Source organism: Antechinus flavipes, chromosome X (assembly GCF_016432865.1).
Source record: "Antechinus flavipes isolate AdamAnt ecotype Samford, QLD, Australia chromosome X, AdamAnt_v2, whole genome shotgun sequence".
NCBI lineage: Eukaryota > Metazoa > Chordata > Mammalia > Dasyuromorphia > Dasyuridae > Antechinus > Antechinus flavipes.
The window spans coordinates 85990734-86062822 of record NC_067404.1 but is presented as its reverse complement, the minus strand read 5'-3'; the positions used below and the strand labels follow the sequence as shown (position 1 = coordinate 86062822).

The 72089-nt window shown below is 40.1% G+C and overlaps 1 protein-coding gene across 3 annotated transcripts; it reads right to left on the bottom strand.

Moving 5' to 3' along the window:
• Nucleotides 1-20513: 20513 nt before the first annotated feature.
• Nucleotides 20514-65440, bottom strand: LOC127542419 (uncharacterized). Of its 3 annotated transcripts, none has more exons than XM_051967990.1 (2): nucleotides 65338-65437; nucleotides 20514-22486 (listed from the first exon to the last, which is right to left on the bottom strand). In XM_051967990.1, the coding sequence occupies exon 2, from the start codon at nucleotides 22353-22355 to the stop codon at nucleotides 21246-21248; it is 1110 nt and encodes a 369-aa protein (XP_051823950.1). In that variant the 5' UTR covers nucleotides 22356-22486; nucleotides 65338-65437; the 3' UTR covers nucleotides 20514-21245. The 3 variants fall into 3 exon arrangements, with proteins under 3 accessions (XP_051823950.1, XP_051823949.1, XP_051823948.1); XM_051967989.1 differs by lacking the exon at nucleotides 65338-65437 and adding an exon at nucleotides 26212-26326; XM_051967988.1 differs by lacking the exon at nucleotides 20514-22486 and adding an exon at nucleotides 59640-61612 and having other exon boundaries at nucleotides 65338-65440.
• Nucleotides 65441-72089: the final 6649 nt, after the last annotated feature.

Sequence of the window (72089 nt, the reverse complement as noted above, 5' to 3'; positions counted from 1 at the left end):
TAGTTGTTACAGTAGGTAGAGAAAATAGAAAGAATTCATCAATTCTTCTTTAGAAAAATGTTAGTTTAAAGGCTCCCGACATATTTTTACTTTTTAGACTCCCTCAGCTGACTCCTGCTTTGAACTGAGGACTTCTTATTGCTAGAACCTGAGCTATCTTGAAGCCCTCTGGAGCTGCCTTCAATTCTCCTCCTCACGCTCCGGCAACAGATTTTTTTATCGGTCATTTCTTTTTTGCTAATTCTCATAAATTATAGGAGAGCCTCCAAATATCAATGGAAACATGGAATGTCAATGGAATCAAGAAAAATTCCATTCCATTCCAAAAGTACTTCCCTAATTTTTCCTATTCAACCAATAGTTCTTTTAAAAACCTACCTCAGTCTGGATATGTTTAGAGGATTTCCTTTCTTTTGAAGTTTTACCTGAAGTTAAAGAGTTACTTACAATTGAACAGACATGTGGATCATGCTGGTCGCTGGGAAGCTCCCCCATGAGCAGCCATCAGTTTAGTACCTCGAAACTGTGTTCCTATACATTCATTTATCTAGTTTTTAATAAATGAAAGATCTTTCCCTGCCTACTCAAAATATGAAGCTGTTCCCAATGAAGTGAGGTATCACCTTATATCCTTCACAGAGATTTGAATCTTTTTTAGTAATACACCACAAGGTTTTATTTATCCAAATCTTAATCGTTTGAAAGCTGTTTACACACACACACACACACACACACACACACACACACATATTAGTGGTGTATTTTAAAATCTAAATGATAATTTTATGATAAATAAATGATAAACAAAATAAAATTGATGGCTCCCTTAGCTATCAATCATGACTTTTAACAGTCACAATACCTTACAGCATTTAATAATCGACTTCAGTCTTTTTTTACACAGAAATGATTTCTGCCCTTTTCATCCCCAGATTGCAGTGTGTCTTCCACTCTGAATAAGTTTCTAAATATCCCATGAAAGCCCCTGAGTCAGACCTCTGGTCTGTATCCACAGAAGGAGAGCCCAAAGGGTGGAAAAACTAAGCATCATCCCCCACACTGAGCCCACTCGAGACTCCCTCTTGTTCCTGCTTTAGGATAAAGACATTACGGCTTCAAGACCTCATTTTGTAACGAATTCTTCATGGAAACCGCTAAGCTCCTGGAAGGGTCGGCTCAAGAAGCACCTGTATCAAGACCTTTCTGGATTTTCCCTGGGTGTCGGTGGCCTCTCTCCCTGTCACCACAGGCTCCAGAAAGATTCCAGACATCAGTAGTTCAGTACAAGAAAACATGGGAGCCACAACCAGAAAAGAAAGTAAGCCAGCTTTACCAAGTCCTCCTCTGGCTTTCTAAAAACTCAACGAGACGACTGTATTCCTTCCACAGGACAAATAACGCTGACCGATTCTTCCCCCGCTCTGTGTGCGCTCACCCGGGGAGGAGTCGAAGCCCCCGAGAAGGCTGGAAGCTCGCCGTCCCTCTCGGCCCTTCAGTTCCTAAACTGCAGGAACAGCGCCCACAAGCAGGGCACCTGGGCGGCGAGGTCGGGGCGGGTTGCACCAGCCCGTGTTCAGTGAGTGACTCCCCCCTCACGAATCTCTGAGCTGCAACACCTGGGGCTTCCTGCAAGATACAGAAGCCCCGCCTTCCCCGCATTCAGGGTTAGCGTCTGGAGGCATTTAGGATTGGGGGGAGTCGCATTTCAGGGTTTGGATTAGGGTCGGGAGTCACTTAGGGTTAGGGTTCCCCCCTCCCTCATATGTCACTGTATCAGCCACTTCGGGAACTTGGGGAGACTGGCCTCCACTCCCCCACCTCTGCCCCTGCAGCCGCGGCGCCCTCGCCCCAGCCCTGCCCACACAGAGCCAGATTCGAGATGAAAAATGACGCCCTTACCTCTTTCTCTTTACATTTTTTTATTTGAAAACCTTTCTCTGGCTCCAACCCTCCTCACGCTGCCCACCCCCGCCGCCTGGACTGAGGCCCCAAGAAATGGAGAAGGTGCTCTGTAAATAAAAAGCTTTAAAAAAAAAAAAAAAAAAAAAAAAGATTGTCTTCTGGAGGCAGTGTTGTAAGAAATAAACCTTTGGACTAAGAGAGGGATGAAGTTAAACTGCTGTTTTATTCCACACCCGCAAAAGCGCGCAAGTCCTGTATAGAACAGGCGCACCCTAGGAGAGAGGAGGAGCAAGCACTCTGTCCTTCTTCCTGGCCACAAGGTCCCTCCCGTTCCCCCCTTTGCTGGCTGCTGCAGGACATACGACTTCCTGCTTCATCTCACACAGACTTACCCCTACATATGTTCCCCCTCTCACCACACATATCACAGGATCCTCAAGATGAGCCTAAGCTCCTGCTGGGGAGGAGAAGTGAATATTCCTAAAGAAATTAAGCATGTGACCTACAGCTAAGCTACAAACTTTCCCCTACTTTTCTGTCTCCACAACCCCCAGCCACTTTGGTCAGGTTTTAATTCTAAATTCGCGTTACAAGATCTATAAAAGGATGCTCTCTTCACAGGATATTTCTCTCATTTGCATTTCTGTGGAAACACAAGGTCCCACATCTCAGGTTGTACAGTGACAACCACAAGCAACTAGGGTAGCAAAGGGATGGCCAAGAGAGTTCAAATCCAGCCTCCAACATATTGGGGTGACAGTGGGCCAGTCACTTAACTCATTTGCCTCAGTTTCTTCAGTTATAAAATGGGGGTAACGACAGCATCTACCTCCCAAGATAGTTGTAAGGATCAAATGAGATGATAATTGCAAAGTGCTTTGCACACATTAATCACTATTTGAACTTAGTTATTATTGTTATTGGACAGTAGGTGGAATAGCAAATACAGTACTCTGGAAAAAGGGAAAACAGTCCTGAACATTAGGTTTGGAACAGGGAAGACTCAGGTTCATCAGTCCAAATCTGACCTCAGACACTCACTAGCTGTGTTACTTTGGAAAAGTCACATACCGCCGTTTCCTCCTCTGTGAAATGAGCCAGAGAAGCAAATGGCCAACTACCCCAATATCTTTGTCAAGAAAACCCCAACTGGGTCACAATTTCACTAAAACACTTGAACAACTTTCTGAATGTTAGAGTGGAACAAATACTGGCTTTGGGACCAGAGGACCGGAGTCTGCATCCTAACTCTGCTGCCTATTACCTGAGTGATCATGGGTAAAGTTAACCTTCTTGGGTCTATGTTTCCTCATCTGTAAAGTGAGGAGGAGGATAGACTAGATGATCTCAAAGGAAGTAGTCTCCTAATTTGTTTTGATCACATTCACCTCTATCAGTAAAACGTTTTTGAACCTCTAATGTGTGTGTTTATTTTTAATTATATATGTGTGTGTGTGTATTTATGTGTGTGTGCATGTATGTATTCCTATTAAGAATGGTACCTATTATGAAGCTTATTCCAAATTTGAAATCCTGAAGGGAGGAGATCAACATGGAAATTCTAATATTTGATGTTGGTCAGGGAGGAACCAGGCAGTGATGTGGGCAGCTTGGCACTTTTGGGGATCTCATTGCAGCTTCAGGGCACAGAGAATGGAATGGAGGGGAGAGCCTGGCGGCAGGAAGACCAAGCAGCACACTCCTGCAATGGTCCAGAATGAGGGCTGGGGTAGGAGAGCGACTACCTGAGCATCAAGGTGACAGACAAGAAAGATGAGGAGGGTGTAAGACAGGACTGGGAGTCTACAAAATGAACATCATAATCCCTGCCCTGCCCTGTCTTAGCCCACAAGATTATTATGGAGACTGCCTGGGACCAGGGAGGCAAGAATGCTTTGGAGCAGGGGTCCTCAAACTTTTAAAATAGGGGGCCAGTTCACCGTCCCTCAGACTGTTGGAGGGCCGGACTATAGTAAAAACTGTTTTGTGGGCTTTTAAATAAAAAAACTTCATAGCCCTGAGCTGCTGCATCTGGCCCGTGGGCCTTAGTTTGAGGACCCCTGAAAGTTTGGAGCATATAAATAGCTCTCGAGGTGGTAGGGGTTGTTGAGATATTTCTCAATATACCATATACACAAGCAGAGGCAAAGGCCCCGCGGCCAGAACACTCTGCTAAAGGACAGAACTCTATGGCTATGAGACACCCAGATCAAGATCTAGTTCCTTGAGGAAGACTCTCTTACTGGCAGCCCATCCTCCAATTTCTAGGCAGACTAGCTTAGTTACCGGTACTGTTTCCAAACAAGGTTAAAGAATTTCTGAAATTTTGAGATCCGTGTTAAAACCAAATGAAACAAAATGCAGGAATTCCTGCAACTCCTTAGGAAATGCAGGATACAATTTCCCAAACTACAGACTTAGGAACTGTTTTCCTGGCAAGTCCCTTAATTCTTTGTTATTTTTTTCCTAGGAATTTAAGTGGCAGAGTGCAGAGTACCAGAAAGAGTGAATTCAAAATCAGTCTCAGAAACTTATTAGCTGTGTGCCTCTGGGCAAGTCACTTAACCTGTGTTTACCTCAGTTTCTTCATTTGTAAAAGAGGGGAAATAATAGTTTCTCCCTTTCTGGATTGGAAAGAAAATTAGCAGAAAATGAAATAATACTCATAAAGTATTTTGCAAACTTTAAAGTACAATAAAATTATTGGTATCATTACTTCTAGTAGTATGAGCTTCTTTTACATCTTTTTTATTGGGTTGCATGGAAACAAACAAAATGCACTCATATCATATTCTTCCACAAATATAAGGCCTGCACAATCTTTCTTTATGGTCTTTTGTTGGAATCTTTACAAACCGCTAACTAATTAGAGTTGATCTGATCTTACAAAGAAGATGTTTTGGGCCAGAACCTGAAACAAGGTACTAAGTAGAACTAATTAGTACAATGCTTGTGTTTACACCTTTACTCATTGGAGTTCACAAGTATGCCAGCTTCACAAAGTAAACTTTTGTAAGGGAATTCACACCTCCCTTAAAGCTCTTAGGGCCAGAGAGCACTATGGGAGAAAACCCATAATCCCTCTCTCTCATATCCCACAATTCCTCCCTCTTGTATAAAAGAAACAGACAGAGGCTCTCGGTCAGATATCAGCAGAATTACGCCAGAAGCCCTCTCTCCGAGGCAAGAAGGAATATTTTCCACTTGGCTGGCTGGTGGTGGAAGAAAGAGTTTTCAGAGGAAGAATCTACAAGTGGAGAGTTCAGCGGACAACCAGATTCATCTTCATCTCACGCCTTTGTGGTTGGTGGCTGGGCTCCTGCACTCCCCCCACTGAGACTAAGCTGGTCTGAAAGACTCACCAGAAAGCTGCCCAGCCCCAAGTGAAAGAGACAAGAGGTTCATTCCATCTTTGTGCTGGCTGGAGGCAGAAGAAAGCAGAGGCAAAGGCTGAAGGACAAAACCCTTGGATTTGGAGATATTCGGAGGGCTCTAAGCTAACCGGGCTATATTAGAGACAATAAAAGATCTGAACTTTTATCACCTGCCTGCGTTTTGAGGTGATTATTACTTTCAACTGATACTAAAGCTGCCTCCAAGAAAACCTCCCCGAGAAACCTGCACCTCTCCCCCAGAGAGAACTATTCTACTTATTTTAAAAGAAGAACAGAATCACCACAGTCTTTTCTTCAGCATCCTTTCCTTTCCATTCCCCATTTATTTAGCCTGATATTATCACCTAACACTTGAAGTATAGCAGCAGTCACCTGGTTAGTGTGCCAGCATTTCTTCCTCAAAGATTCATTTCACACACCAAAGCCACATAAATCATTTTATTTACTTGCTCACAAAGCTTTGATGCAATGGCACCCCAAGGCCTAGTAGATAAAGGCCAAAGTCTTTAGATTTATTCTGAGGACTCTCCTTAATCATGACCCATCTGATTCATTTAGCCTTGTTTTGCACAACTAGCTACCACTCAAAACTGGGTGTCAAACGTTTTTCTTTTCTCTTACACAAGTCTTTTATTACCTCATTTCTGTGCCTATGACAATGTTGATGCAAATAACATTATTCTCATCTATAGTGCTTGTCTCCTTACTCTTTCTTAATGAGAAGTATACCTACCCCACAAAGCCCAACTCAAATCCTCATTCCTTTGGGAGGACCCTCTTAATTACCAGAACTTAAAGGATCTCTCTTGTCTTTGAATTCCTATAGGAATGACTATCACAAGCACACATTTACCACTTATTGTTATGCATTGTTAGTTGTCTTTGCATAGTACTGTATGGTATATCCTTGTAGACACATGACACTCACATAGGGTCTTTTGTGACTCTTCTCTGTACCCTATTCTGTTCCAGCCTGGTCTCATAGGCATATGATAAAATCCCGCCATGGATCTGTGACCTCATTGATGTGGGTATTCTCTCCAATGGCACTGATCAAAATCCATTTGTGCCTTCTCAGCGTGTGCCATATCCTTGACTATATTCGCCCACAAATCTGTCAGCGAGAGTAGTCCTGTCATGGTAGGGGCCTTCCTCTAGTCCTTTTACATTTTGCAGAGATAATGCTACACTTGGAGCTATCTGTTCACTGGTAAACTTTAATTCACTACATTATTATGCATTTCATTTTCCATTCACTGACATTTTGTATACATCCTTTTCCAGTAACACATTTGCTTGATAATTCTTATGTACCCCATCTTGTGCACAAGTAATCATTGGTAACAGAGAGATAGGAAAAATTAAAACACTGAGGAAATCAATTCATTAAAAACCACAATTAGCTAAATGCAAAAAAGAACACTGAGGAAAACAAAAAGTTGGAATGCAGAATTAATCAAATAGAACAAGAGGTACGAAAGCTAACTTAAGAAAATCGTATGTTAAAAACTACAAGATAAATGGAAGTTAATGACTATTTGATGTCAAGAATCGGTCAAATAAATTAAAAAATAAGGGAAAATGGAAGAACATATAAAATAGGAACAAAACAGCCAGCCTGGAATACAGATGCAGGAGAGACAATTTAAAAATTATTGGTCTCCCTGAGAGAAAGGAAAAAACAAACAAACATAAAGCCTGGATAACCTCCTTCAAGAGATTTTCAGGGATAACCTGGATGATATAATAGCAGCAGAGAGCAAAATAGTCAGTAAAAGTGTCCATCTAGAACTCTAGAGGCATCTCCAGCTCTAAATAGTGATCCCGGGATCTTTACCCACACTATATCCAATGATCTTCTATGACTTAATTCACTGAAACTAAGGAGGTCTCAGTTTCCTTATCTGTAAAATGAAGCTGATGATGTACATGACATTCAAAGTCTCTCTTTTAAGGTCTATGATGTGATGAGATCATAATTCAATTAAACAAAATTTTATGGCTCCAGTCCCCATGTACCTGTTACAATTGTGTCAAGTGGGGGGGAGGGGGCAAAGAAGTTCTTCCCCTTCTAGAAACACAACATGAAAAGGCAAGCTGCAGATTAAAAGACATCGATCAGGGGGAGTTCTGGCATTATTGAAACCAGCAATCCTCAAAGTATCAAAAAAGAGATTATTTCTGGTTATAAATTAAAATTATAAGACATGGCCCTTGCTCTCCAGATTACAAAGGGGAGATGACACATACTTAAGCTTTTCTCTGAGTTTCTGTTAAATCACAGGCTAGCAGTAATATGGATTTCAAATATTCATAACGCCATCTTGGGACAGTTGTTTTATAAATCTGAAAATGTCTTTATTTCTCAATTGGACTTTTGCCATATTTTAACTCAGTTAATTTTTTTCTTTACTTGCAGGTTACTTGCAGAAACCTATTTTGAGTTCTTCTTTTTATTTCCTTGGACATACCATTTTAATTCATGTGTAATATGGTATACTCTACAGTGACTAGAGTGTTTGAGTATTCTTGAGGTGGGAACTACTTCCTAAGGTGACATAAGTACATTTTATGACCAACAAGATGATTTCAGAAAGGCCTGGAGAGACTTACACGAACTGATGCTGAGTGAAACGAGCAGGACTAGGAGATCATTATATACTTCAACAACAATACTATATGATTGTTGGAATCTTTACAAACTGCTAACTCATTAGAGTTGATAGATTATTGATCTGATCTTACAAGAAGATGTTTTGGGCCAGAATCTGAAACAAGGTACTAAGTAGAACTAATTGATACAATGCTTATGTTTGCACCTTTACTCATTGGAGTTCACACGTTTGGGAAATTTCAGGGTTTAGTATGAGATATCTGAATTCACACCTCTCTTGAAGCTCTTAGGGCCAGAGAGCACTATGGGAGAAAACCCATAATCCCTCTCTCTCATATCCCACAATTCCTCTCTCTCCTATAAAAGAAACAGAGGCTCTCAGACAGATTTCAGCGGAATTCCGCCAGAAGCCCTCTCTCCGAGGCAAGAGAGATCTATTCAAGAATATTTTCCACTTGGCTGGCTGGTGGCAGAAGAAGAGTTTTCAGAGGAAGAAGCTACGAGTCGAGAGTTCAGCGGAAGATTGAGAAGGCTCTGTCAGAGACACAACCAGACCTCTGTGGTGGCTGGGCTCCTGCACCTCCGCCACTGAGACCAAGCTGGTCTGAAAGACTCTCCAGAAAGCTAGCCGAGCCCCAAGTGAAGGAGACAAGAGATTCATTCCATCTTTGTGCTGGCTGGAGGCTGAAGAAGGCAGAGGCAGAGGCTGAAGGACAAAACCTTTGGATTTGGAGACATTTGGAGGGCTCTAAGCTAACCTGGCTATATTAGAGACAATAAAAGATCTGAACTTTTATCACCTGGCTGCGTTTTGGGTGATTATTACTTTCAACTGCAACTAAGACTGCGTCCAAGAAAACCTCCCTCGAGAAACCTACCCTCTCCCCCAGAGAGAACTATTCTACCTATTATAAAAGAAGAAGATCACCACATATGATGGATCAATTCTGATGGACGTGGCCCTCTTCAACAATGAGATGAACCAAATCAGTTCCAATGGAGCAGTAATGAACTGAATCAGCTATGCCCAGCAAAAGAACTCTGGGAGATGACTAAGAACCATTACATTGAATTCCCAATCCCTATATTTTTGCCTGCCTGCATTTTTGATTTCCTTCACAGGCTAATTGTACAATATTTCAGAGTCCGATTCTTTTTGTACAGCAAAATAACCGTTTGGTCATGTATACATATTGTGTATCTAATTTATACTCTAATATATTTAACATCTACTGGTCATCCTGCCATCTAGGGCAGGGAGTGGGGGGAAGGAGGGGAAAAATTGGAACAAAAGTTTGGCACTTGTCAATGTTGTAAAATTACCCATGCATATAACTTGTAAATAAAAAGCTATGAAATAATATATATATATATATATATAATAAAGAAATAAGTACATTTTAGAGAATTTCTAAGTACATTTTAGAGCAAAGGGTGGGAGCCCTGCAATACCATATTCCCCAAGGCAAAGGATCTGGGTTGATAACCAATAATCCACTGCCCAGGAATCCATCATCCTTTGGGTTCAGAGAGAGCTTCAATGAACAAAGGGACTGTGATTCATTCCTCCTGAAAAAGACCAGAACTTAAACAGCAACACTGATCTTTAAACAAGCCTAGAAAGCAAACAGGAAAGAAAATGAAAACATAGGAATTCAAGGTGAAATGGTTGCCCTCCCCAGATGAGAAAATGATACTTGTAGCAATTGAGAATTCTCTTTTCTGAGGTCAGAAAGAGATGGAGAGGGGGTGGTGAAAACAAATTGCTTCTGAGGTTCTGACATTAAAAAAAAACCATTAATGGGTTGAAAAAGGATGGTATTGGGAAAAGGAGAAAGGGAAGCTAAGATGGGATAAATTCGATCCCATGGAAACATCACAATAGAGAGAAAGAAGGGAAAAGGAGCACCTCCCCAAACATCATCATAATAAAATGGAAACTCACCTACTGAGCTCTCAGTACACTTCAGGGGGAAAATGGAACAAAAGAAGATTCCTAGGACTCAGTGGTTCCATCCAAAGAGAAGGTCTCCCCAGCATCAGTAAGAACAGCCAGCTGTGATGCTTACAGCAAGTAAACAGGGAAGTTCACAGCAATTACAGATGGTGGAAACCTGAGCAAATCAAGAGGCTTCTTTCTCACAGGACTCCCTGCCCAGCTTTGTGCTAAGGAAGAGCAAGCTGTCCATGGTGGGCTCTGTTTAAAACAAACAAAAAAAAAGTCTTGTGCAGGAGACTTTTAGCAAATCAAGATAAGTAAAAGCCCTTGGTCTTTATTCTTGGTCTTAAGGGTAGAATTAAAGGGAAATGGACACAGCAATCTCTACACTTTCTTTCTTCTCTTCTCCCCTCAAAAAGTGACTCTGGATCCTCTTACTCCACCCTCTAATCCCTCCTGCAATTCCCTGTATACACCAACAAATTGAGCCAGCACAGAATAGTGGGACGGGCCATTTTCCTAGCATATGCTAATAGAGTATTGTCCAATAAGTAATTAGCGTGCTCAAGTGCATCTGCTAATGGTTTCAGCCCTTTGCAGTATTTGTAATGTTCAACCAGTGTTTTTCAGAATTATATTTGGCAACACATAAAAATAGGACTTCAGAGGTTTGAATTCAGGTACAAATATTAAAGTGTGTGTGTGTGTGTGTGTGTTGTGTGTTGAAATTCCAGAATGACCTTGGGTTAGGATTATAAAATTATTTTCTTCAGAGCTCTTTGCCAGCTACAAGAGAGACTGAGAATTTCTTTTTTATGAAAAGGGATCTAAAGACACTGAGCTGAGGCAGAATGTGTGATATTAAGTTGGCCCAATGTGGTATGTGCATCAGGCCCAATTGCAGTGTTTGGAGGCAGTTTTGTAAACTGACATTTAGGGGAAAAAAGACTATGGCATTTATTCTTGTGTACTGTATTCACAGGCAGACTAGACGATGCTTGTTTTGTGCTTTATTTCATCTAAAGTAATATAAGGATGATATTCCACAACTGAGCGCCTCAATATCTAAAGGAGAAACTGTTTTTAATCTGACCAGGAGGAAACAATCGCCTGCTGCCTTTTCTGCACAACTGGTAGTTTTCTTTTTTAAGGCAATCATTAAATTAGTCTCACTAAAATTCCCTTCTGCTTTGTTTCTGGTACGTCACATGATACAATACGTGTTGCCCCAAGGGGGAGCAATTTCCACTGCAAGTATAGGGCAAAGTCCACAATGCATCATTCTTGCTTTTTTTGTTTTCTCGAGTGGGTAATAGAAGGGTTGGCTTGTGGGCTGGGGTAGGGAAGTGCAGCAAAACTAGTATTAGCAAAGGGACAGAAAGTGGGCTGCAGAGAGCTATGTCTGAAGCCAGTTTGTAGAAATGGGAACAAAAAGGGCACCTGCTGTAAACCTACTGTATCTGGGACTGGGGGGAGAGGGGGTTGTTTTCTATAAGTAATAAAGTGAACTGTCTTTGAGGGGAGGGAGGGAGGGAGGGAGAGAGAGAGAGGAGAGAGAGAGAGAGAGAGAGAGAGAGAGGGAGGGAGGGAGGGAGGGAGGGAGGGAGGGAGAGAGAGAGAAAGAGAGAGAGAGAATGAATGAATATGACAGAGACAGTGGTTAAGTGATCCAAGACAATCCCCAGACTTTGGAAAGATGCCATCTGCATCTAGAAAAAGATCTAAGGAGACTGAATGTAAATCAAGACACACTATGTTCACTTCCTTTTCCTGGTTTTTTTGTTTGTTTGTCTCTCCCATTGTTTTTCCCTTTTGCTCTGATTTTCCTCTCCCAACATGCTTCATAAAGCAATGTGTGTTAAAATAAACAGAAAAACAAAAAATAAATTTGCCAAAAAAATTTAATACAAGTCAATCATAAAATTAACTACTGAAAAAGTTAACAAATCTATTAAAGTAATTATTAGTTAATATAGTTAATTAATTGATTAATGGATTTAATTGATAAGTGAAATTTAGTTTAGCTTGATAGGGAATGTAATTGCTTGATTAATTGATAAATTAATAAAATGAATTGGTAAGTAATAAATTTAATTGATAATTATTTGAAATTAATGAAATAAATTACTAGATTTATTATTAGTCATTGTTATTATTAATTAATGTATTAATGAATCTTTCCCATGGTTTTTTCATTTTTACGCTGATTTTTCTCTCCACACATGATTCATAAAGCAATGTGTGTTAAAAGAAATAAAAAAGAAAATAAAAATAAATCATTCAACAAAATTTAATTAAAGTTAATCATGAAATTAATTAATTGCTGATAAAATATCATCAATAATTTTGTGGATTTAATAGATTTTAATTAATTAATTGGTCAATAAGTTTAATTAATGAGCCTTAATTTGGCTTGATGTGGATTTAATTGGTTGGTTAATTAATTGATATGCACATTGGTGAAATTTGATTGGTAATTAATTAATTATAGATTGATGAAGTAGATTAATTTTTTTAAATAACTTACTTCTCAATATGACTACCGCTCCAAATGCATCCAGGATGAGGCATCACAACACATGCATTTAAACCCTGGCTCTGCCATCTACTACCAAGTGACTTAAGTTGGCCATTTACTTTCTCTAGACCTCAGTTTCTTCATTTTTTTTTGTTTTTAAAAAATAGGAAGAGCTACCAGATCACTTCCAGGTGATCTTAAAATCTGGGATTAGGCAATTTCCTTAAAAACCTGGTTGTCCTCAAAATTTCTTTCTCCTCCTCCCTCTCCCCCCTCTCCCATTTCTTTCCCCTCTCCATTCCTCTCTCTCTCTCTCTCTCTCTCTCTCTTCTCTCTCTCTCTCTCTCTCTCTCTCTCCTCTCTCTCTCTCTCTCTCTCTCTCTCTCTCCCTCTCCCTCTCCCTTTTTCCCTTTCCCCCTTTTTTCTTCTCTCCCTTTCTTGCTGTCTCTCTATCTGCCTCTTTCTCTGATTTTCCTTTGTTTAACTGTCTCTCCCTCTGTCAGTCTCTGTCACTATCTCGCTGACTATCTGAATTGCTCTTCCTCTTTCTCACTCATACTCTTTCCTCCTCCACCAGCCTCTCTCACTCCTTTTTCTCTGTTTCTCTCTGTTCCTCTCACTATCTTTCTTTCCCTTTCACTTGCTCACTTTCTGGCTCTCTCACTTTATGTTTGACAGTCTCTTTCTCAGATTCTCTCTCTCTTGCTCGCTCTAGCTTGCTATCCCTGGCTTTTTCGATATCTTTCTCCCTCTTTTTGGCTCTATCTCTATCTCTGCCTTTGTCTCCCTTTCCCTCTGTCTATCTATCTGTCTGTTTTTGTCTCTCTTTTTCTGTCTCACTCTCTTTGTCTCTCTCTGTGGCTGTCTTTCACTGTCTGTCTGTTATTTATTTACTGACTCTATCCCCCTCTTTCTCTTTCTTCTCTGTTTCTCTGTATTTCATTATGTCTTTTTTCTTCCTGTATTTTTCAGTCTTTCTCCCTGGCTCTATCTGCTTCCATCCCTTTCCCTCTCTGGCTGTCTCTCCTTTTTCCCAGAAAATATCTTTTCTTTTCTCTGTCTGACACTCTCACTTTCTCTCTGGCTCTCTGTTTCTCAATCTTTTTCTCACTCACAATTTTTCTTTCTGTCTCTGTCTCTCTTCGTCTCTATGTGTGTGTGTGTTTCTCAGTGTTTCTGTCTCTTTCTTTTAGAAAGACAAAAAGACAGACACAGTGTGGAAAAGCCAGAACTTGAGAGAGTGAAAAAGAAAAAGAAGGATTTGGAGGGACAGAAAGAAGCAGAGTCAGACAGAGAAACAGAGACAAAGGTAGCAAGCCAGACCCAGTGAGAGGAGGAGGAAAGAGAGAGAGAGAGAGAGAAGAGAGAGAGAGAGAGAGAGAGAGAGAGAGAGAGAGAGAGAGAGAGAGAGAAGGAAGTTAGAGAGTAAGAAAGAGATAAAAGATATAGAGAGAAAAGGACAGAAAAGACATAGCCAAGGCCAAAGAGTCGGGAGTCAGGCCGGGAGAGAAAAAGGGACAAAAAGAAAGTGGCAGAGGGAGAGCCAGAGAGTGAAAGAGACAGGAGAAAAGAGAAAATGGAACAGTCAGAAAAACACCGAGAAATAGACAAGAGAGAAAGACAGACAAAGAGACAGAGAAACAGACAGTAAAAGAGAAAGAGAGGCATAGACAGAGACAGACAATCAGAGAGAAATCTGGATTAAGAGAAAAAGGAAAATAAGAAAAAGTCAGAAAGAAGAGAGACAGAGAGAAAGTGAGAGAGGGAAGAAGGGAGAAGGAGACGGAAATGGGGAGAGAGACATAGAGAGACAGAGAGAGATAGAGACAGAAAGACAGAGACATAGAGAGACAGAGACAGAGAGAGAGCGACTATGACAGAAACAGTGGTTCAGTAATCCAAGGCAATCCCCAGACTTTGGAAAGAAAATGCCATCGGCATCCAGAAAAAAGGAAACTGAATGTAAATCAAGACACACTATGTTCACTTCCTTTTCCTGTTTGTTGATTTATTTCTTCCATGGTTTTTCCCTTTTGCTCTGATTTTATTCTCCCAACAAGATTCATAAAGCAATGTGTGTTAAAATAAATAGAAAAATAAAAAATAAATTAACCAAAAAATGTAATACTAGTAAAGCATAAAATTAATTACCGATAAATGTTATAATAAAATGATAAATCTATTAAATTAATTATTAGATAATACAGTTAAATATTTGGTTAACGAATTTAATTAATAAATAAATAAGTGAAATTTAGTTTGGCTTTGATAGGGAAATGTAATCGCTTGATTAGATGATTGACAAATTAACTACATGAATTGGTAATTCATGAATTTAACTGGTGATTATTTGAAATTAATGAAATAAATTACTAAATCTATTATTATTAATTTATTTATTAGTGTATCTCTCCCATGGTTTTTCCTTTTTTGCACTGCTTTTTTTCTCAGGACATGATTCATAAAGCAATGTGTGTTAAAAGAAACAAAAAAAGAAAAGAAAAATAAATCATTCAACAAAATTTAATTAATATTAATCATGAAATTAATTACTGACAAGATTAATCATCAGTAAGTTGATAAATCTATTGAATCAATTATTAGTTACCTAATTAATTGATTAATAACTTTAATTAATTAATGGAACTTATTTTGGCTTAATGAAGATTTAATTGACAGATCAATTAACTGATAGGTAAATTGATAAAATTAATTGGTAATTAATTAACTAGAAATTGATGAAATAGATTAATTTTTTTAAAAAACCCAATCCTCAAACAATGTGACTTGCACTGCTAATGGATCCTAGAACAGGACACATGCATTTGAACCTTGGATCTGCCATTTACTACCAAGTGACTTAAACCAGTCTTTTGGTTTCTCTAGACCTCACTTTCTTCCTTTTTTAAAAAAATAGGAGGTGCTACCAGATCACTTCCTGGGCCCCTCTCACCTTAAAATCTGTGATTAGGCAATGGCCTGAAAAACCTGCTCATCCTCAAACTTTCCTCTTCCTCCTCCCTCTCTCCGCTGCCTTTCCTTGCTCCCCCCTCTCATATTTTTCTTTTTCCTCCGTTTTTATGTGTTTCTCTGTTTTTTCATCTCTTTCTCTCTCACACAGAGGTCCTCACAGCAACAAACAGTTCTAATACATTTTCTTCTTCCAAATCTCAATTTAAAAAAAATAAAATAAAAAAAAAGGATTTCTCCCGGCTTTTGTTTAATATCCATGGCAGTGAATTGCATTAGTATCAAAAATTGAGTGTCTCCATCCAGTGGCCATAATATGGAACAACAGCTAAATTAAATTGTGAATATATACATTTAATTAGCATATGGAGAAATGAATTACAATCAATCTCTCTCTCTCTCTCTCTCTCTCTCTCTCTCTCTCTCTCTCTCTCTCTCTCTGGCTGTCTCTCTCTGGCTGTCTCTCTGTCTCTATCTCTGACACTTTCTTTGTTGGATTCTCTCTCTCCCTTGTTTGCTCTAGCTTGCTCTCTCTATCAGTCTGTGTCTTTGTCTTTGCCTCTTTTTGCATATCTCTGTCACTCTCTTTTTCTCTCTGTATGGCTCTGTCTCACTGTCTTTGTCTCTTTATTGTTTATTTACTGACTGTTCCTCTCTTTCACTCTCTTCTCTGTTTCTCTGTATTTCTTTATGTCTTTTTCTTACTCTATTTTTCACTCTTTCTCTCTGGCTCTATCTCCTTCTATCTCTCTATCTCTCTCCCGCCCTTTCCGGCCGTCTCTCTTTTTCCCTGTCTGTCTCTTTCTCTTTTTTCTCAGAAAATATCTTTTCTTTTCTCTAACTGTCTGTCACTCTCACTATCTCTCTGGCTCTCTGTTTCTCATTTATTCCCCACTCATAGCCAATCTTTCCCCCTCTGTGTGTCTCTGTGTGTGTGGCTCCTTCACTGTTTCTCTTTCTTGCAGAGAGAGACACATAGATAGAGGGGGAAAGCCAGAAATTGAGTAAGACAGTGCGAAAGAAAAAAAGTGATTTGGAGGGACAGAAAGAAGCAGAGTCAGAGACAGAGTCAAAGGTAGCAAGCCAGATCCAACAAGAGACAGAGGCAGAAACATAGAGAGAGAGAGATACAGAAATGGTCTGGGCATCAGAGAAAGAGACAGAAAAAAGAACACAGTCAAACAAAAAGAGAGAGACTTAGAGAAAGTCAGACAGAGACCGAGACAGACAGACAGACAAAGAGAGTTTGGAAGCCAGAGAGTGAGAGAAAGAGAAAAAGAGAAAGAATTCTCTTCAGATTCAGAGAGATGATTCAGAGAGACAGAGAGAATTCTGTCTCTGTCTTATGGTGATTATTCTGCTGGAAACAATGCCCATTTGGAGGCCCTCCAGAGAGCTAACCAGAACCTTAAAAATAACTATAGCAATCTAGTGTTTGACACACCAAAGACCCCAGCTTGTGCAATAAGAATTCACTGTTTGACAAAAACTGCTGGGAAAACTAGAAACTGGTATGGCAGAAAATAGGCATTAACTCACACGTTACACCATACACCAAGATAAGGTCAAAATAGGTTCATGAGCTAGGCGTAAAAAGTTAGATTATAAATAAATTAGACAAACATAGGACAGCTTACCTCTCAGACCTGTGGAAGAGGAAGATTGTGACCAAAGAAGACATAGAGACCATTACTGATCACAAAATAGAAAATTTTGATTATATTAAGTTTAAAAGTTTTTGTACAAACAAAACTAATGCAGATAAAATTAGAAGGGAAGCAATAAACTGGGGAAACTTTTTTTTCAGTCAAAGGTTCTAATAAAGACCTCATTTCCAAAATATAGAGAGAATTGACTCAAATTTATAAGAAATCAAGCCATTCTCCAAATGATAAATGGTCAAAGGATAGGAACAGACAATATTTAGATGTAGAAACTGAAACTATTTCTAGTTCCATGAAAAGGTGCTCCAAATCATTACTGAGCAGAGAAATTCAAAGTAAAACAAGTCTCAGATACCACAACACAGCTCAGATTGGCTAAGATGACAGGAAAAGATAATGAATGTTGCAGAGGTTGTGGGAAACTGAGACACTGATGCATTGTTGATGGAGTTTGAACAGATCCAACCATTCTGGAGAGCAATTTGGAACTATACTCAAAAAGTTATTAAACTCTGCATACCCTTGGATCCAGCAGTGTTAGCACTGGGCTTATATCCCAAAGAGATATTAAAGAAGGGAAAGGGACCTGTATGTGCCAAAATGTTTGTGGCAGCCCTGTTTGTAGTGGCCAGAAACTGGAAATTGAATAGATGCCATTCAATTGGAGAATGGCTGAATAAATTATGGTATATGAATATTAAAGAATATTATTGTTCTGTAAGAAATGACCAGCAGGATGAATACAGAGAGGCCTGGAGAGACTTACAGGAACTGATGCTGAGTGAAATGAGCAGAACCAGGAGATCATTATATACCTCAACAACAACACTATATAATGATCAGTTCTGATGGACGTGGCTCTCTTTGGCAATGAGATGAACCAAATCAGTTCCAATTGTTCAGTAATGAAGATAATCAGTTACATCCAGAGAGAGAACTATGGGAAATGAGTCACAAAAGAGCATTTCCACTCTTTCTGTTATTGTTTGCTTGCATTTTTGTTTTCCTTCTTGGGTTTTTTTTTTTTACTTTCTTTATAGATCCAATTGTTCTTGTGCAGCAAGATAACTGTATTAATATGTATACATATATTGTATTTAGCATATACTTTAACATATTTAACAAGTATTAGACTACCTGCCATCTAGGGGAGGCGGTGGGGGAAAGGAGGGGGAAAGATGGAAGAGAAGGTTTTGCAAAGGTCAATGTTGAAAAATTACCCCTGTATATGTTTTTTTTAAATAATAAATTAATTAATTAATTAGTTTAAAAAAAAAAAAAAACTTGACCTAAAAAGAGAAACCTATTTTTTTGTTTCTTTTTGAAAGTCCCAGCAGGAAAAAGGACATGCACAGGAATTGTGTGTGCGTGTGTGTTAGAAGAGAGACTTCTCCACCCAGCTACAAGTCCAATGGAATTTCCAAGAGCCACTTTTTAGAGGCAAAACGTTGCTCCAAACTGATCAAACTGCTTTGCAAAAAAAATCTATCTAGACTCAGCCAAGGGAAGGCTGTAGCTGTAAAAGAAAGAGGGAAGGTACAGGAAGCAGAGTCCCTGGGACTTTAAACACCCCCTCCCGGGGAGAAAAAGGTGAAATGAAAAACCGAGAACCTTTCTTACCTCCCAGGCTCCCCTTCTGTCCTTCCCAGTCTCCCCTTCTGTCCTTCCCAGTCTCCCCTTCTGCCTCAGGAAGAAAAAGGATACCAAGCCTAACTCTGGAAGCTTCTTCCCGTTCTTCTCGGAGAATCCATTTATGTATCAGGGGGATAAACCCAAATTATCCAAGGCAATTATTTCACAGAAGTTAATTTTCAATCTTTGATGCAAATCACAGACATTGGAGAGAAAATGATCTGAAGGCGGGGCTTTTCCAACATTCTGGACTTCTTCCCAGAATCCAGCTCTGTCTTTCCCCATTTCCACAAGGATTTCCCCATTTCCACGAGAGGCTCAAGCTCCCTGACAGCCCATTTGATGATCTGAGTCAGGCTCTGTGTTTGTTTCAGCTGAAAAGCTCTCCCACCCCCAATCCCGTTCGGACTTGGCTCCCCATTGCTGTGATCACCCCCTGGCTGAACACTTTAATTGCTGGGGATGATTCCATGGGGGCCCAGACTGCAAAGCATCCGGGGTTCCTTCAGCCCCTTCTTCACCCTCCAAACCATTTCCCTGGGGTCCTCCTGCAACCACGGGGTCCAGAAGCAGCTCAGCCTCCCAGCCCTGGCCTCTGACTCCGGGGAGGGGGAGAAGGAGGGGCTGGGAATGGGGCGGGGGAGAGGGAGAAGTGCTGAGGGAGTGAGGCAGGCAGTCTCATGCAGAGGGAGCCTTCTCAGAAAGACTTCTGCCTACTCGGAGTGTTCGTTGGGGGGTCAGGTCCTGCTGCTGCACCAGCTCCGCTGGGGTCCGGCCCGGCTTTTGCTGACTGAAGGGATTGCCAAGCAGAGGAGCAGCAGCCGGGAATCGGAGGGAAGCTTTGGGTTTCTGAGCTGAAAACCGGGTCACTTTGGTCTCGGACGATCTCTCTCTAATAAAAGAAGTGGGGGCCCCCCGAAAGGCAGCATGGGGAGTCCCGAGCTCTCTGGGGTGCTCCGGTCTCTCCTCTGAGATCGCTATCGGGGCCTTTTCCATCCCATTGAAAGCTCTCTGGCACCTTCCAGTCTTTCTTTCCCTCTTTCCCTCCAGGTGCTGTTTCCAGAACTGCACAAGGCCCGTGGGCACCTGTTTTGTTTGTCTGGACTTTAGAAATCCAATTGGAGAGGTAGCAGGGGAGGGTCTCCTTCCTCCACTTGCCCTCCACAGCTACTTTCTCGTGGGATTGTGCTCCGCTTATTCTTTCGCTTGAATTGGCTGAATTCTCCCCCCTCTGAAAACTGAGTCTTGGGTATGGCACCCACTACTGAAAGGAATTATGGGAGGAGCCGCAGCTGGATTGAATCCGGGGGCCCAGGCCAGTCCTTGCCCATCTTCCCTCTACCTTCCTTTGTTTGCTTTGGTGATTGTGGCTTTGTGATTCACTTATTTCAGACTGAAATACAAAATGGAACGGGAAACAACAGAAAATACTGCCAGGTAGATGGCAGACAGCACGGAACATCTGAGATAACGCACGTCCACGTTCAGAAAGCCTCGATAGGTTCCCAATAGAACATTATGTCTGGAGACACCCACCTTTTCTCTGCGCCCTGTAGTTCGGTTCTCTGATGTGGAGGGAAAATGTGGCTCACAGCATGTTATTTGCTTTTTTGGTTGTTTATTGTTTTTCTTTATTTCTACGGAGTTCCCCCTTTTATTCGGATTCTTCTTTCACAAGACTCATATGGAAATACATTTCCCATGATTGTACATGTAGAGCCTCTATTGGTTGGCTGCTTGGTGGGGGAGGAGTGAAAAATTGGGAACTTAAAATGAATGTTGAAAAGCGCCTTTATGTTGAGGTGCGGGAAGAGGGGGGAACGATCCCCTCTGCTCGGAGAGGCAGGTCCACATGGGAAAGAATTCTAGAACCCTGAAATCTGTGGCAAAAAAGAAAGTTTTATTGTTCACTAAGAAGCTCTCTCATGAGGAAGTTTACAAAGAGTGTGTAAATAGACCCCTGTTTTATGTGTAAATCTTTGACGTATGAAAATGATGTATGAAATCATTTTGAAGGCTTTTGTCCCAGAGTCTGGAATTTCCTGAAGGGGATCGGGGAAACGCCCAAAAGATCAATGGAGGATGATCTGACCAAGATCTCCAATTGAATGAGGATGATGCTTAACTCGGGAAGGACTTGTCTGGGAAAGTAGGCTTTTTCCCAGACTCCAAATCTAGTTTTAGGTTCACCCCCATCATTTCCCCCCCTCAAGCAGTCCCCCTCAAATTCATTTAGGGTAAAGGGGCGAAGGTCTCATTCTTCTGTAATTGCTTCAAGCTGACAAGGGTTGCCGAGATAGCCCTAAGTTCCCTGGGGGTTCGTGCCAGGAGGGAGCTGAAGGCGCATCAGCATCCAAGGGGTGTTGTGTGTCCCAGTCGGTCGTCCCACAATCTCCATGCTGAAGGAGCAGTTGAAAAGTCCTAGCTTGGCGCCTGGAGGGAAAAAATCTCAAGAGCAGTTTGAAAATGCAGGAGCCTGATATGAGTAAAAAAAATAATCATTAGGAGTGAGTTAGTATAGTAGTTAGTAGAGACCATAGCCAGGAACCCCACCCAGAGGAAGACTGGGGGTGGGGGTAAGGAGTCTCTCAGAAATATCCAACAGCTTTCCCTAGGATGTGTTGGCCTGGTGGTGCATTGCGGCAGTAAGGTTGGCAAGAAAGTCCTCCTGTTCAAAGTATTCCGACCAGGGAACGAGCTTTGCCGAGCCTTCCCTTAAGAACCGAAGAACTTTTTCCCAAAATCCTCGCTTCTGTCTCCTTGAAGGGGTGGGGGCTGTGTCTGAGGTTCTAGCATTATATACAGTGAAAGGAGCCCTTAAGTGGCCCAGAGTGCAGGCTCCATAGTGCTTGAAAGGTGTTAAGCAACGGGTGGAGAGAATTACGGGTGGGGGAGGGTCCCAATCAGAGGCATTCCTCTTAACAGGAACCTTGGAAATATTGACATAGAAAGGAGCATTTACTTTGCAGAGAAAAGCATATCCCTTTGGCGCACAGAGGGTGCCTGAGGTCAGCTTCTGTAGCCGTCTCCTGGTTGCTCGTCCCCAAGGATGACTGTAGTTACATGACATTCTATCGATCCCAATGTTAGTTTTCAGGAGATTGTGAAGAAGCTTCAAGGAAGGTGCTGCAGAAGCATTGTGGGTGAGTTTGCCAGGATAAGCCCGGAACGGATACCCCACAGTTACTCTTTGGGGAGGCCCATAGTCATAGGTGCATCTAGCCTGAGACCCACCTATGCAGCTGGTACAAGTCGCCGAGGTGAAATTGCGGCAGGCTCCAGAGAGGTCACACTCACTTGCACTCCCAGTATCGGTGGTACAAGTCAGTGTCCCCACATCAGGGATGTCAACGTGGCCATTATGGGCCACGGTGACAACCACTGTCTCTGTGTTGTGGTGATGTGTAAATAGGAGATCTTTCCCAGCCAGAAAGCAGGGGGCAGTCGGGTCAGAGGAGTTCCCCTGGGGGGTGGCTAGTACAAATGGAGTGGCGTCCAGGGACGAGATAGTGACCCGTGGGAATGGGGCCTTTGCAAAGAATGCATTAGGCCGCACCTGTGGGCCGCCTTGCGGGTGTTGGTGGCACACCCAACAATCCTGGACACCCCCATTACCCTCAGAGTTCCCTAGCCTGACCGGGAAGTTGTCTCCCCACTGGCGAGGGCCCACAGAGTAAGACAAGCAAAGCTGGAGAGAGAGTATCAGGAGTAGAGTCCTCATGGCGATAAGGGAAGGAAGGAGATTAGAGGGAGAGAGAGACAGATGATTTCACCCTTCTTTCTCCAGAGTTTTTTCAGACTTCTGGTGGAAGAGAAACTTCAGGTCGGGCTTACAGGCATATCCTGAGGTACCTGAAAGAGAGGTAATAAGCAGCATTTTGAATCCTAGAAATATAAGGCCAGCTGGGGGCCCCTTCCAGTCTGACTGATGTTCGAGTGGTCAGAACAAGCTCTTGTATGGGCCTTGGCCCTTTACACCCAGAGGGTCAGACCCCTGGGACTTCCAGGTTTTTAAGTACACCATGTCCCCAGGATTTACAGGAGAGGCGATCTGAGCATGAGCATCTGTAGGTTGAGGAAGATGCTCGTTTGCGTATTCAGAGAGGGCCTTCTGAACTGCACCGAGCTGTGTGGCAAACTGAGGGACCCGATGCTGTTCTGGATCTACAGGAATACCAGTAGTCAGAAAAGGCTGTCCATACAGGAGTTCAAAAGGGCTCAGCTTAATGTTCTTCCAAGGGGTGATTCAGACTCTAAGCAATCCTAATGGGAGATTCCTTATCCGTTGCTCTCCAGTCTCTAAGCACAGTTTAGTGAGGACTCGCTTGAGAGTGGGGTTCATTTTCTCCACCTTCCCAGAAGAAACCTGAGGACACCAAGCAGAGTGCAGGTGCTAGGGGATTTTGAGTGCTTTGGCTGGGAAGGAAAGGCCGGCCCATTGTCACTCTGTAAGGAGCTAGGTAGGCCAAAATGAGGTATGGGCCTTTTTAGTAAGCATTGTGATACCTCCTGAGCCTTCTCGGTCCAGGAAGGAAAGGCTTCTACCAACTGGGATGATACAGGAGCAGCAAAAGGCAAAATCATGCTTAAAAGTGTCCATCTAGACCGCTAGAGTCACTTCCAGTTCTAAATAGTGATCCCGGCATCTTTTCCCACTCTACAGCCAGTGATCTTCTATAATTTAATTCACTAAAACTAAGAAGGCCTCAGTCGCCATATCTGTGCAATGAAGCTGATGATGCACATGACATTCAGTGTCGTCTCTCTTTTAAGATCTCGGAGGCAATGAGATTATAATTCACTTCAACAAATATTGATGGATCCAGTCCCCATATACCTGTTCCTATTGTGTCAGGTGTGGGGGTAAAGAAGCTCTGCCGCTTCTGGAATCGTACAACATGAAAAGGCAGGCTAGGGATTAAAAGACATATATACTACGGGGAGTTCTAGCATTAAAAATACTAAACTAATAAAATTAATAAATAAAAATCAATCATATTAATTTAATTATCAATGAAACTAACAATCAATTTACTAAATTTATCATTAAACTGATAGATTAATACATTAATTACAAAATCAATAAAAATCTAATAAATTAATAGCCATCTCCACCCAGAGAGAGGACTGTGGGAACTGAGGTTGGTGCACAACAAAGAATTCTCACTCTGTTTGTTGTTGTTTGCTTACATTTTGTTTTCTTCATCTTTTTGTTCCGGTTTGATTTGATTTTTCTTGTACAGCAAGATAATTGTATAAATGTGTATGCATAGATTGGATTAAACATATATTTTTACCATGTTTAACATCTATTGGACTACTTGCCATCTAGAGGAGGGAAGTGGGAAAGTGGAACACAAGGTTTTGCAAGGGCTAATGTTGCAGAATTGTCCATGCATATGTTTTGAATAATAAAAAAAACTTTAAGAAAAAAAATAGAAGAAAAAAAAGAAATTGCATCTAATGTGATGATATGAAAGGAAAAAAGCATTTATAGGTTGAAAAAGGATTGTATTGGGAAAAGAAGAAAAGGGAGCTATAATGGGATAAATTAGATCCCATGGAGACTTACTACAATCAAGAGAAAGAAGAGAAGAGGATCAGCTCCCTGATATCATTCTTTCCCCTCCAGTGTAACTGAGGCAGTAAAAAAGGAAGATACATACTGGACATAAGTAGAACTGTTAGACCTCTTTTCCCTATCTCCAAGGCATCAGGGGCAGGACCAGGAAGGGGAAGGCAGTGGGCACAGAGAAGGCATTCGACTCCTTCCTTTGCTCCCATTTGGCCTCAGACGAAGCTAGCATGAACAAACAGCTCTCAGTTACCCAGAGAACTGCAGCATGGCAGAGTGAAGCTGGGAATTCACTGGAGCTTTCCCAGTTTCCCTTGAAAACCACATGAAATCAAGACTCTGGGTTGCCCACTATCACTATTACTATTCAATACTGTATTTGAAACGTTAGCTTTAGCAATAAGAGAAGAAAAAGAAATTAAAGGAATTAGAGCAGGTAATGAGGAAACAAAATTATGCCATGAAACGAAAAGATGGCTTGAAGGTGTGCTCGGAGAATCCTAGAGAATTAAATAAAAAAAGATTACTAACTATAAACGTCAGCAAAATTGCAGGATGCAAAATGAATCCATGTAAATCATCAGCATTTCTATGTCACCAACAAAGTCCAGCAGTAAGATATACAAAGAGAAATCCTATTTAAAGTCACTGTAGATGATATAAAATATGTGGGATTTTACCTGCCAAACAAGATCCAGAAGTATAGGAACACAATTACAAAATGCTTTCCACACAATAAAGTTAGATCTAAACAATGGGAAGAATACCAAGTGCTCATGGGTAGGAAGAGCAAGTTTAAGAACAAAGGCAATTCTCCCAAAATTAATCAACTTACTTAGTGCCATACCAACCAAACTGTCAAGAAATTACTTTACAGAGTCAGAAAAAAATCACAAAGCTCATCTGGAAGAACAAGAATTTCTGGGAATTGATGAAAAAATTGCAAAGGAAGGTGGCCTAGCTGTACCAGACCCAAAACTGTATTAAAAAAGAGCAGTCATCAAAACCTTGGTACTGGCTAAGAAACAGAGAAGTTCATCAGTGGATTGGGTTAGGTTCATAAGACACATTAGGCAATGACTATAATAATCTCATGTTTAACGAACTCAAAGACCTCAGGTTCTGTGATAAGAGTTCACTATTTCACAAAAATTGCTCGGAAAATTGGAAAAATCGTATGCCAGAAACTTATCACTGACAAAGACCTAACATCCGATATCAAGAAAAGGTTGAAATGGGTTCATGATGTACACCTAAAGGGTGATACTATAAGCAAATTAAGAAAACAAGGGATAGTCTACTTCTCCAACCGGTGGAGAAGGAAGCAACTTATAATCAAAGAAGAACAAGAGAACATTATGAAAGACAAAATGGATAATTTGGATTGTATTAAATTAAAAAGCATTTGTACAATCAAAACCAATCCAGACAAAATGAGGATGGCAACAGAAAAACTGGGGAAAAGGGTTCTGATAAATGTCTCAATTCTAAAATATATAGAGAATTGATTCAAAGTGATAAGAAGACAAGCCATTTTCCAAGAGATAAATGGTCAAATGATATGAATAGACCATTTGCTGATGAAGAAATTAAAACCATTTCTAGTCATATGAAAAAATGCTCTAAATCTCTATGGATCAAAGAAATGCAAACTGAGACAACTCTGAGGTACCACTACACCCCCCTCAGATTGGCTAAGAAAACAAGCAGTCCTATCCACTGGTTCCCTGTTTCTTGCCTTTGGAAGAAGGAAGAGAAAACAGAACCCAGACAGCTATCAACCTCCATGGGAATGTGAGGAGACAACCCTCCATTCTGCCATGACTCCTTCACTTCCAAGCCCAGGATGAACTTGTATACAGACCCTCCCAGCCACATCCTATGTGGAGAAGACTAGCAACAGCTTCTTCCTCTTTTCCTTTGCCATTCTAAAACTTCTCCCCAAAAGGACCCTTTCCCCTCCAGGTATTCCGAGGCAGCAAACAAAACAGTACATGCTTACCTCACACAAGAACTTGGGTTAGACTCCTTGCAAACATGTCCAGCTCTCCAAGGCTCCAGTAGACTAGAGAGAGAGAGAAAGAGGGTGGGAGAAGAAATCAATAGTGTGCTAAGGAAGAGCAAGCAGTCTATCAAAGAAGCACATCTTGTGCAGGAGCCATTTAGCAAGGTACATGGTATTCCGCTGGATCCTCCTCGAGCTTCCCTGTACGCATTCTCTGTGCTGTGCTAGGAACATCATGTTCACACCAGTTATTCGACAGCCATAAATAGAATGCACATTTTTTGTAAAAATATTTTCAAGGGAAAGGTAAAGTTACTCTCTGACTCTCAGTTTAACTTTTTCAAAATCAGGAATCGTCACTTGCAGAACATAAAATCCCTATTTTACAATTACTCTACTTAATAAAGTATTTCTTCCTATTATAAACACAATCTCTTTTAGAATAGGAGGTTGAGAATGGAAGGGAAGGGAGCCAACAAAAATTAGTTTAGCTTTAGAATCTGGTTTCCAGTTCCTAAGAACATATTTCCACAATTATGGTTCTTAATACAAAGATGTATATTTAGCGGGCAACAAAGATGTTTAAGCTGGGAAGGAAGCCATGCTTGTATACTGTTTTTTCAGAGTGAACAATTGATTTGGAAGGTTTAGGCATGGGGAAATTAATTATAGCTTCTAGAGATGCAATAATTGAAAACAATTAAGTATAAAGTCTGAGCTAGCTCCCTGGAGGGCCTCAGGATCAGTCAGAGTCAGGAGCAATCAAAGTCCTTGGTCTTTAGGGGGAGAAGTGGAAGCAGCAGGCAAACTGCCACTCAGCTTGCCAAAGATGTATCCTGGATTCTGGAGTCCAGAGTCTCCAGCCTCTCTCCTCCTCGTCCCGCAGCCATGTGACCCTGACCTCTCTCCCTCAGCCCACCAACCCTTGCCTACTATTATCTCACCACAAAACATTCAGCAAGTACCAATCATAAGGAGAGCCATCACCTTACCGGATCCTCTAAGTATATGCTTTTAGAGCCCTTACCTCACAGCAAATAGATAATGGCATCAAGTACTCTGCTGTCTTATTCAAGCACACCTTTTCACCGTTTCAGCCCTCTACATTACACCTACTGTGAGCAGCACACCAATCCCAAGGGACCCCTGGGAAACTGCCAATCCAGGATACCTGCCAGACTACTGCCTGATATGAGCAAGACACCAACAAGAAGGGATTGTTGCATAAGGCAACCAAGGCAACCTCTTGCTATAAGCAAGACACCAAATAAAAAGGGTAATGGCAACCAGAGCTAGCCCCTGCTGTGGAAACCAGGGCTACCACGTTCTGTGGGCAGCACAGCAAACCCACGGGACCCTTGGGAAACTGCCACTAAAGAAAACCAGCAAGACTACTGTCTGATATGGGCAAGACAGGAAGTGAAAATGGCCTTTGAAGATTGGACAAAAGGGCTACCCCCTAATGGGGGCAGCACATGAAACCCAAAAGGCTTTGGGGGAAATGGCAATCAAGGAATCCAGCAAGACTACTGACTGATATGAGCAAGACACCAAATAAAAGGGGCTTTTGGACATTGGAAACCAGAGCTACTCCTTGATGTGGGCAGCAAGCCAAACCCAATAGACCCCTGGGAAACTGCCAATCAAGGAATCCAGCAAGACTACTGGCTGATATAAGCAAGACACCAAATAAAAATGACTCTGGAGAATGGAAACCAGGGCTACCCCCTAAAGTGGGCAGGACATGAAATCCAAAAGACCCCTGGGAACCTGCCAATAAAGAAAACCAGTTAGACTACTATATGATGTAGGCAAGACAGGGAATGAAAATGGCCTTTGGAGATTGGAAGCAGGGCTACCTCATGTTGTGGGCAGCACACAAAACCCAAAAGACCCCTGGGAAACATTCTATAAAGAAAACTTATAAGACTACTGTCTGATATGAGCAAGACAGGAAATAAAAATACTAATAGGCACTCCTTGATTGATTAAACATTATTTCATGAGTCCTGTGCTTCTGGGATTGACGTTCAAGAAGGACTCAGGGATCAAGATTTATTTCCCACTTGAGAGATAGCATTACAAAGGGCTTTATAATGAGAAAAACGTCTTCACTGTCAGGGTTTTTTACTGTGATGGGCCACACTGCCCAAATAGTGGAGGATATTTCTTCAGGTAAGGGATAAGCTTAACTAGCAAGAAAAACAAATGCTGATCCTAGCTGACTTTGTTCAGAATCTTCATCCACGGCATAAATGGGATGGAGAGAAGTGATCACAAACCCAAATACCTGTGTAGCAATCAAATTGTCACCAGTAGTGCACACAGGAAAAGAAAGAGAATGTTGGCCCCATGCCCTGGGGAGTCCTAATCCTAGCAAATTCAAGAGATGAATAAATGCATCTATTCTGCTGGTGAACTGTGACATTCTAAGCAACAGGAAATGTTGGAATCCTTACAAAGTGTTAACTCATTAGAGTTGATAGAGACAATAATTATCTAATTTTGCATAGTTCACTATGATTGATCTGATCCTACAAGGAGATGTTATGGGCCAGAACTTGAAACAAGGTACTAAGTGGAATTGAGGAGACAATGTTTAAATCTAGTTTAGAATTGATTTAATCCTACAACAAATAATGGTTTCCTAGTGATATAATGATTGGTGTGTACTCAGTGAACAGCATATAAGCAAGAAGCTCTCAGGGCCAGAGAGCACTCTGGGAGATACAGAAGCCCACAAGCCCACTCTTGGAGGGGAGTCAGATTCATTCCATCTTCCATCTTTGTGCTGGCCGGAGGCTAAAGAAAGCAGAGGCAAAGGGAGAAAATAAACATTTGGATTTTATCAGCTGGCTGTATTTGGAGTGATTATTACTTTTAACTGAATCTAAGACTGCCTCCAGAAAACTTCCCCAAGAAACCTGCTCCCAGAGAGAACCATTATATTTTAAAGAAGAGAACACCACAAGGAAATGCTGCTCAAGTGAACCTTGCCAACAGTTTGGCTCTGTTGACAAAGTCATGGGGAAAACTCCTTTGGTCATGTAGTGTTCACCTAACTGGCTGAAGAAAATGGAACATTAAGCAAACTCAACATACATTCTGTCTGTGTGGAGGAACAGTACTTGCACCATTTGGAGGGAGTCACCAATTTTCTTTCATTAATTAGACTTCACAAAATAGAATTAGTGTAAAGGAGATCATCAAAGAAACAAAAGAGCTTAAAAAAACCAGACGGGTCCCATACTGAGAACAAAGGATCACCACATGCACCATTGTATAGTTAATGAAACAGAACATGAAGAAGGTGCCTCCCATCAGCAATTTATGGGAGAACACAGACAAGAGTCACAAAAGAAGAAAAGGAAGAGATGGGTTGAAACCTGTATCACTGGAAGGCACAGCCACATAAATGAGATCAGAGATGTGCTGGAGGATTTGAGTATATTCAGAGTGGGTTTTTCATTTTTGGAGAAGCAGCGTGAAATAGTGGCTAAAGTTTGGGGATCATGAAAACTTGGTTTTCATTATGCCTAACTAGGGAACCAAGACCTAGAACAAGCCTGAGTCTCAAATGATTCTTAAAAGTTTCTTTTACTGCCTAAAATCTGCATTAATTGGAGGAGATCCTGAAGATGTCCTACAATAAGGAAGGCACAGGTCCTTTGCATAATCACATTTATTTCAAACACACATATACACACATCTTCTTTGAAAGAGTCCTAATTAAAAAGTCATCCCTTGTGTTTGGGGACTGAGAGAAGAGCGGGGGCTAGGAGAGTAGGCCCGGGTCAATCCTGATTTAGTGTAAGTCTGTCCTGAACCGGCAGCTTCCAGCAGCACAGAGTGGGCCCGCAAAAGCTCTTTGTGAAGGATACATACAATGGAAAGGTCGCCAGGTCCCCTGGATCTGGAATGTACTGAGCCCAAATATTCTGGGGAGGGACACATCATTATAAAAGTCACGGATCGTCCGATGGGAAGCCCTGGTACATGGAGCCGCGTCGCAAATAAAAAGGGATCAATGGGAGCCCATCAAAAGTGAACGTTCACTGAACAACTAATACCACACTAAACATAGAATGGGAGGGAAATTAGGAAGGTGGACACATGTAAGGCAGCCTCTGCTTTATAGGTCCTAGCAATACTAACAATGATGACAACAAATATAAAATGATACACATGGCATTTTACCCACATTGTCTCATTTTTCCCTCAGTCTACGATTGGGAAGGTAAAGTGGATATGAAGAATTAAAAGAATTCCACAAGCTCCTAGTTCAATAGTTCAATAGTTCAACACATGTGTGTCCGTAAAAGTAAGATAGCTTCTGAACGCCATGCCTTACTTTCCGGCTACGTTTAACTGAGTCAGCCTAGCTTACCATAAGCTTCCAGGCAAATCCTGCGGAATCATGAGGCAAATAGCCAGTGTGGAGAAAGGATCTACTCTCTTTTCCCCTGTACTTGCAGTTTCACTCTAGAGGAAAAGAAATCTGAATGCTGACTGGGGACTAGAAACACCCCATATTCCCCATTTCTTGTCCTCCCATCATGCTTGTAAGCAGCGGTTCTTCCCTTGTCCCCCACCACTGACAGAATGCCTCTGCCACCTCTACTTGTAGAATCCCCAGTTTTTGTCAAGGTAAACCTTGGCTACCACCCCTAAGATGAGCCTTTCCTAGTTCTTTCTCGCTTGAAATTGCCTTAATGTGCTTTCTTATACGGTTGAACAGAGAATATGCATAGAGAAAGAATATGGGAATCAGGCTGGAGCTAGACTATGAAAGCTTTGAAATGCCAAGCTGAGCATTTTATATTTGTTCCCAAAGCATCCCAAACTGATGATTTTGGAATTGGGGAAGAAAAGAGAGTGTTGCATAGGAGATAGACTCACACTTGGAAGCTGAAATCTCTAGCTCTGAATTCCTTATCAGTCATCAACTGTGTGACTCTCTATAAGTCACTGAAGATTTCTGAGCCTCAGTTTCCACATCTAGAAAATGAGAAGTTTGGACTCAGGCACCCTTAAGATCCTTTTCCACTCTAAAAATAGGCTTATATGGGTAGCTGTGTGGAGGATGGGTTGGAGAAGAGACAAGATTAGCAATTATGGGACCATTGCAATAGTGTGTGAAAAGGAATAAGTTGAAGTTAAGAATGCAAAGGCAGGTGGGAGCCAGATTGTAGCAGACGTTAAATGCCAATCTGGGGAATGTATGAGCCTATGCTCCTGATGGCTTTTTCTGTTCCACTTTCCAAGTGAGTTGCAGATTCCCTCATAATTCAAATTAAAAAGCATCACCTTAATCCAGTCTTAAAAGTCTGAGCTCATTTGTACTTCAGCAAAGTCTAGGGAAAAATGGTCAGGTGTGGAAGGGACCTTATGCTAGAATGCAGACTGGTACAGGGAGGACAGTCCTGGCTTGGGGAGATCCATTATTGGCTCTCACACACAAATGACATCTCGTTTGATGCATAGGTAAAGCAACTACGGTGAAAATTCAGTTTATTCCTGAGTAGAAATGCAATAATACTGTGTGAAAGCAGCATGCCAGAGGACACACCATCCTATGAATAGAAGCTCCCTAAACTGGGACACTGATACACTGTTGGTGGAACTGTGAATTCATCCAGCCATTCTGGAGAGCAATTTGGAACTATGTGCAAAAAGTTATCAAACTCTGCATACTCTTTGATCCAGCACTGTTTCTACTGGGCTTCTATCCCAAAGAGATCTTAAAGAAGGAAAAGGGACCTGTATGTGCAAGAATGTTTGGGGCAGCCCTCTTTGTAGTGGCCAGAAACTGGAAACTGAGTGGATGCCCATCAATTGGAGAATGGCTGAATAAATTGTGGTATATGAAGGTTATGGAATATTATTGTTCTGTAAGAAATGACCAGCAGGAGGATTTCAGAGAGGCCTGGAGAGACTTACAGGAACTGATGCTGAGGGAAGTGAGCAGGAGCAGGAGATCATCATATACTTCAAAAACAATACTACATGATGATCAATTCTGATGGACATGGCCCTCTTCAACAATGAGATGAACCAAATCAGTTCCATTTGTTCAAGAATGAAGAGAACCAGCTACACCCAGCGAAAGAACTCTGGGAAATGAGTGTGAACCACTACACAGCATTTCTACTCCCTGTGTTTTTGTCTGCTTGCATTTTTTATTTCCTTCACAGGTTATTTTCACCTTATTTCAAAGTCTGATTCTTCTTGTGCAGCAAAATAATTGTATAGATATGTATACATATATTGTTTTTAACATATACTTTAACATATTTAACATGTATTGGTCTACCTACCATCTGGGGGACGGAATGGGGAGAAGGAGGAGAAAAGTTGGAACAGAAAGTTTTGCAAGGGTCAATGCTGAAAATTTACCCATGCATATATCTTGTAAATAAAAAGGTATAATAAATTTTTTTTAAATGAATAGAAGCTCCCTAGGGCATCAGTCTGGGAGCATCTCACTGACCCCATGTGACTGAAGACAGATGATTGATAGTATTTTTTGTGCTTTATTTGCTTAGTGGGCTCACGTATTAATGAAACTGCTTTCGAGTCTTTCAAAGTCAATTTCCCTTTGGGATGAAGGAAAGAATATCTAAAAAGAGCTGTCACCGATGAGACAATCATGGGGGTGAAGCATTGATAGTTAAGGGGGTTGCTGCAAGGAGAGAATATCCAGCTGAGAGTTTTTTAACACCCTGGGTTTTTTCTTGTTTACATTCTTTAATAGACAAGAGAAGTAAAATGGAACAATACAGGTACAATAGAGACATCTTCAAAAATGTTTTTCTCTGAGAAGTGCTCTCTGTCCCACAGTGCATCCTGGACATTTTCTTTCTTCTCAGACTGGAAAAATTTTAATTTTTTGTTCATGAGAAATAATCATTCTAAGAAATATGGAATCATTTCCATAAAACCAAAAGACAATCCTGAAAGGTTGGATAGAAAGTACACCCTTTATCCAGTGTATTGGACTGAAAGGAAAACCTGAGGGCAAAGACCGCCTCTGACACATAATGGTCATGTGACTCCATCCTGGTGGAGTCTTTTTATCTTTTTTCACAAGTCTCTGAAGTCATTGTGTTAAAGTTGGGTGAATTCCTGATCTTCAATACTGCGATAACTTTAAACATCAGAAACTACCTTAATGGTGAAGGCTTTCTATAGAGAGACACCCTACAAATCTGCTTGAGCCCCAGAAGTTTTCATTGAAGGCCTCTGGTAGAAAAGTCAAAGTGATAATGAGCCTTTTCCAGTACTGAAGAGGTCTATTTGATGTCTGGATGTTTTTATTTTAGAGACTTATATACTAGAGACACTGGCTTCTTCTGGATAATAAAAAAAGGATACAGCTTTGAGGCTTTATGCTTGGAATCTCTTTGTGCTGCTCCTTGATCCATGCAAAGCTCTGACATTATCATCTGTCATAGAAGAGAGATTCTGGTGGCCCATCGTCTTTGGACATATGTTTGGAGTATGAATATGTGAAGTCAACTCAGTGTTCATATTTGGGAGAATATTATCATTTCACTGTAACAGGAATGAACTTTTCCCGCCCAATGTGCACCTCTCTATTATTTGTTATTTCAGTGATGCACTTGATTCCCATGCAGAATTTCCAAAGTAATTAAGGCTAGTTAATTCCTCATGTTTCTCTAGTATTGCATTAGTGATCAAGCTGGGTGCAGAATTAAAGCTATGAGAAAAACATGTCTTCATCATTAATCTTAAATGACATCTTGAGTGAAAAGTGAGGGGAATAATGATCTAGAAAAAATAACAACAAAATTCATATGGAACAATAAAAAGTCGAGAATCTCAAGGGAATTAATGAAAAAAAAATCAAATGAAGGTGGCTTAGCTGTACCTGATCTAAAATTATATTATAAAGCAGCAGTCACCAAAACCATTTGGTATTGGCTAAGAAATAGATTAGTTGATCAGTGGAATAGGTTAGGTTCACAAGACAGAGTAGTCAACTATAGCAATCTAGTATTTGACAAACCCAAAGATCCTAACTTTTGAGATAAGAATTCATTATTTGATAAAAACTGCTGGGATAATTGGAAATTAGTATGGCAGAAATTAGGCATGGACCCACACTTAACACCACATACCAAGATAAGATCAAAATGGGTCCATGACCTAGGCATAAAGAACGAGATTATAAATAAATTAGAGGAACATAGGATAGTTTATCTCTCAGACTTGTGGAGGAGAAAGAAATTTGTGACCAAAGATGAACTAGAGACCATTACTGATCACAAAATAGAAAATTTTGATTATATCAAATCAAAAAGCCTTTGTACAAACAAAACTAATGCAAACAAGATTAGAAGGGAAGCAACAAACTGGGAAAACATCTTCACAGTTAAAGGTTCTGATAAAGGTCTCATTTCCAAAATAAATAGAGAATTGACTCAAATTTATAAGAAATCAAGCCATTCTCCAATTGATAAATGGTCAAAGGATATGAACAATTTTCAGATGATGAAATTGAAACTATTACCACTATATGAAAGTGTTCCAAATCACTACTGATCAGAGAAATGCAAATTAAGACAACTCTGAGATACCACTACACACCTGTCAGATTGGCTAAGATGACAGGAAAAAATAATGATAAATGTTGGAGGGGATGTGGGAAAACTGGGACACTGATACATTATTGGTGGAGTTGTGAATGAATCCAACCATTCTGGAGAACAATCTGGAATTATGCCCAAAAAGCTATCAAACTGTGCATACCCTTTGATCCAGCAGTGTTACTTCTGGGCTTATACCCCAAAGAAATACTAAAGAAGGGAAAGGGACCTGTATGTGCCAAAATGTTTGTGGCAGCCCTGTTTGTAGTGGCTAGAAACTGGAAAATGAATGGATGCCCATCAATTGGAGAATGGTTGTGTAAATTGTGGTATATGAATGTTATAGAATATTATTGTTCTATAAGAAATGACCAGCAGGATGAATACAGAGAGGCTTAGAGAGACTTACATGAACTGATGCTGAGTGAAATGAGCAGAACCAGGAGATCATTATACACTTCAACAACGATACTGTATGAGGATGTATTCTGATGGAAGTGGATTTCTTTGACAAAGAGACCTAACTCAATTTCAATTGATAAAGGATGGACAGAAGCAGCTACACCCAAAAAAAGAACACTGGGAAATGAATATAAACTGCTTGCATTTCTGTTTTTCTTCTCGGGTTATTTATACCTTCTGAATCCAATTCTCCCTGTGCAAGAAGAGAACTGTTTGGTTCTGCAAACATATATTGTATCTAGGATATACTGCAACATATTTAACATATATAGGACTGCTTGCCATCTAGGGGAGGGGTGGAGGGGAAAAATCGGAACAGAAGCGAGTGCAAGGGACAATGTTGTAAAAAAAAATTCCCCTAGCATGGGTTCTTCAATAAAAAAGTTATTATAAAATTAAAAGAGAGAGAGAGAGAGAGAGAGAGAGAGAGAGAGAGAGAGAGAGAGAAGTGAGGGGAAAAAAGGAAGTCATGTCAATTTCCCCCAAGATGTTACAATTAATTTGGCATCAAGATTTCAGAATTCCTAGTTCACTCAGAATCCCAAATTTCTGGTTGATAATGGATTTCAACCAGATTAACTGAGGGAAAAAAGAGAAATTATACGCTCAAGTATATAATTTCTCACAGTGAGTGCCTTAGTGTTAACTATATTGGGACTAACAGAGGACAGGTATGGAAGATAAGGAATATGTGGTGGTCAGCTAAGGTCTGTAAGGAGATCACAGGCACCTCCCTTAGGTTCCCATTTGGGAATGAGATTCATTAATATGCACATTAACATTAATGGACAATAAATGCAGTCATTAATGTCCAGGCTCAGGTGTTTAGAGATGCAAGTACAAGATGAAAGCACAACATCCAAATGGAAATGGAGACACAATGACTTCTGGAACATGTCCTACTATTAAATGAGGGTGGGTTTTGAAGAAGGCCCAAAATGTTATCCCGTGCTTTCTATCAAAATCAATCTGTCTGTGGCTAGATATGGCTCTATTACATTTTTGGGAGGATTTTTCATGTCTGTATAACTTGACAAAGGAGATTTGTTTTCCAAATTTTCCCAACAAGTCCTAATAAAGGAAAAATGAGCTAAGCTTTTGTACAGGGGGCTAAAATGCATGGGGGGCTTCCCCTCTAGCATGGTCCTGTCAGTTATCATCCTTGGGTACTTTGGGTCTCTGGTGATACTCTACCATGTGCCTTGTGAACATTGGAGGCTCCATCTTCCACCTCAAAGGTCCTGCCAATTTTTCGCCTTACCATATTGGAGGGCAAGAAAGGAGAAGGAAGGTATGGTGCCTACTATGTGTCTTGTACTGTGCAAAGTGCTTTTTACACATTTTATCTCATTTGCTCTTCCCAACGACTCTTTGAGATAGGTAATATTATTTATTCCCATTTTAAAGTTGAAAACTGAGGAAAACTTAGGTGAAGTGAGTTGTCCAGGATCACATAGTCACTAAATATTTTGCTCTTCTGTCTTCCTGCCTCCAGGTCACTGCAGTACGCTATCTGGCCACCTCTAGGAGAACAAGAGAGCTCAGGAAGGACCACCTCAAGAAGCAGATACTTGAATTGAGCCTTGGAGGAAATCACTGATTCCAAGAACAGAGGTGAGAATGCAAAGCACTCCTGGGGTAGTGATTAACAGGAGATAGAGTGTCAATGGAACAGTGACAAGAAGTGGAGACAGTGAAACAAGATGAAATCAATCTGGAAAAGTAGCTCAGAGATATATTGTGCTGGAGTTCAAATGACACAGCACCTATATAGTGTGGCCCAGAGGCAAAAGGCTCAGGGCTTCCTGAGCATGAGGCTGACAATCTAACCTGTCATTCAAGGGTATCGGTTTGGGAGCTGTGTGGAAGATAGTTTAGAGGGTGGGGCAGAATGGAGATAGAGTTGCTGATTAGGAGAATCTTGCAATAAATAGGAAAATAATTTTTCTCAGTCATACAGTGATCCAAGACAAGGATGAAAATTGCTGTCCATTCAGAGAAAGAACTGGCACTGTCTGAATGCAGATTGAAGTATACTTTTTTTAAAGATTTCTTCATTTTTTCTTGAGCTTTTTCTTGGTGGGGGGAGCTCTGTGTTTTCTGTTACAACATGACTATTATGGAAATGTTTTGCGTAAGTATATAGGTATACCTTATATTGGAACGCTTCCATTCTCAGTGCAGGGGAGGCTTTAGGCAGAGAGGAAGGAGAGAATCTGAAGCTCAGATTTTTTTAAAAAATGAATGCTAAAAATATTTGTATATATGACAGTAGAAAAATTTAATCCTACATTAAAAAAAGATACTTACCAATACATAGTATGGCTGAGACTAAGTCCCTAATACCTGAGAAGGCACTAATGCTTTCCCAAGTGGATCTTTGCTTCCCTTAGGGAAGTATCTATGTCCTGGGACTCTATGTCCCTTGGAAAAGTCCATTAAATTAAATTCCTCAAAATTCCCAGGGTTTTTTTTTGAGAGTACTAAAAATGTCTTTATCATTTCAGATTATAATCTCAAGAATCCTATTTGACTTTTCTCTTTCTTTCACTGCCTATATCTAAATCAGTTGTCATATTCTGTCAATTCTATATGCTCAAAATTTTTGGCATCTGTCTTCTCTTTATTCAAATAACTAATAATATGGTTCTAATAGTAATCACTTGGATGAATTATTTTGAAAGGTTTTAACCAGTCTCTTTATTTTCAGTTCTTCCACTCTTAAATATGAGTTTCACTATGTCCTATTCTAGGCTCAAAAAATCTTCAAAGTTCATATTTAAAGCCCTTGCCAATCTGATTCTGATCTTCTGTTTCTACCTTACTCCCTATCATTCATCTTTATTTACTCCATGTCTAGCCGAGTGAGATTATCATGCTATTTACCAAAATTAATATTATATATTGTACGGCCATTCTTGACTAGAGAGACCAAGGAAAAGTCAAGTTTTTAAAAAGAGACAAACTCCAATTGCTTCACAGTTTTACCTAGTACCCTCCCTTTTAACTTTCATTGTCTTTCCTTCTTTTATTTCTAATTTGTCATTGTAAAAACATGTTTTTAATATTCCTCCTTATTTTCTTACCCCTATTTATGTGTTCTTTCCTCCACTTGTTTTCCTTGTAGTTTCCCCAGTTTTTGTCATTGTCATATAATTATTTTAAAAAATATTCCAGTTTTAGACTTCCCAATGGATCCCTCTGCCAACTCCTTTTCCTATTTTTTATAGATCATTTTTATTATGTCACTCCTTTCTAACCACATTTTCAAAATTATCAAATTCAAAATCATTTTCAAATTCAGAATTATTCATAATCTGGATTCACTCTATCTTCTATAGAAGACACTTTTTCAGACATAAATATATACAATGGGTATTCAATAAATACAGGAACTGAAACAAAAATTTTACATAGTAAAATGTTATAAGTTGAATGAGAAGAAAAAGATGATTAATGATTACTTGTTAATTATTCTTTCCTATCCAAGTCATTCAGTTTGCATCTATTTTGCATATACCTATATGTCCACATGGAGTATCTCCTCACTAAATCATAAATTCTTTAAGGGCAGAGGCTATTTTACTTTTTTTTATCTTTTCTTATTCATTGCCTTCAACCATTTTAAAGATTGTTGACTGGTGTAACTGAATTTATTATTTTACATAACTTAAATATGACTGATTTGAAGTTACGTGAATTTTTATGAACATTTAAAATTAAAATCTGAATAACTGCATTTGATTATCCTGTAAACAAACAGAAAACTGTGAAATGAATTATGATAAAATCTTAAGGAAAAGAAAAGTGAACAAGTAAGAATAAAGCAGGAGAAGAAATAGACCCGGGTTTCTTCTCCTTGCCGAGTCTACTTCTGTGATCACATCGTGTAACGGACAGACACAGACAAAGGAGATGGGCGTGAGTGGAGGTACTCGGAAGGTAAAAATTGACACTGAGGGAAAGAGCCAAAAATCGTTTTGCCAGAAAAGTCTGTGCACAGTTGTAAGGAAGAAATAATCAACTAAACACAAAGAAGAAGAGGAAAGAACTGATATAGATTTGGTTAAACTATTGAATGTTAGAAGAATTAGAAGATAAAAGTTACTGTAGGAAAAGGAGTATCCAAAATTTACAATTCTGAATAACCAATTCTGACATTGAGGCTGAGGAGAGACACCATTAGTACAAAAGACTGTTCCCAGCAACCACTAGTCTGTTCAAGATGTTGCTATTTCAAATGGAATGTACTCTTGTTACGAGCCATTTATTGATTGATTGATGACCACTGAAAATAAAGAAGTCATATTACAACTGCCAACATCACTCCCACTCTAATCATGGCCTTATCATTTTTCTTCATCCTTTTTAGTTTCATTGAATTTGTATACAAATTAAAATTTAGAACAATAAATCAATCAATTCAATACAGCCAATTCTTGTCATCACAGTAATACAGAGCAATAAATATATCCCAACTCAAATATATTGAATTTAAATTGCATTTAAATTTTTAGCTAACTCAAATATATTGAATTTAAATTGCATTTAAATTTTTAGCTAACCTTCAAATTATAGAACAGATCTTTATTTTTAATTTTTTTCAAAAAAATTCAAAAAAATTCACAAAAAATTTTATCACAAAATGTACACTAAAACAAGCACATAGATAAGGTATACTTTCTGAAGAATAGCTCTCTTTTTTGACAGCTAAGAACATATCAAGAGATTTAACGAAAATAGTCTGAAAGCCTGAAAAATCCTATCAAACTGAGCATCTAGAGCAACCTCTCTTTCACCAGAACTAAAAAATTGGCACTAGAATATTTGGCACAAAAGAAAAGAAATCAGAACTAAAATCCTCACACAATATTATTCTTGCATCAGTGGGACAGGTAGATACTTCATCGTTTCATCAAACAATACACAATTCAGTCCTGCACTAAACAATTTTCATAAGTGTTATGGAAAATGCATCTTTAGAATTCAATATACTCAACTCACAGCAACTAAGAGCACTGAATAATTCCCATTACCAAGCTATGCCTATTCATTCAATAGTGAGAAATGTAAAATAAAAAAAAATCTATTAGAACATGGCAATGTATTAAAACATAAAAACTATTTATAAAAATTAAAACTATTGCTAATTGTAGAAAATCAAATATGAATTAACATATACCAATACCTAAAAGGTTCATTATACCATTATGCAAACTTTATTTAAATCCAGTAACAAAAGTCACCCTCTACCCTTTTACTCTTCACCTATAGCCACAGAGACTAACAGAGTGGAAACCCAGGAAGAGGGCATATCCTCCTAGAATTAGTTGTACATTAAAAGTCAGAGTACATTACCTTTTCTTACCCATCCCCCAAAAGGATAAAAAAAATCACAATGTTAATATATCTGTAATAAATTGTTATTCATAAATATTTTACTTTAAATGTATAATGTGAAAAACTTCTCTACATTATGCTGACAAAATGGAGAAAGTTTTTCACAAGTGATAAGATGAATTGTTTCTATTTAACAATATACATGTTTGAATAAGTTGTAACTCAATGAAAGAAACCACGATATTTGAGAAATCTAGAAAATGTTTAGATAAAATAGTATAGTTGCTCTACTAAAGTTTCAAAATGATTTGTGTAATTTTATATTACAACTGATGCAAAATGACTTTCATTTATAGATAAAAAACAAACTAAAAGCATCCATATATCTACACACCTCATTGCTTAGGTGATTATAGTTAAATAGTCAAGGTACATAGAAATTAATTAACTTACCCAAGGTCATAATTAATCAGTAGCAGAGGCAGAAATAGAGTTCAGGTCTCCTGATGACCCAGTCATTGCTCTCTCCACTAAATTCTACTTGACCCAGTAAAAATACTTGAAACACAAAAGTCAAAATAAAGAGGAAAAAAAGTATCTCTAATCCATTATTATAGTTTATGATTGCTAAAAAATGTATCTAATATGATTTCTGAAGTATCTCTTAAAATGTTATAGTCTCAACAAGTTGGCTACAAATTTATATATTTCAATTTCTGTTTGAGATTATTGGAAAATATGAGAAACTCAGAATGTAGTGGCAGTGTAAAGTTGTTGACATAAGATTAGAAGGACATAAAAGTAAGCAATGAATTCCCATAAAATACTGCTTTTTTTCCCCTCCCTTTATCCCCCATAGAATAAAACACATGCTCACACAAAAGTTTTTTGCCGCATATTCACATGCCACATATTCAAATATACAAAAAGTAATAATACTTTAAATTCATTAAGTAGACAAAATTTGATGTTTTCTTAGCAGTTTATATTGATTCTCTTTCATAAAAATTCATCAGCATGATTTTTTCTAAATTATATCAAAAAGGTAGCATAAATAAATGTTAGAAAGTTGTAGAATTTATTTTCTTTTATTTTATAACATTATACCATAAAACTAGCTCTCTCTAATAATTCTATGGGGAATAAACCAATCATTCCATTTTAGATGTTTAAAAATTCTATCGAGCTTTCCTTTTAGAAAGGACAGTAATTTGACTTTGTAGTAATAAAATGATAGAGAAGCCTTTCTGCTACAACCTGGGTCAGAGATCCAGAGGAAAATACAAGTACTAGGTGCTCTAGGTATCTAAGCTGATGCTTGGCAATGAATCAGGAAGAGGAAATAAGGCAAAAATGCTTAAACATTTAAATTATTTCCAGGTTTTTCACAATGCCTATCCTTAATGGATAAACTTCTTTCATTATGGCTAAATGATTCTTCTTTGGTAACTAATAACTTATGAATACCTCCTCCTTCGACAATTAGAAAATCAATTTTGCTAGGGGACTAGCCTAAGTCAGGTCTACTCCAGATCACTATGAATGTGATTTTAGTCATTTTTTTTTGATTACTACAGTTGTATGTAAAAATAAAATCCACTTGTGTTTACAGTCATCTTATGGTATAAGTAAGAGTATTGGGTGATTATTTAGGAGACATAACCTATAGATCCACACTACTGGTAAGCAGTGTGATCCTAGGTAACTACGTTCACAATATAGACCTTAGTTTACTTATCTGTATAATATTATTTCTAAAGTCTCTTCCAGCTTTAACCTATCAATTCTATGCTAGCTTCACTTTCTTGTCTTTTTAACAGAACAGATTATCTTGTAAGATTCTAGTACCCTCTCTGCAACTGAGTCTTTCAGAGACCTAGAGCACTGAAAGAGAGCTAAGTGACTTGATCAGAGTCACTATGTCAATGCAGGATTCAAACCTAAGTCCTTCTGGCTTTTAGGCTACTATAATGAATGTCTGTCTCTGTCTCTGTCTCTCTCTTTTACCTCTATCAAACCTATCTTAAGTCCTTTTCAATGATTTTCAGCCATGTCAGTTCCCACTGACACATCTGAGTCCCAGTCATCATCAGTTTTCATCTACATTTACTGTTACAGCTTCTAAACTATCCTTCCCATCTCTGTGCTTTTCGCTCACATTCAACACATTCTGCATTTCACTATGCCACTGCCTTGCTCAAAAACTTACTATGGCCTTTTATTACCAACATCAAATTCTGTGCACCCACCCCGGCTGGCAACTGGTTATTTACAGAGGTGTCCAAATCACTTCATCTCTAAGTTCTGTATTTGGATTCTACATATTCTCATAAAATAACTATTAGTTGGAATCTTTTTGAAATAGAAATGTATGGACATATTGAGTAAGAAGGTTTCTTCTACCTATTTAGCCATCTTTTTTCTAATTAACATCTGTGTTTTTTCTTCCTTACTGGGAGAGGGGGAGGAAAGGAAGGAGGAAGAAAGAGAGAGGGAGAGACAGAGAGACAGAGAAACCCAGCGAGACAGAGAAAAACAGATACAGGGAAAAAAGAAAAATATGAGGGGGAGAGTGAGAGAATGAAATCCAAAGAGAGTGCAAGCAAAAGAGAGCAAGAGAGCAAAAGAACATATGAACAAAAAGAATGAAACAAAGTCAGGGAATCTTAGAGAAATTTAGAAAAAGAGAGAGAAAGAGATGTGATAGATGGAGGCAAAGAAAGTGACAGAGAAAGAGAGAGCAAGAATGAAAAAGAGTGAAAAAGAGAGAAAGATCAGAGATGGAGAAACAGAGAAAAGACAGAAACAGGAAAAGAGTCAGGAAGGAAATAAGAAAGAGACAGTAAGAGAAAGCCAAAGAGAGTCACGGTGTTTGTGGATGTGTTTTTCCTATCAATTTTCTATTAATTTATTTCATTAATTTTAATTAATCTAATTAACAAGTAACTTCATTATTTATTAAATTTGTTAATGTTCTTATTAATTTTATTTACCAATGCGTCAATTAAATTCTTCACTAATGTTGGCTGGAAACTGGAGAATGAATGGATGCCCATCAATTGGAGAATGGCTGGGTAAATTGTGGTATATGAATGTTATGGAAATTATTGTTCTGTAAGAAATGACCAACAGGATGAATACAGAGAGGCTTGGAGAGACCTACATGGACTGATGCTAAGTGAGATGAGCAGAACCAGGAGATCATTATACACTTCGACAACGATATTGTATGAGGATGTATTCTGATGGAAGTGGATTTCGTTGACAAAGAGACCTAACTGAGTTCCAATGGATAAATGTTGGACAGAAACAGCTACACCCAAAGAAGGAACACTGGGAAACGAATGTGAACTATTTGCATTTTTGATTTTCTTCCCGAGTTATTTTTTACCTTCTGAATCCAATTCTCCCTGTGCAACAGGAGAACTGTTTGGTTCTGCAAATATGTATTATATCTAGAATATACTGCAACATATTTAACATATATAGGACTGCTTGCCATCTGGGGGGGGGGGTGGAGGGAGGGAGGGGGAAAAAATGAAACATAAGCGAGTGCAAGGGATAATGTTGTAAAAAATTACCCTGGCATGGATTCTGTCAATACAAAGTTATTATTAAATAAAATAAAATTTAAAAAAAAACACTATTCTGAGAAGGGCTTCTTTGAATTTTACTGTATGACCAAAGGGACTAAGAAATTTTTTTAAAGGCTAAGAATCCCCCTCTAGACTTAAGATTTCATTCATTATTGAGAAAAGTATCTTCTTCCAATAGAAATTGGCAACCATTTTGCACTTTATCACTTTTCTAATGAAGTAGCTTGGGAAATTTTATTAATTGTATCATGTACATACACCAAGATGGAAAAACTTTAAATTTTGTTTAATAAAAATTTTTCTCCACAAACCAAAAAAAAAAAAAAAGTGTATGTCAAAAACTATCTTTGTATGCATTTGGGAAAATAAAATACTGTTTTTAAAAATGCAAAAAAAAAAAAATTCTTCACTAATGTAACATAAATTTCATACATTCATCATATTTCACCAATCAATTAACTAACTTATTAAATAATAATTATTTTAATACATGTATCAATATATTAAGTATGAATTTTGTCAGTAATTGATTACTTTTATTAATTAATTTACTTAGTATTCAACAACAGAACCAGGAACATTCAAAAGCAGGTGTTCTCATGCCTCATCTAGAGCTCAATGGAGCGAAAGTCACAATGTTTGATGATTTGGTTTTTTATTAATTTTAAAAATAATTTAATTAATTAACCATTAACTTTATTAATGACTTCTTCAATTTTATTAATTTATTAATTCAGTCAACTTTCTATTAATTAATTTTATTATCTTAAATAGATTTTATTAATTTACTCATTTATTCAGTGCCATGAGGAAGACACCAACTAGAAGAGCCTTTGGAAAATGGCAACGAGGGCTACCCCCTGCTGTGGGCCACACACCAGACCCAAGGGACTCCTGGGAAAATGCCCATCCACGAAACCAGCTGTGTGCAAGACACCAAAGAAAACGGGATGTTGGAAAATGGAAACCAGGATTACCTCCTGCAATAGGCAACACACCATATGCAAGGGACCTTTGGGAAACTGCCAATCTACAAAAACAACAAGACTACTCCCTGCTGTGAGCAAGACAGCAAATAATAATAACTTAAGAAAATTGTACATTTAAAAAAAACTACAAGAAGATAAATGGAAGTTAATGACTATGTGATGTCAAGAATTGGTTAAATAAATTAAAAAAGAAAGGGAAATGGAAGAACATATAAAATATGAGCAAAACAGCCAACCTGGAATACAGATGTAGAAGAGACAATTGAAAAATTATTGGTCTCCCTGAGAGACAGGGAAAAAACAAACAAACATAGAGCCTGGATAACATTATTTAAGAGATTCTCAGGGATAACCAGGTTGATATAATAGCAGCAGAGGGCAAAATTCTCAGTAAAAGTGTCCATCTAGAACTCTAGAGGCATTTCCACCTCTAAATAGCGATGCTGGGATCTTTTCCCACACTACATCCAATGATCTTGTATGATTTAATTCACTGAAATGAAGAGGCCTCAATTTTCATATCTGTGAAATGAAGCTGATGATGTACATGACATTCATAGTCTCTCTTTTAAGGTCTATGATGTGATGAGATCATGATTCAATTAAACAAAATTTTATGGCTCCAGTCTCCATGTACTATGATTACAGTGTCAATTGGGGGACAAAGAAGCTCTGCCCCTTCTAAAAAAATACAACATGAAAAAGCAAGCTGCAGATTGCAATACATGGAGCAAGGAGAGTTCTAGCATTAATGAAACCAGCAATCCTCAAAGTATCAAAAAAGAGATCATTTCTGTTTATAAACTAAAATAAGACAAGGCCCTTGCTGTCCAGATAACAAAGGTGAAATGACACATATGTAAGCAGTAATATATATTCCAAATATTTATAATGCCATCTTGGGCCAGTTGTTTTGTAAATCTGAAAATGTCTCTGTTTCTTAATTAGACTTTTGTCATATTTTAACGTGGTTAATTTTTTTCTTTACTTGCAGAAAATTATTTTGAGTTCTTCTTTATATTTTCTTGGACATACCATTTTAATTCACATGTAATGTCATATATTCTACAGTGTCTGGAGTGTTTGGGAATTCTTGAAGTTGGGAACTATTTCCTAAGTTGAAATAAGTACATTTTAGAGAAAATAAATACTTGTTCATTGAAAAAATCCTTTCAAAATAAATCCCCTTCCTTAAAAACAAAGTCTCTATCTATCCCATCTGGAAAGAGACCCCAGAAAGAAGGCCCTAAGAAACACGGTTGCAAAACTCCAGAATGATGACCTCGAGGAAAAAGTACTGCAAGTCCCCAGAAAGGAAAATATCACCCCAAGAATGAAGGAGCCACAGTCAGGGTTACCCAGGATAGGGCAGCATCTACAGCAAAGGGTGGGAGCCCTGCAATTCCATATTCCCCAAGGCAAAGACCCTGCCCTTTGACAACCAAGAATCCACGGCCCAGGGACCCATCATCCTTTGGGTTCAGAGAGAGCTTCAATGAACAAAGGGACTGTGATTCATTCCTCCTGAAAAAGACCAGAACTTAAACAGCAACACTGGTCTTTAAACAAGCCTAGAAAGCAAACAGGAAAGAAAATGAAAACAGTAATTCAAGGTGAAACGGTTTCCATCCCCAGATGAGAAAATGATACTTGTAGCAATTGAGAACTCTCTTTTCTGAGGTCAGAAAGAGATGGGGGGGGGGGGATGAGAACAAATTGCTTCTGAGGTTCTGACATTAAAAAAAAACATAAATGGGTTGAAAAAGGATAGTATTGGGAAAAAGAGAGAGGGAAACTAAGATGGGATAAATTAGATCCTATGGAGACTTATCACAATAGAGAGAAAGAAGGGAAAAGGAGCACCTCCCCAAACATCATAATAAAATGGAAACTCACCTATCGAGCTCTCAGCGCACTCCAGGGGGAAATGGAACAAAAGAAGATTCCCAGGACTCAGTGGTTCCATCCAAAGAGAGGGTCTCCCCAGCATCAGTAAGAACAGCCACAGCTGTGATGCTTACAGCAAGTAACCAGGGAAGTTCACAACAATTACAAATGGTGGAAACCTGAGCAAATCAAGGGGCTTCTTTCCCACAGGACTCCCCGCCCGGCTTTGTGCTAAGGAAGAGCAAGAAGTCCATGGTGGGCTCTGTTTTAAAAAAAATCAAGTCTTGTGCAGGAGCCTTTTAGCAAGGCCCATGGCATTGCTCTGGATCCTCCTCCAGTTTCTTTGTCCCCATTCTCCATGCTGTGCTGGGAACATCATGTTCACCCCAGTTACTCTGCAGCCATAAAGAGAATGTTTTTTTTTAAAGAATTGTTTGTGGGAGAGGGAAAGTTACTCTCTCTCTCTCTTAATTTAACTTTTTTAACTCAGAAACTATCACTACGAAATATACAATCCAGATTTTACAATCAATATACTTAATAAAGTATTTCTTTCTATTAGCAACACCATCTCTTTTAGATTAGGAGGTTGCAGAATGGCAGGGAGGGGAGCCCACACAAATGAACGATTTTAGCTTCAGGATCCTGGGCTCCAAGTCCCGAGAACATATTTACACGGTTATGTTTCTTAATATAAAAATCTGTATTTAGTGGGCAACAAATATTTTTAAGATGGGAAGGAAGCCATGCTTGTATACAGTCTTTACACAATGAACAAAGGATTCAGAAAGTTTAGGGGTGGGGAAACAAATACAGCTTTTAGAGAGGCAAGAATTGAAAGCAAAGAAGGGCCCATTTTGACTTAGATGTATTAAAGAAGAAGAAAATAGCTGTGTTTATTATGACATTTTGTAATTTGATAAAGCAGGCCTTGAAGAGAGTGTGAGAAATGGAAACTTTTGGGTTTCCAGAAAGTGAAAATTTGGAGAGTTCTAGGAAGTAGATTTAAAAAAATGAAAAAGACAAAAAAGAAGATAAAAGGAGGAGAGGGAAACATAGGGTATCTGTGCTGTTCAAGCAGTGCCTTTCAGAATTATATATAGCAACACATAAAAATAGTTCTTTGGAGGTTTGAATTCAAGTACAAATATTAACGTGTGTGTGTGTGTGTGTGTGTGTGTGTGTGTGTGTGTGTGTCGAAATTCCAGAATAACCTTGGGTTAGGATTATAAAATTGTTTTCTTCAGAGCTCTTTGCCAGCTACAAGAGAGACTGAGAATTTCTTTTTTATGAAAAGGCATCTAAAGGCACTGAGCTGAGGCAGAATGTGTGATATTGAGTTGGCCCAACGTGGTATGTGCATCAGGCCCAATTGCAGTGTTTGGAGGCAGTTTTGGAAACTGACGTTTGGGAAAAAAATATTGTAGTATTTATTCTTGTGCCCTGTATTCACAGGCAGATGAGAAGATGCTCATTTTCCTGATTTATTTCATCTAAAGCAATATAAGGATGCTATTCCACAATGGAGCACCATGGTATCTAAAGGAGAAACTGTTTTTAATCTGACCAGGAGGAAACAATCGCCTGCTGCCTTTTCTGCACAACTGGTAGTTTTCTTTTTTAAGGCAATCATTAAATTAGTCTCACTAAAATTCCCTTCTGCTTTGTTTCTGGTACATCATATGATACGATACGTTTTGCCCTAATAGGGAGCAAGTTCCACTTCAAGTGTAGGGAAAACTCTACATTGCATCATTCTTGCTTTGTTTTCTCGAGTGGGTAATAGAAGTGTTGGCTTGTGGGCTGGGGTAGGGAAGTGCAGCAAAACTAGTATTAGCAAAGGGACAGAAAGGGGGCTGCAGAGAGCTGTGTCTGAAGCCAGTTTGTAGAAATGGGAACAAAAAGGGCACCTGCTGTTAACCTGCTGTATCTAGGGCTGGGGTGTTTTCTATAAGTAATAAAGTGAACTGTCTTTAAGGAGAAAGGGGGAGAGAGAGAGAGAGACAGAGAGAGAGGGAGACAGGGAGAGACAGAGACAGAGGGAGAGGGAGAGGGAGACAGGGAGAGAGGGAGACAGGGAAAGAGGGAGAGGGAGAGGGAGAGGGAGAGACAGAGACAGAGGGAGAGGGAGAGGGAGAGGGAGACAGGGAGAGACAGAGACAGAGGGAGAGGGAGAGGGAGAGGGAGAAGGAGACAGGGAGAGACAGAGACAGAGGGAGACAGGGAGAGACAGAGGGAGAGACAGAGGAGAGGGAGACAGGGAGAAGGAGAGGGAGACAGGGAGAGGGAGAGGGAGAGGGAGACAGGGAGAGGGAGAAGGAGACAGGGAGAGGGAGAGGGAGACAGGGAGAGGGAGAGGGAGACAGGGAGAGGGAGAGGGAGACAGGGAGAGGGAGAGGGAGAGGAAGAGGGAGAGGGAGAGTGGTTCAGTCATCCAAGGCAATCCCCAGACTTTGGAAAGAAATGTCATCTGCATCCACAAAAAGACCTAAGGAGACTGGATGTAAATCAAGACACACTATGTTCACTTCCTTTTCCTGTTTGTTTTTTTATTTCTCCCATGGTTTTTCCCCTTTGCTCTGATTTTACTCTCCCAACAAGATTCATAAAGCAATGTGTGTTAAAATAAACAGAAAAATAAAAAATAAATTTACCAAAAAAATTTTATACAAGTCAATCATAAAATTAACTAACTACTCATAAAATTAACAAATCTGTTAAAGTATTGGTTAATATACTTAATTAATTGATTAATGAATTTAATTAATAAGTGAAATTTAGTTTATCTTGATGGGGAATGTAATTGCTTGATTAATTGACTGATAAATTAATACAATGAATTGGTAAGTAATAAATTTAGTTGATAATTATTTGAAATTAATGAAATAATTACTAGATTTATTATCAGTCATTGTTATTATTAATTAATGTATTAATGAATCTTTCCCATGATTTTTCCTTTTTGCGCTGATTTTTCTCTCCACACATGATTCATAAAGCAATGTGTGTTAAAGGAAATAAAAAAGAAAATAAAAATAAATCATTCAACAAAATTTAATTAAAATTGGTCATGAAATTAATTAATTGCTGATTTAAAAAATCATCAATAATTTTGTGAATTTAATAGATTTTAATTAATTGATTGATTGGTCAATAAGTTTAATTAATGAACCTTAATTTGGCTTGATGGGGATTTAATTGGTTGATTAATTGATAGACACATTGGTAAATAATTAATTATAAATTAATGAAGTAGATTAATTTTTTTAAATAACTCACTCCTCAATGTGACTACCGCTGCAAATGGGTCCAGGATGAGGCATCACAACACATGCATTTAAACCCTGGCTCTGCCATCTACTACCAAGTGACTTAAGTTGGCCATTTACTTTCTCTAGACCTCAGTTTCTTCATTTTTTTTTTGGTTCTAAAAAATAGGAAGAGCTACCAGATCACTTCCAGGGTCCCTCCCACCTTAAAATCTGTGATTAGGCAATCTCCTTAACAACCTGGTTGTCATCTAGGATATACTGTAACCTGTTTAACATGTATAGGACTCATCTAGGGGAGGGGGTGGAGGGAGGGAGGGGGAAAAAAATCGGAACAGAAACGAGTGCAAGGGATAATGTTGTAAAAAAAAAAAAAATTACCCTGGCATGGATTCTGTCAATATAAAGTAATTATTAAATAAATTTTTTTTAAAAAACCAAAAATAAAAAAATAAAAATAAAAATAAAGTATATGTTTACATTAAAAAAAAAAAAACATGTATAGGACTGCTTGCCATCTGGGGGAGGGGGTGGAGGGAGGAAGGGAGGGGAAAAATCGGAACAGAAGTGAGTGTAAGGGCTAATCCTGTTAAAAATTACCCTGGCAGGGATTCTGACAATAAAAAGTTATTAAAAAAAAAAATTCTTAATCAACAACAACAAAAAAAAAAAAAAAAAAACCTGGTTCTCCTAAAAATTTCTTTCTCCTCCTCTCTCTCCCACCTCTCCCATTTCTGTCCCCTCTCCCTCTCTATTCCTCACTCTTCCTCTCCCTCCCTCTCTGCCTCTCTCCCTCCTTTTTCCCCTCCCTCCCTCCCTCCTCCCATCCTTCCCTCCTTCCTTCCTTCCCTGTCCCTCCCTCCCACTCTCTCTCTCTCTCTCTCTCTCTCTCTCTCTCTCTCTCTGTGTGTGTGTGTGTGTGTGTGTTTCTCGCTCTCTTCCCCTCTCCTTCTCCCTCTCTCCCTCTCCCCCTTTCTCCCTCTCCCCCTTTCTTGGTGTCTCTCTCTGTCTATCTGCCTCGTTCTCTGATTTTCCTTTTGTGGGGAATAGATAAGGTGAAGAACTTACAGGCATGTATGCATTCTTTTTCTGTATTTTATTATTTCTGTGTCTCCCCTATGACCTGTATAATATGTGCAGGCTCATATCTATTTGAGCCTTGGCCAGCTAGAAACATATTTACTTAACCTGAACTGATGACATTTATTGGTATTTGACATTTATCAATATTTAGTCTATTAGCTGGACCACTGTCTGCTTGATTAAGCCTGAAGGCCTGACTTTGTTTCCCAGAAATCAGGAGATTTCAGGGAAACAGAAACCTTCCATTCCAATCTCCCCAAATAGCAACAACCAATTAGATGCCTCCCCCTCCCCTTTCAATGCTCTCTTACTTGTGATGTAATTTCTTGTATAAAAGCTATGTATCTTTACTACTTCTTTAGCCCTCCTACCGCGAGCTTGTCTTGCTCATCCTCCGGAGGTTTTTCAATAAACAACTTTTCTGCCTTCTACTGAGGGATCTCTGAGTAGTCATTTTGGGTAAGGGTCTTCTACATCCCTCACACTTTGTTTCATTGTCTCTCCCTCTGTCAGTCTCTGTCACTATCTCTCTGACTCTTGGTTGTTCTCCCTCTTTCTCACTCACACTCACTCTTTCCTCCTCCACCAGCCCCACTCCTACTCTCTCACTCCTCTGTTTCTCTCTGTTCCTCTCACTATCTTTCTTTCCCTTTCACTTGCTCACTTTCTGGCTCTCTCACTCTTATGTTTGACAGTGTCTGTCTCTGTCTCTGTCTCTCTCTCTCTCTCTCTCTCTCTCTCTCTCTCTCTCTCTCTCTCACTCTCTCTAGCTTGTTATCCCTGACTTTTTCTATGTCTTTCTCTCTCTCTTTCTGGCTCCATCTCTATCTCTGCCTTTGTCTCCCTCTCCCTCTATCTGTCTGTCTGTCTGTTTTTGTCTCTCTTTTTCTATGTCTCTCACTCTCTTTTTCTCTCTCTCTCTGGCTTTCATTGTCTACTATTTATTTACTGACTTTATTCCCCTCTTTCTCTTTCTTCTCTGTTTCTCATTCTTTTTCTCACTCACAATTTTTCCTTCTGTCTCTGTTTGTCTTTGTCTCTATGTGTGTGTGTTTCTCAGTGTTTCTGTCTCTTTCTTGCAGAAAGACACACAGACACACAGTGTGGAAAAGCCAGAACTTGAGAAAGTGAAAAAGAAAAAGAAGGATTTGGAAAGACAAAAAGAAGCAGAGTCAGACAGAGAAACAGAGTCAAAGGTAGCAAGCCAGACCCAGTGAGAGAGAGGGGCAGGGAGAGGGAGAGAGAGAGAGAAGGAGAGGAAGAGGGAGAGGGAGAAGGGGAGAAGAAAAGGGAGAGGGAGAAGGGGAGAGGAAGAAGGAGAAGGAGAGGAAGAGGGAGAAGGAGAGGAAGAGAGAGAGGGAGAGGAAGAGGAAGAGGGAAAGGGAGAGGGAGAGGGAGAGGGAGAAGGAAAAGAAGAGGGAGAGATGGACATACCAGAGAGAAGGTGGGAGTCAGAGAGTAAGATAGAGATAAAAAGAAATATTAAAAGATAGAGAGAGAAAAGGACAGAAAAGACAGAGCCAAGGCCAAAGAGATCTAGCCAGAGTGAGCCGGGAGAGAAAAAAGGACAAAAAGAAAGTGGCAGAGGGAGAGCCAGAGAGTGAAAGAGACAGGAGAAAAGAAAAAAAGGAACAGTCAGAAAAACACCGAGAAATAGACAAGAGAGAAAGACAGACAAAGAGACAGAGAAACAGACAGTAAAAGAGAAAGAGAGGCATAGATAGAGACAGAATCAGAGAGAAACAGGGACAGAAAAAATGGATCAAGAGACAAAGGAAAATAAGAAAGAGTCAGAAAGAAGAGAGACAGAGAGAAAGTGAGAGAGGGAAGGAGGGAGAGGGAGAGAGAGATAGAGAGAGACAGAGAAAGACAGAGACATAGAGACAGACAGAGAGAGAGAGACACAGAGACAGAGACAGAGAAAGAGAGACAGAGACAGAGACAGTGGTTCAGTGATCCAAGGCAATCCCCAGACTTTGGAAAGAAATGCCATCTGCATCCAGAAAAAGACCTAAGGAGACTGGATGCAAATCAAGACACACTATGTTCACTTCCTTTTCCTGTTTGTTTTTTTATTTCTCCCAAGGTTTTTCTCTGTTGCTCTGATTTTACTCTCCCAACAAGATTCATAAAGCAATGTGTGTTAAAATAAACAGAAAAATAAAAAATAAATTAACCAAAAACTAATCAAACATAAAATTAATTACCGATAAACTTTATAATAAAATGATAAATCTATTAAATTAATTATTGGCTAATGCAGTTAAACAATTGGTTAATGAACTTAATTGATTAATAAATAAGCGATATTTAGTTTGGCTTTGATGGGGAAGTGTAATTGCTTGATTAGTGATTGACAAATTAGCTAAATGAATTGGCAATTAATGAATTTAACTAGTGATTAATTATTTGAAATTAATGAAATAAATTACTAAATCTATTATTATTAATTTTTTTATTAGTGTATCTCTCCCATGGCTTATCCTTTTTGGCACTGATTTTTCTCTCAGGACATGATTCATAAAGCAATGTGTGTTAAAACAAAAAAAAAAGAAAAGAAAAATAAATCATTCAACAAAATTTAATTAATATTAATCATGAAATTAATTACTGATAAGATTATTCATCAATAAGTTGACAAATCTATTGAATCACTTATTACTTACCTAATTAATTGATTAATAACTTTAATTAATTAATGGAACTTATTTTGGCTTAATGAAGATTTAATTGACAGATCAATTAACTGATAGGTAAATTGATAAAATTAATTGGTAATTAATTAACTAGAAATTGATGAAATAGATTAATTTTTTTAAAAAACCCAATCCTCAAACAATGTGACTTGCACTGCTAATGGATCCTAGAACAGGACACATGCATTTGAACCTTGGATCTGCCATTTACTACCAAGTGACTTAAACCAGTCTTTTGGTTTCTCTAGACCTCACTTTCTTCCTTTTTTAAAAAAATAGGAGGTGCTACCAGATCACTTCCTGGGCCCCTCTCACCTTAAAATCTGTGATTAGGCAATGGCCTGAAAAACCTGCTCATCCTCAAACTTTCCTCTTCCTCCTCCCTCTCTCCGCTGCCTTTCCTTGCTCCCCCCTCTCATATTTTTCTTTTTCCTCCGTTTTTATGTGTTTCTCTGTTTTTTCATCTCTTTCTCTCTCACACAGAGGTCCTCACAGCAACAAACAGTTCTAATACATTTTCTTCTTCCAAATCTCAATTTAAAAAAAATAAAATAAAAAAAAAGGATTTCTCCCGGCTTTTGTTTAATATCCATGGCAGTGAATTGCATTAGTATCAAAAATTGAGTGTCTCCATCCAGTGGCCATAATATGGAACAACAGCTAAATTAAATTGTGAATATATACATTTAATTAGCATATGGAGAAATGAATTACAATCAATCTCTCTCTCTCTCTCTCTCTCTCTCTCTCTCTCTCTCTCTCTCTCTCTCTCTCTGGCTGTCTCTCTGTCTCTATCTCTGACACTTTCTTTGTTGGATTCTCTCTCTCCCTTGTTTGCTCTAGCTTGCTCTCTCTATCAGTCTGTGTCTTTGTCTTTGCCTCTTTTTGCATATCTCTGTCACTCTCTTTTTCTCTCTGTATGGCTCTGTCTCACTGTCTTTGTCTCTTTATTGTTTATTTACTGACTGTTCCTCTCTTTCACTCTCTTCTCTGTTTCTCTGTATTTCTTTATGTCTTTTTCTTACTCTATTTTTCACTCTTTCTCTCTGGCTCTATCTCCTTCTATCTCTCTATCTCTCTCCCGCCCTTTCCGGCCGTCTCTCTTTTTCCCTGTCTGTCTCTTTCTCTTTTTTCTCAGAAAATATCTTTTCTTTTCTCTAACTGTCTGTCACTCTCACTATCTCTCTGGCTCTCTGTTTCTCATTTATTCCCCACTCATAGCCAATCTTTCCCCCTCTGTGTGTCTCTGTGTGTGTGGCTCCTTCACTGTTTCTCTTTCTTGCAGAGAGAGACACATAGATAGAGGGGGAAAGCCAGAAATTGAGTAAGACAGTGCGAAAGAAAAAAAGTGATTTGGAGGGACAGAAAGAAGCAGAGTCAGAGACAGAGTCAAAGGTAGCAAGCCAGATCCAACAAGAGACAGAGGCAGAAACATAGAGAGAGAGAGATACAGAAATGGTCTGGGCATCAGAGAAAGAGACAGAAAAAAGAACACAGTCAAACAAAAAGAGAGAGACTTAGAGAAAGTCAGACAGAGACCGAGACAGACAGACAGACAAAGAGAGTTTGGAAGCCAGAGAGTGAGAGAAAGAGAAAAAGAGAAAGAATTCTCTTCAGATTCAGAGAGATGATTCAGAGAGACAGAGAGAATTCTGTCTCTGTCTTATGGTGATTATTCTGCTGGAAACAATGCCCATTTGGAGGCCCTCCAGAGAGCTAACCAGAACCTTAAAAATAACTATAGCAATCTAGTGTTTGACACACCAAAGACCCCAGCTTGTGCAATAAGAATTCACTGTTTGACAAAAACTGCTGGGAAAACTAGAAACTGGTATGGCAGAAAATAGGCATTAACTCACACGTTACACCATACACCAAGATAAGGTCAAAATAGGTTCATGAGCTAGGCGTAAAAAGTTAGATTATAAATAAATTAGACAAACATAGGACAGCTTACCTCTCAGACCTGTGGAAGAGGAAGATTGTGACCAAAGAAGACATAGAGACCATTACTGATCACAAAATAGAAAATTTTGATTATATTAAGTTTAAAAGTTTTTGTACAAACAAAACTAATGCAGATAAAATTAGAAGGGAAGCAATAAACTGGGGAAACTTTTTTTTCAGTCAAAGGTTCTAATAAAGACCTCATTTCCAAAATATAGAGAGAATTGACTCAAATTTATAAGAAATCAAGCCATTCTCCAAATGATAAATGGTCAAAGGATAGGAACAGACAATATTTAGATGTAGAAACTGAAACTATTTCTAGTTCCATGAAAAGGTGCTCCAAATCATTACTGAGCAGAGAAATTCAAAGTAAAACAAGTCTCAGATACCACAACACAGCTCAGATTGGCTAAGATGACAGGAAAAGATAATGAATGTTGCAGAGGTTGTGGGAAACTGAGACACTGATGCATTGTTGATGGAGTTTGAACAGATCCAACCATTCTGGAGAGCAATTTGGAACTATACTCAAAAAGTTATTAAACTCTGCATACCCTTGGATCCAGCAGTGTTAGCACTGGGCTTATATCCCAAAGAGATATTAAAGAAGGGAAAGGGACCTGTATGTGCCAAAATGTTTGTGGCAGCCCTGTTTGTAGTGGCCAGAAACTGGAAATTGAATAGATGCCATTCAATTGGAGAATGGCTGAATAAATTATGGTATATGAATATTAAAGAATATTATTGTTCTGTAAGAAATGACCAGCAGGATGAATACAGAGAGGCCTGGAGAGACTTACAGGAACTGATGCTGAGTGAAATGAGCAGAACCAGGAGATCATTATATACCTCAACAACAACACTATATAATGATCAGTTCTGATGGACGTGGCTCTCTTTGGCAATGAGATGAACCAAATCAGTTCCAATTGTTCAGTAATGAAGATAATCAGTTACATCCAGAGAGAGAACTATGGGAAATGAGTCACAAAAGAGCATTTCCACTCTTTCTGTTATTGTTTGCTTGCATTTTTGTTTTCCTTCTTGGGTTTTTTTTTTTTACTTTCTTTATAGATCCAATTGTTCTTGTGCAGCAAGATAACTGTATTAATATGTATACATATATTGTATTTAGCATATACTTTAACATATTTAACAAGTATTAGACTACCTGCCATCTAGGGGAGGCGGTGGGGGAAAGGAGGGGGAAAGATGGAAGAGAAGGTTTTGCAAAGGTCAATGTTGAAAAATTACCCCTGTATATGTTTTTTTTAAATAATAAATTAATTAATTAATTAGTTTAAAAAAAAAAAAAAACTTGACCTAAAAAGAGAAACCTATTTTTTTGTTTCTTTTTGAAAGTCCCAGCAGGAAAAAGGACATGCACAGGAATTGTGTGTGCGTGTGTGTTAGAAGAGAGACTTCTCCACCCAGCTACAAGTCCAATGGAATTTCCAAGAGCCACTTTTTAGAGGCAAAACGTTGCTCCAAACTGATCAAACTGCTTTGCAAAAAAAATCTATCTAGACTCAGCCAAGGGAAGGCTGTAGCTGTAAAAGAAAGAGGGAAGGTACAGGAAGCAGAGTCCCTGGGACTTTAAACACCCCCTCCGGGGAGAAAAAGGTGAAATGAAAAACCGAGAACCTTTCTTACCTCCCAGGCTCCCCTTCTGTCCTTCCCAGTCTCCCCTTCTGTCCTTCCCAGTCTCCCCTTCTGCCTCAGGAAGAAAAAGGATACCAAGCCTAACTCTGGAAGCTTCTTCCCGTTCTTCTCGGAGAATCCATTTATGTATCAGGGGGATAAACCCAAATTATCCAAGGCAATTATTTCACAGAAGTTAATTTTCAATCTTTGATGCAAATCACAGACATTGGAGAGAAAATGATCTGAAGGCGGGGCTTTTCCAACATTCTGGACTTCTTCCCAGAATCCAGCTCTGTCTTTCCCCATTTCCACAAGGATTTCCCCATTTCCACGAGAGGCTCAAGCTCCCTGACAGCCCATTTGATGATCTGAGTCAGGCTCTGTGTTTGTTTCAGCTGAAAAGCTCTCCCACCCCCAATCCCGTTCGGACTTGGCTCCCCATTGCTGTGATCACCCCCTGGCTGAACACTTTAATTGCTGGGGATGATTCCATGGGGGCCCAGACTGCAAAGCATCCGGGGTTCCTTCAGCCCCTTCTTCACCCTCCAAACCATTTCCCTGGGGTCCTCCTGCAACCACGGGGTCCAGAAGCAGCTCAGCCTCCCAGCCCTGGCCTCTGACTCCGGGGAGGGGGAGAAGGAGGGGCTGGGAATGGGGCGGGGGAGAGGGAGAAGTGCTGAGGGAGTGAGGCAGGCAGTCTCATGCAGAGGGAGCCTTCTCAGAAAGACTTCTGCCTACTCGGAGTGTTCGTTGGGGGGTCAGGTCCTGCTGCTGCACCAGCTCCGCTGGGGTCCGGCCCGGCTTTTGCTGACTGAAGGGATTGCCAAGCAGAGGAGCAGCAGCCGGGAATCGGAGGGAAGCTTTGGGTTTCTGAGCTGAAAACCGGGTCACTTTGGTCTCGGACGATCTCTCTCTAATAAAAGAAGTGGGGGCCCCCCGAAAGGCAGCATGGGGAGTCCCGAGCTCTCTGGGGTGCTCCGGTCTCTCCTCTGAGATCGCTATCGGGGCCTTTTCCATCCCATTGAAAGCTCTCTGGCACCTTCCAGTCTTTCTTTCCCTCTTTCCCTCCAGGTGCTGTTTCCAGAACTGCACAAGGCCCGTGGGCACCTGTTTTGTTTGTCTGGACTTTAGAAATCCAATTGGAGAGGTAGCAGGGGAGGGTCTCCTTCCTCCACTTGCCCTCCACAGCTACTTTCTCGTGGGATTGTGCTCCGCTTATTCTTTCGCTTGAATTGGCTGAATTCTCCCCCCTCTGAAAACTGAGTCTTGGGTATGGCACCCACTACTGAAAGGAATTATGGGAGGAGCCGCAGCTGGATTGAATCCGGGGGCCCAGGCCAGTCCTTGCCCATCTTCCCTCTACCTTCCTTTGTTTGCTTTGGTGATTGTGGCTTTGTGATTCACTTATTTCAGACTGAAATACAAAATGGAACGGGAAACAACAGAAAATACTGCCAGGTAGATGGCAGACAGCACGGAACATCTGAGATAACGCACGTCCACGTTCAGAAAGCCTCGATAGGTTCCCAATAGAACATTATGTCTGGAGACACCCACCTTTTCTCTGCGCCCTGTAGTTCGGTTCTCTGATGTGGAGGGAAAATGTGGCTCACAGCATGTTATTTGCTTTTTTGGTTGTTTATTGTTTTTCTTTATTTCTACGGAGTTCCCCCTTTTATTCGGATTCTTCTTTCACAAGACTCATATGGAAATACATTTCCCATGATTGTACATGTAGAGCCTCTATTGGTTGGCTGCTTGGTGGGGGAGGAGTGAAAAATTGGGAACTTAAAATGAATGTTGAAAAGCGCCTTTATGTTGAGGTGCGGGAAGAGGGGGGAACGATCCCCTCTGCTCGGAGAGGCAGGTCCACATGGGAAAGAATTCTAGAACCCTGAAATCTGTGGCAAAAAAGAAAGTTTTATTGTTCACTAAGAAGCTCTCTCATGAGGAAGTTTACAAAGAGTGTGTAAATAGACCCCTGTTTTATGTGTAAATCTTTGACGTATGAAAATGATGTATGAAATCATTTTGAAGGCTTTTGTCCCAGAGTCTGGAATTTCCTGAAGGGGATCGGGGAAACGCCCAAAAGATCAATGGAGGATGATCTGACCAAGATCTCCAATTGAATGAGGATGATGCTTAACTCGGGAAGGACTTGTCTGGGAAAGTAGGCTTTTTCCCAGACTCCAAATCTAGTTTTAGGTTCACCCCCATCATTTCCCCCCCTCAAGCAGTCCCCCTCAAATTCATTTAGGGTAAAGGGGCGAAGGTCTCATTCTTCTGTAATTGCTTCAAGCTGACAAGGGTTGCCGAGATAGCCCTAAGTTCCCTGGGGGTTCGTGCCAGGAGGGAGCTGAAGGCGCATCAGCATCCAAGGGGTGTTGTGTGTCCCAGTCGGTCGTCCCACAATCTCCATGCTGAAGGAGCAGTTGAAAAGTCCTAGCTTGGCGCCTGGAGGGAAAAAATCTCAAGAGCAGTTTGAAAATGCAGGAGCCTGATATGAGTAAAAAAAATAATCATTAGGAGTGAGTTAGTATAGTAGTTAGTAGAGACCATAGCCAGGAACCCCACCCAGAGGAAGACTGGGGGTGGGGGTAAGGAGTCTCTCAGAAATATCCAACAGCTTTCCCTAGGATGTGTTGGCCTGGTGGTGCATTGCGGCAGTAAGGTTGGCAAGAAAGTCCTCCTGTTCAAAGTATTCCGACCAGGGAACGAGCTTTGCCGAGCCTTCCCTTAAGAACCGAAGAACTTTTTCCCAAAATCCTCGCTTCTGTCTCCTTGAAGGGGTGGGGGCTGTGTCTGAGGTTCTAGCATTATATACAGTGAAAGGAGCCCTTAAGTGGCCCAGAGTGCAGGCTCCATAGTGCTTGAAAGGTGTTAAGCAACGGGTGGAGAGAATTACGGGTGGGGGAGGGTCCCAATCAGAGGCATTCCTCTTAACAGGAACCTTGGAAATATTGACATAGAAAGGAGCATTTACTTTGCAGAGAAAAGCATATCCCTTTGGCGCACAGAGGGTGCCTGAGGTCAGCTTCTGTAGCCGTCTCCTGGTTGCTCGTCCCCAAGGATGACTGTAGTTACATGACATTCTATCGATCCCAATGTTAGTTTTCAGGAGATTGTGAAGAAGCTTCAAGGAAGGTGCTGCAGAAGCATTGTGGGTGAGTTTGCCAGGATAAGCCCGGAACGGATACCCCACAGTTACTCTTTGGGGAGGCCCATAGTCATAGGTGCATCTAGCCTGAGACCCACCTATGCAGCTGGTACAAGTCGCCGAGGTGAAATTGCGGCAGGCTCCAGAGAGGTCACACTCACTTGCACTCCCAGTATCGGTGGTACAAGTCAGTGTCCCCACATCAGGGATGTCAACGTGGCCATTATGGGCCACGGTGACAACCACTGTCTCTGTGTTGTGGTGATGTGTAAATAGGAGATCTTTCCCAGCCAGAAAGCAGGGGGCAGTCGGGTCAGAGGAGTTCCCCTGGGGGGTGGCTAGTACAAATGGAGTGGCGTCCAGGGACGAGATAGTGACCCGTGGGAATGGGGCCTTTGCAAAGAATGCATTAGGCCGCACCTGTGGGCCGCCTTGCGGGTGTTGGTGGCACACCCAACAATCCTGGACACCCCCATTACCCTCAGAGTTCCCTAGCCTGACCGGGAAGTTGTCTCCCCACTGGCGAGGGCCCACAGAGTAAGACAAGCAAAGCTGGAGAGAGAGTATCAGGAGTAGAGTCCTCATGGCGATAAGGGAAGGAAGGAGATTAGAGGGAGAGAGAGACAGATGATTTCACCCTTCTTTCTCCAGAGTTTTTTCAGACTTCTGGTGGAAGAGAAACTTCAGGTCGGGCTTACAGGCATATCCTGAGGTACCTGAAAGAGAGGTAATAAGCAGCATTTTGAATCCTAGAAATATAAGGCCAGCTGGGGGCCCCTTCCAGTCTGACTGATGTTCGAGTGGTCAGAACAAGCTCTTGTATGGGCCTTGGCCCTTTACACCCAGAGGGTCAGACCCCTGGGACTTCCAGGTTTTTAAGTACACCATGTCCCCAGGATTTACAGGAGAGGCGATCTGAGCATGAGCATCTGTAGGTTGAGGAAGATGCTCGTTTGCGTATTCAGAGAGGGCCTTCTGAACTGCACCGAGCTGTGTGGCAAACTGAGGGACCGATGCTGTTCTGGATCTACAGGAATACCAGTAGTCAGAAAAGGCTGTCCATACAGGAGTTCAAAAGGGCTCAGCTTAATGTTCTTCCAAGGGGTGATTCAGACTCTAAGCAATCCTAATGGGAGATTCCTTATCCGTTGCTCTCCAGTCTCTAAGCACAGTTTAGTGAGGACTCGCTTGAGAGTGGGGTTCATTTTCTCCACCTTCCCAGAAGAAACCTGAGGACACCAAGCAGAGTGCAGGTGCTAGGGGATTTTGAGTGCTTTGGCTGGGAAGGAAAGGCCGGCCCATTGTCACTCTGTAAGGAGCTAGGTAGGCCAAAATGAGGTATGGGCCTTTTTAGTAAGCATTGTGATACCTCCTGAGCCTTCTCGGTCCAGGAAGGAAAGGCTTCTACCAACTGGGATGATACAGGAGCAGCAAAAGGCAAAATCATGCTTAAAAGTGTCCATCTAGACCGCTAGAGTCACTTCCAGTTCTAAATAGTGATCCCGGCATCTTTTCCCACTCTACAGCCAGTGATCTTCTATAATTTAATTCACTAAAACTAAGAAGGCCTCAGTCGCCATATCTGTGCAATGAAGCTGATGATGCACATGACATTCAGTGTCGTCTCTCTTTTAAGATCTCGGAGGCAATGAGATTATAATTCACTTCAACAAATATTGATGGATCCAGTCCCCATATACCTGTTCCTATTGTGTCAGGTGTGGGGGTAAAGAAGCTCTGCCGCTTCTGGAATCGTACAACATGAAAAGGCAGGCTAGGGATTAAAAGACATATATACTACGGGGAGTTCTAGCATTAAAAATACTAAACTAATAAAATTAATAAATAAAAATCAATCATATTAATTTAATTATCAATGAAACTAACAATCAATTTACTAAATTTATCATTAAACTGATAGATTAATACATTAATTACAAAATCAATAAAAATCTAATAAATTAATAGCCATCTCCACCCAGAGAGAGGACTGTGGGAACTGAGGTTGGTGCACAACAAAGAATTCTCACTCTGTTTGTTGTTGTTTGCTTACATTTTGTTTTCTTCATCTTTTTGTTCCGGTTTGATTTGATTTTTCTTGTACAGCAAGATAATTGTATAAATGTGTATGCATAGATTGGATTAAACATATATTTTTACCATGTTTAACATCTATTGGACTACTTGCCATCTAGAGGAGGGAAGTGGGAAAGTGGAACACAAGGTTTTGCAAGGGCTAATGTTGCAGAATTGTCCATGCATATGTTTTGAATAATAAAAAAAACTTTAAGAAAAAAAATAGAAGAAAAAAAAGAAATTGCATCTAATGTGATGATATGAAAGGAAAAAAGCATTTATAGGTTGAAAAAGGATTGTATTGGGAAAAGAAGAAAAGGGAGCTATAATGGGATAAATTAGATCCCATGGAGACTTACTACAATCAAGAGAAAGAAGAGAAGAGGATCAGCTCCCTGATATCATTCTTTCCCCTCCAGTGTAACTGAGGCAGTAAAAAAGGAAGATACATACTGGACATAAGTAGAACTGTTAGACCTCTTTTCCCTATCTCCAAGGCATCAGGGGCAGGACCAGGAAGGGGAAGGCAGTGGGCACAGAGAAGGCATTCGACTCCTTCCTTTGCTCCCATTTGGCCTCAGACGAAGCTAGCATGAACAAACAGCTCTCAGTTACCCAGAGAACTGCAGCATGGCAGAGTGAAGCTGGGAATTCACTGGAGCTTTCCCAGTTTCCCTTGAAAACCACATGAAATCAAGACTCTGGGTTGCCCACTATCACTATTACTATTCAATACTGTATTTGAAACGTTAGCTTTGGCAATAAGAGAAGAAAAAGAAATTAAAGGAATTAGAGCAGGTAATGAGGAAACAAAATTATGCCATGAAACGAAAAGATGGCTTGAAGGTGTGCTCGGAGAATCCTAGAGAATTAAATAAAAAAAGATTACTAACTATAAACGTCAGCAAAATTGCAGGATGCAAAATGAATCCATGTAAATCATCAGCATTTCTATGTCACCAACAAAGTCCAGCAGTAAGATATACAAAGAGAAATCCTATTTAAAGTCACTGTAGATGATATAAAATATGTGGGATTTTACCTGCCAAACAAGATCCAGAAGTATAGGAACACAATTACAAAATGCTTTCCACACAATAAAGTTAGATCTAAACAATGGGAAGAATACCAAGTGCTCATGGGTAGGAAGAGCAAGTTTAAGAACAAAGGCAATTCTCCCAAAATTAATCAACTTACTTAGTGCCATACCAACCAAACTGTCAAGAAATTACTTTACAGAGTCAGAAAAAAATCACAAAGCTCATCTGGAAGAACAAGAATTTCTGGGGAATTGATGAAAAAATTGCAAAGGAAGGTGGCCTAGCTGTACCAGACCCAAAACTGTATTAAAAAAGAGCAGTCATCAAAACCTTGGTACTGGCTAAGAAACAGAGAAGTTCATCAGTGGATTGGGTTAGGTTCATAAGACACATTAGGCAATGACTATAATAATCTCATGTTTAACGAACTCAAAGACCTCAGGTTCTGTGATAAGAGTTCACTATTTCACAAAAATTGCTCGGAAAATTGGAAAAATCGTATGCCAGAAACTTATCACTGACAAAGACCTAACATCCGATATCAAGAAAAGGTTGAAATGGGTTCATGATGTACACCTAAAGGGTGATACTATAAGCAAATTAAGAAAACAAGGGATAGTCTACTTCTCCAACCGGTGGAGAAGGAAGCAACTTATAATCAAAGAAGAACAAGAGAACATTATGAAAGACAAAATGGATAATTTGGATTGTATTAAATTAAAAAGCATTTGTACAATCAAAACCAATCCAGACAAAATGAGGATGGCAACAGAAAAACTGGGGAAAAGGGTTCTGATAAATGTCTCAATTCTAAAATATATAGAGAATTGATTCAAAGTGATAAGAAGACAAGCCATTTTCCAAGAGATAAATGGTCAAATGATATGAATAGACCATTTGCTGATGAAGAAATTAAAACCATTTCTAGTCATATGAAAAAATGCTCTAAATCTCTATGGATCAAAGAAATGCAAACTGAGACAACTCTGAGGTACCACTACACCCCCCTCAGATTGGCTAAGAAAACAAGCAGTCCTATCCACTGGTTCCCTGTTTCTTGCCTTTGGAAGAAGGAAGAGAAAACAGAACCCAGACAGCTATCAACCTCCATGGGAATGTGAGGAGACAACCCTCCATTCTGCCATGACTCCTTCACTTCCAAGCCCAGGATGAACTTGTATACAGACCCTCCCAGCCACATCCTATGTGGAGAAGACTAGCAACAGCTTCTTCCTCTTTTCCTTTGCCATTCTAAAACTTCTCCCCAAAAGGACCCTTTCCCCTCCAGGTATTCCGAGGCAGCAAACAAAACAGTACATGCTTACCTCACACAAGAACTTGGGTTAGACTCCTTGCAAACATGTCCAGCTCTCCAAGGCTCCAGTAGACTAGAGAGAGAGAGAAAGAGGGTGGGAGAAGAAATCAATAGTGTGCTAAGGAAGAGCAAGCAGTCTATCAAAGAAGCACATCTTGTGCAGGAGCCATTTAGCAAGGTACATGGTATTCCGCTGGATCCTCCTCGAGCTTCCCTGTACGCATTCTCTGTGCTGTGCTAGGAACATCATGTTCACACCAGTTATTCGACAGCCATAAATAGAATGCACATTTTTTGTAAAAATATTTTCAAGGGAAAGGTAAAGTTACTCTCTGACTCTCAGTTTAACTTTTTCAAAATCAGGAATCGTCACTTGCAGAACATAAAATCCCTATTTTACAATTACTCTACTTAATAAAGTATTTCTTCCTATTATAAACACAATCTCTTTTAGAATAGGAGGTTGAGAATGGAAGGGAAGGGAGCCAACAAAAATTAGTTTAGCTTTAGAATCTGGTTTCCAGTTCCTAAGAACATATTTCCACAATTATGGTTCTTAATACAAAGATGTATATTTAGCGGGCAACAAAGATGTTTAAGCTGGGAAGGAAGCCATGCTTGTATACTGTTTTTTCAGAGTGAACAATTGATTTGGAAGGTTTAGGCATGGGGAAATTAATTATAGCTTCTAGAGATGCAATAATTGAAAACAATTAAGTATAAAGTCTGAGCTAGCTCCCTGGAGGGCCTCAGGATCAGTCAGAGTCAGGAGCAATCAAAGTCCTTGGTCTTTAGGGGGAGAAGTGGAAGCAGCAGGCAAACTGCCACTCAGCTTGCCAAAGATGTATCCTGGATTCTGGAGTCCAGAGTCTCCAGCCTCTCTCCTCCTCGTCCCGCAGCCATGTGACCCTGACCTCTCTCCCTCAGCCCACCAACCCTTGCCTACTATTATCTCACCACAAAACATTCAGCAAGTACCAATCATAAGGAGAGCCATCACCTTACCGGATCCTCTAAGTATATGCTTTTAGAGCCCTTACCTCACAGCAAATAGATAATGGCATCAAGTACTCTGCTGTCTTATTCAAGCACACCTTTTCACCGTTTCAGCCCTCTACATTACACCTACTGTGAGCAGCACACCAATCCCAAGGGACCCCTGGGAAACTGCCAATCCAGGATACCTGCCAGACTACTGCCTGATATGAGCAAGACACCAACAAGAAGGGATTGTTGCATAAGGCAACCAAGGCAACCTCTTGCTATAAGCAAGACACCAAATAAAAAGGGTAATGGCAACCAGAGCTAGCCCCTGCTGTGGAAACCAGGGCTACCACGTTCTGTGGGCAGCACAGCAAACCCACGGGACCCTTGGGAAACTGCCACTAAAGAAAACCAGCAAGACTACTGTCTGATATGGGCAAGACAGGAAGTGAAAATGGCCTTTGAAGATTGGACAAAAGGGCTACCCCCTAATGGGGGCAGCACATGAAACCCAAAAGGCTTTGGGGGAAATGGCAATCAAGGAATCCAGCAAGACTACTGACTGATATGAGCAAGACACCAAATAAAAGGGGCTTTTGGACATTGGAAACCAGAGCTACTCCTTGATGTGGGCAGCAAGCCAAACCCAATAGACCCCTGGGAAACTGCCAATCAAGGAATCCAGCAAGACTACTGGCTGATATAAGCAAGACACCAAATAAAAATGACTCTGGAGAATGGAAACCAGGGCTACCCCCTAAAGTGGGCAGGACATGAAATCCAAAAGACCCCTGGGAACCTGCCAATAAAGAAAACCAGTTAGACTACTATATGATGTAGGCAAGACAGGGAATGAAAATGGCCTTTGGAGATTGGAAGCAGGGCTACCTCATGTTGTGGGCAGCACACAAAACCCAAAAGACCCCTGGGAAACATTCTATAAAGAAAACTTATAAGACTACTGTCTGATATGAGCAAGACAGGAAATAAAAATACTAATAGGCACTCCTTGATTGATTAAACATTATTTCATGAGTCCTGTGCTTCTGGGATTGACGTTCAAGAAGGACTCAGGGATCAAGATTTATTTCCCACTTGAGAGATAGCATTACAAAGGGCTTTATAATGAGAAAAACGTCTTCACTGTCAGGGTTTTTTACTGTGATGGGCCACACTGCCCAAATAGTGGAGGATATTTCTTCAGGTAAGGGATAAGCTTAACTAGCAAGAAAAACAAATGCTGATCCTAGCTGACTTTGTTCAGAATCTTCATCCACGGCATAAATGGGATGGAGAGAAGTGATCACAAACCCAAATACCTGTGTAGCAATCAAATTGTCACCAGTAGTGCACACAGGAAAAGAAAGAGAATGTTGGCCCCATGCCCTGGGGAGTCCTAATCCTAGCAAATTCAAGAGATGAATAAATGCATCTATTCTGCTGGTGAACTGTGACATTCTAAGCAACAGGAAATGTTGGAATCCTTACAAAGTGTTAACTCATTAGAGTTGATAGAGACAATAATTATCTAATTTTGCATAGTTCACTATGATTGATCTGATCCTACAAGGAGATGTTATGGGCCAGAACTTGAAACAAGGTACTAAGTGGAATTGAGGAGACAATGTTTAAATCTAGTTTAGAATTGATTTAATCCTACAACAAATAATGGTTTCCTAGTGATATAATGATTGGTGTGTACTCAGTGAACAGCATATAAGCAAGAAGCTCTCAGGGCCAGAGAGCACTCTGGGAGATACAGAAGCCCACAAGCCCACTCTTGGAGGGGAGTCAGATTCATTCCATCTTCCATCTTTGTGCTGGCCGGAGGCTAAAGAAAGCAGAGGCAAAGGGAGAAAATAAACATTTGGATTTTATCAGCTGGCTGTATTTGGAGTGATTATTACTTTTAACTGAATCTAAGACTGCCTCCAGAAAACTTCCCCAAGAAACCTGCTCCCAGAGAGAACCATTATATTTTAAAGAAGAGAACACCACAAGGAAATGCTGCTCAAGTGAACCTTGCCAACAGTTTGGCTCTGTTGACAAAGTCATGGGGAAAACTCCTTTGGTCATGTAGTGTTCACCTAACTGGCTGAAGAAAATGGAACATTAAGCAAACTCAACATACATTCTGTCTGTGTGGAGGAACAGTACTTGCACCATTTGGAGGGGAGTCACCAATTTTCTTTCATTAATTAGACTTCACAAAATAGAATTAGTGTAAAGGAGATCATCAAAGAAACAAAAGAGCTTAAAAAAACCAGACGGGTCCCATACTGAGAACAAAGGATCACCACATGCACCATTGTATAGTTAATGAAACAGAACATGAAGAAGGTGCCTCCCATCAGCAATTTATGGGAGAACACAGACAAGAGTCACAAAAGAAGAAAAGGAAGAGATGGGTTGAAACCTGTATCACTGGAAGGCACAGCCACATAAATGAGATCAGAGATGTGCTGGAGGATTTGAGTATATTCAGAGTGGGTTTTTCATTTTTGGAGAAGCAGCGTGAAATAGTGGCTAAAGTTTGGGGATCATGAAAACTTGGGTTTTCATTATGCCTAACTAGGGAACCAAGACCTAGAACAAGCCTGAGTCTCAAATGATTCTTAAAAGTTTCTTTTACTGCCTAAAATCTGCATTAATTGGAGGAGATCCTGAAGATGTCCTACAATAAGGAAGGCACAGGTCCTTTGCATAATCACATTTATTTCAAACACACATATACACACATCTTCTTTGAAAGAGTCCTAATTAAAAAGTCATCCCTTGTGTTTGGGGACTGAGAGAAGAGCGGGGGCTAGGAGAGTAGGCCCGGGTCAATCCTGATTTAGTGTAAGTCTGTCCTGAACCGGCAGCTTCCAGCAGCACAGAGTGGGCCCGCAAAAGCTCTTTGTGAAGGATACATACAATGGAAAGGTCGCCAGGTCCCCTGGATCTGGAATGTACTGAGCCCAAATATTCTGGGGAGGGACACATCATTATAAAAGTCACGGATCGTCCGATGGGAAGCCCTGGTACATGGAGCCGCGTCGCAAATAAAAAGGGATCAATGGGAGCCCATCAAAAGTGAACGTTCACTGAACAACTAATACCACACTAAACATAGAATGGGAGGGAAATTAGGAAGGTGGACACATGTAAGGCAGCCTCTGCTTTATAGGTCCTAGCAATACTAACAATGATGACAACAAATATAAAATGATACACATGGCATTTTACCCACATTGTCTCATTTTTCCCTCAGTCTACGATTGGGAAGGTAAAGTGGATATGAAGAATTAAAAGAATTCCACAAGCTCCTAGTTCAATAGTTCAATAGTTCAACACATGTGTGTCCGTAAAAGTAAGATAGCTTCTGAACGCCATGCCTTACTTTCCGGCTACGTTTAACTGAGTCAGCCTAGCTTACCATAAGCTTCCAGGCAAATCCTGCGGAATCATGAGGCAAATAGCCAGTGTGGAGAAAGGATCTACTCTCTTTTCCCCTGTACTTGCAGTTTCACTCTAGAGGAAAAGAAATCTGAATGCTGACTGGGGACTAGAAACACCCCATATTCCCCATTTCTTGTCCTCCCACCATGCTTGTAAGCAGCGGTTCTTCCCTTGTCCCCCACCACTGACAGAATGCCTCTGCCACCTCTACTTGTAGAATCCCCAGTTTTTGTCAAGGTAAACCTTGGCCACCACCCCTAAGATGAGCCTTTCCTAGTTCTTTCTCATTGAAACTGCCTTAATGTGCTTTCTTATAGATGGATGTGGTGAATGCCCATCACAATCCCTGATCCAGTAGCATGTGATCCCTTTGAGGGAAGGGAGTCTTTATTTTTTTTTGATTTCATGTTCAAGAGCCTGGAACATACTGGGAGATAAATAAAAGTTTGTCCATTTGAGTTAAACTGAAAGGAGTTTGTACTCAGAGATCTCATACACTTTTGCACCTTGCACTAAGCAAAACTACTAACAGGAGGGGGAGGAAAGAAAAAGACTTCCTCCACAAAAAGCTCCCAGTGAGCTTAATAAAAGGGAATCATAATTTACTCTACAAGGGGGAAGGAATATGGATTGTTGTTGTCCTTCCCTTTTTTCTTATCATTCAATGGCTGTTGGGGCTTTTAAAATTTTACTGATGACTTTAATTTTTACATCATAGTCATTTCCAACTATTCTTTCTCCCTATTACCAATCCAAGTCAAAGGAACACGAAGAATGGGGAGATTAGAACACTGAGAACCTTGGAAGCCAGGGGGTCTGATATTGATAGAAAAATGTATACATTTGAATCCTTTAGAATAGAAAGGCAGAGGTTGGGGGGGAGAGGAAGAATATAAGCTGGTCACTGAAATCCTTAACAATGGAGAAAGAATGACTTGGCAGCTAGTAGATTAACTCTCACCCACATGGGAACTGAGAAATACATCAGGATGGAGTGAATCTCAAAAGAAATTACTGCCAGGAAGTGGGATCTCCTGCTTTATTGAGAGAGGATCTGTGTCCAAGAATATCAGCACTCTTACAATTGTCTCCAGGCCACATCTGGATTACTGTGTTCCAGTCAGAGGATCCCACAGAGGAAATCGGTGGTAATATCAGCAGTGTTGGGAAGAGGATGGCCAGAGAGGTAGAGGACCTTGAGTTCAAGGACCAGTGAGGCAGACTAATTTGACAGAGGAGAATCCATCGATGGGATTGGGGATAATCGACCCACAGAAGACCTAAGGGACAGTTATGATCACTGTTGTCAAATATTTGAAGGGCTGTTGCATGGAAGACAAATTGCTCGGTTCCAAATGAAAAAAGTAGCATCAAAAAGGCAAATTAAAGTTTGATGTAAAAAACCAAATGAAAAACAACTAACAGTTAAAGCTGTCCCAATTCCCTGTCACCAAGAACTTCAAGCCATGACTCAATGCCGACTCACTGGGGAAGCTGGAGAAAGGATTCTTTGTCAAGAATTGGTCCTAGTGCCCACTGAAGTCCTTTCTACTTCAAAATTTCTTAAATCCAAGCCTCAGTTCCCTTCTCAAAAAACAACAAAGTTGAATCAGATAATCTTTAATGGTCTTTCTAGTTCTAGCACTGAATAAAAATAATATCCCTGTATCATTTGGAAGTTTGTGAATTTTCCTCTGTTGTATATGTAAATCTGTTGAGAATATAATCCAATAAGTCATTTGCTAACATGAGAATCCCTGTGCCTTCTGAGATAAAGGGGACTGGGGCACTCGGCCACTGTTGGAATCCTAATGTTAATTCAACTTGAAACAAGGTGATAACTCAATGGAGATGTCAGAATCCTAGTGTTAACTCAATGGAATTGATACAATGCTTGTGTTCACACCTTTAGAGAGCTCATGTAATCAAGAAGCATTTAAGTACTCATTGGAGTTCACAAGTATGGGAGATTCACAAAGTTAACTGTGTAAGTTTGTGGATTCACACCTCCCTTAATCCCTGCCTCCAGAAGGAGGAGTCAACCTTTGGGAGATCATATATATAGAAGCTCTTAGAGCTTCAAGGTAGTTCACTTCAGAACATCGCCAGGAGTCAGAGAGGAGCACTCTGGGAGGAAGCCCACAAGCCCTCTCTCGGAGGCAAGAGAGATTCATTCCATCTTCCATCTTTGTGCTGGCTGGAGGCTGAAGAAAGCAGAGGCAGAGGACAACTGCAAGAGCTCTTGGAACCAAGCAGAAAGATAGGCCTCTAAGAAAAACTAACCGGGTTATTTTGGAGGAAGCAATAAAAAATCTGAACACTTAACACCTGGTTGCA

Coding starts and splice junctions, on each gene's coding strand:
- LOC127542419 (XM_051967988.1), bottom strand. CDS start 61,481: ATGAGGACTCTACTCCTGATACTCTCTCTCCAGCTTTGCTTGTCTTAC.